General features: G+C 45.8%; 2 protein-coding genes across 4 annotated transcripts; both read left to right on the top strand.

Moving 5' to 3' along the window:
• The first annotated feature begins 15,806 nt into the window (after positions 1 to 15,806).
• Positions 15,807 to 25,064, top strand: LOC123445450 (respiratory burst oxidase homolog protein A-like). Of its 3 annotated transcripts, none has more exons than XM_045122442.1 (14): positions 15,807 to 16,265; positions 21,266 to 21,374; positions 21,476 to 21,524; positions 21,600 to 21,710; positions 21,817 to 22,197; positions 22,289 to 22,675; positions 22,751 to 22,846; positions 22,948 to 23,063; positions 23,209 to 23,311; positions 23,405 to 23,572; positions 23,663 to 23,797; positions 23,912 to 24,040; positions 24,194 to 24,272; positions 24,563 to 25,064. In XM_045122442.1, the coding sequence occupies exons 1-14, from the start codon at positions 15,842 to 15,844 to the stop codon at positions 24,670 to 24,672; spliced, it is 2,397 nt and encodes a 798-aa protein (XP_044978377.1). In that variant the 5' UTR covers positions 15,807 to 15,841; the 3' UTR covers positions 24,673 to 25,064. The 3 variants fall into 3 exon arrangements, with proteins under 3 accessions (XP_044978377.1, XP_044978372.1, XP_044978384.1); XM_045122437.1 differs by having other exon boundaries at positions 21,449 to 21,524; XM_045122449.1 differs by lacking the exon at positions 15,807 to 16,265 and adding an exon at positions 20,001 to 20,142 and having other exon boundaries at positions 21,449 to 21,524.
• A 7,554-nt stretch (positions 25,065 to 32,618) lies between these two features.
• Positions 32,619 to 35,029, top strand: LOC123445438 (60S ribosomal protein L36-3-like). Its single transcript, XM_045122427.1, has 4 exons — positions 32,619 to 32,717; positions 32,841 to 32,955; positions 33,739 to 33,938; positions 34,825 to 35,029. The coding sequence occupies exons 2-4, from the start codon at positions 32,854 to 32,856 to the stop codon at positions 34,856 to 34,858; spliced, it is 336 nt and encodes a 111-aa protein (XP_044978362.1). The 5' UTR covers positions 32,619 to 32,717; positions 32,841 to 32,853; the 3' UTR covers positions 34,859 to 35,029.
• Positions 35,030 to 72,089: the final 37,060 nt, after the last annotated feature.

Below are 72,089 nucleotides of genomic sequence, written 5' to 3'. Positions count from 1 at the left end.
TGTTATGTTCCATAATTGAGCGCTCCTAACATGATCAGGATTGTTATGGGGACCCCCTTGATAATTCGTTTTAGATTAAAGCTGGTCTGGCAAGGCCCAACTTTGGTACTACATTTGCCTAATCACCTAATAAAATTGCATAGGGACTTTCCGGACCCCGAGGATAATTTAATCAACCCCCGGGCCAGTGCTCCTCATGAGTGTTGGTCCAAAAGAGAGCAGCTTATTAACGCTACCCGGGGCAACTCGGCGTTTGGCGTGGTAACCATCGCTCATCCGTCGTGTCCTGAGAACGAGATTCGCGGCTCCTATCGGGATCATCGACACGTCGGGCGGCCTTGCTGGATTAGTTTGACCTTTGACGAAATATCTTGTGCATCGGGATTCCGGTGATGCTTTGGGTAATCTTAGAGTTTAGGTTTTCCACTAGGGAATCCGACGAGATCGCGAGCTTCGTGATTGAGGATTTCTATGCGGCTTGTGGTAATTTGTGATGGACTAGTTGGAGCGCCCCTGCAGGGTTAAATCTTTCGGAAAGCCGTGCCCGCGGTTATGTGGCAACGTGGAAACTTTGTTTAACACCGGTTCTAGATAACTTGAAGTTAAGTTAATTAAAATATGCCAACTGTGTGCGTAACCGTGATTGTCTCTTTCGTGAGTTTCTTCTCCGATCGAGGACACGGTGGGGTTATGTTTGACATAGGTAGGTGTTCAGGATCATTCATTTGATCATGAGTAGTTCACGTCCGTTATGCGTAGATCACCCCCTCTTATTTCTTGTACTCGTAAGTTTAGCCACCAAATATATGCTTAGCCGCTGCTGCAACTTCACCACTTAACTGCTGGAATTTTGTCTAATTATTTGGGCCAGCCCAATATATAATTCCTAACAAATCCTGGAGGCCCACGCAGCCCATTTGTGCAAGGCAAGGGGTGGAAATGTTTAGTCCCACATTGCTATTTTAGTGGGAGTTGAACCTCCTTATAAGGGAGGATGTTTCCACACATGTATGAGCTTGAGAACAAGAGAGACATACACGCGCGCAGAACTGCCGAGTGTATGTTTAGTCCCACATTGCTATTTTATGACACTAATTGATGACTCCACTAGATACTGCTGAGTGTATCTTCTAAAGTCTAAGGATGAGGCTTTGAAAATTTTCAAGATCTATAAAGCTGAAGCAAAAAAACAACTTGATCGAAAGATCAAGAGGCTTAGGTCCGATCGTGGTGGAGAGCATTTCTCAAATGAATTTGATTCTTTTTGTGCGGAACATGGTATAATTCATGAGAGGACGCCTCCCTATTCACCTCAATCAAATGGAATAGCCGAAAGAAAGAACCGCACTCTAACTGATTTGGTGAACGCCATGTTAGATACATCGGGTCTCTCCAAGGCATGGTGGGGGGAGGCGATATTGACTGCATGTCATGTCCTGAATCGAGTTCCCACAAAGAACAAAGAGATAACTCCATTCGAGGAATGGGAAAAGAAAAGGTTAAAACTTTCTTATCTACGAACCTGGGGTTGTTTGGCGAAAGTTAATGTGCCAATCCCAAAGAAGCGCAAACTAGGACCAAAAACCGTGGATTGTGTTTTTCTGGGATATGCTTTTCATAGCATTGGATATAGATTCTTGGTTGTAAAATCTGAGGTATCTGACATGCATGTCGGTACAATCATGGAGTCAAATGATGCGACTTTCTTTGAAGATATCTTTCCCATGAAGGATATGGCTACCTCTTCTAATCAGGAGATGCCTAATTCATCAAATCATGAATTAGTTACACTTAGTGAACCTATCATTTCAATGGAACACTCAGAAAATATTGTGGAGGAGAACAATGAAGTTCCGACCAGGAGCAAGAGACAGAGGACTGCAAAGTCCTTTGGTGATGATTTTCTTGTGTATCTCATAGACGATACTCCCAGTTCTATTTCAGAGGCCTATGCGTCTGAAGATGCTGACTACTGGAAGGAAGCAGTCCATAGTGAGATGGATTTCATCTTGGCAAATGAAAGTTGGGAGATAACTGATCGTCCTTATGGGTGCAAACCTATAGGATGCAAATGGGTATTCAAGAAGAAGCTTAGGCCTGATGGTACTATCGAAAAGTACAAGGCACGGCTAGTGGCTAAGGGTTATACCCAAAAGGAAGGTGAAGACTTGTTTGATACTTACTCACCCGTGGCTCGACTGACCACTATTCGAGTACTACTTTCACTAGCCGCCTCACATGGTCTTCTCGTTCATCAAATGGATGTTAAGACTGCTTTCCTAAATGGAGAGTTGGATGAGGAAATTTACATGGAACAACCAGATGGGTTTGTAGTAGATGGTCAGGAAGGGAAAGTATGCAAGTTGCTAAAGTCTTTATATGGACTTAAGCAAGCACCCAAGCAGTTGTTGGGTAACGTAGCATAAATTCAAAAATTTCCTACGCATGTTCAGATCTTCCTATGGAGAGAACAGCAACGAGAGAGGGGTAAGAGCATCTTCATACCTTTGAAGATTGCTAAGCGGAAGCGTTGCTAGAACGCAGTTGATGGAGTCGTACTCGCAGCGATTCCGATCTAGTGCCGAACAACGGCACCTCCGCGTTCAACACACGTGCAGCCCGGTGACGTCTCCCGCACCTTGATCCAGCAAGGATGAGGGAGAGGTTGGGGAAGAAGACCAGCAACACGACGGCGTGGTGTTGGTGGAGAGACGAGGTCTCCTGGCAGGGCTTCGCCAAGCGCCGGCACAGAGGAGGAGGAAGAAGTGCAGGGCTGCGCCGAGGGAGAGGGAAAACCATGTCCTCCAAAGGCCAAAAGTGCCCACTATATATAGGGGAAGGGGAGAGGGGGTGCCACCCCTAGGGTTCCCACCCTAGGGGGTGCGGCAGCCCTCCCAGATGGGGGGAGTGGCGGCCAGGGCAAGGAGGAGGGGTGGCGCACCCCTCTGGTGGGCCTAAGGCCCACCTTAGTTAGGGTTCCCCCCTTCCCCTTTTTTCTGGTGCACATGGGCTGGGTGGGGGGCGTACCAGCCCACTTAGGGGCTGGTTCCCTTCCCCACTTAGCCCATCTAGCCTCCCGGGGTCGTCACCCCCTTTCGGTGGTCCCCTGGGACCACCTCCGGTGGTCCCGGTGGTCCCGGTACGTTACCGGTGATGCCCGAAACACTTCCGGTGTCCGAAACCATCCGTCATATATATCAATCTTTACCTCCGGACCATTCCAGAGCTCCTCGTGACGTCCGGGATCTCATCCGGGACTCCGAACAACTTTCGGTAATCTCGTATAACAATTCCCTATAACCCTAGCGTCATCGAACCTTAAGTGTGTAGACCCTACGGGTTCGGGAGACAGGCAGACATGACCGAGACACCTCTCTGGCCAATAACCATCAGCGGGGTCTGGATACCCATGGTGGCTCCCACTAGCTCCACGATGATCTCATCGGATGAACCACGATGTCAAGGATTCAATCAATCCCGTATACGATTCCCTTTGTGTGTCAGTATAGAACTTGCCCGAGATTCGATCGTCGGTATACCTATACCTTGTTCAATCTCGTTACCGGTAAGTCTATTTACTCGTTCCGTAGCACGTCATCGTGTGACTAACTCCTTAGTCACATTGAGCTCATGATGATGTTCTACCGAGTGGGCCCAGAGATACCTCTCCGTCACACGGAGTGACAAATCCCGATCTCGATTCGTGCCAACCCAACAGACACTTTCGGAGGTACCCGTAGTGCACCTTTATAGTCACCCAGTTACGTTGTGACGTTTGATACACCCAAAGCACTCCTACGGTATCCGGGAGTTGCACAATCTCACAGTCGAAGGAAAAGATACTTGACATTAGAAAAGCATTAGCATACGAACAATACGATCTAGTGCTAGGCTTAGGATTGGGTCTTGTCCACCACATCATTCTCCCAATGATGTGATCCCGTTATCAATGACATCCAATGTCCATGATCAGGAAACCATGATCATCTATTGACTAACGAGCTAGCCAACTAGAGGCTTGCTAGGGACACATTGTGATCTATTCATTCACACATGTATTACTGTTTCCTGTTAATACAATTATAGCATGAACAATAGACGATTATCATGAACAAGGAAATATGATAATAACCATTTTATTATTGCCTCTAGGGCATATTTCCAACAGTCTCCCACTTGCACTAGAGTCAATAATCTAGTTACATTGTGATGTATCGAACGCCCATAGCATTATGGTGCTGATCATGTTTTGCTCGTGGAAGAGGTTTAGTCAACGGGTCTGCAATATTCAGATCCGTGTGTACTTTACAAATATCTATCACTCCACTCTGGACATGGTCCTGGATGGAGTTGTAGCGGCGCTTGATGTGCTTCGTCTTCCGGTGAAACCTGGGCTCCTTGGCTATGGCAATGGCTCCAGTGTTATCACAGAAGAGTGTCATAGGACCCGACGCGCTTGGAACCACTCCAAGGTCGGTGATGATCTCCTTCATCCAAATTCCTTCATGAGCCGCTTCTGAAGCAGCTATGTACTCCGCTTCGCATGTAGATGCTGCCACGACTTCTTGCTTGCTGCTGCACCAGCTCACTGCCCCACCATTCAACACATATACGTATCCGGTTTGTGACTTAGAGTCATCCGGATCTGTGTCGAAGCTAGCGTCGACGTAACCCTTTACGACGAGCTCTTCGTCACCTCCATAAACGAGAAACATTTCCTTAGTCCTTTTCAGGTACTTAAGGATATTCTTGACCGCTGTCCAGTGTTCCGCACCGGGATTACTTTGGTACCTCCCTACCAAGCTTATCGCAAGGTTTATATCAGGTCTGGTACACAGCATGGCATACATTAGAGAGCCCACGGCTGAAGCATAGGGGACATAACCCATCTTCTCTCTATCTGCTGCCGTGGTCGGCGACTGAGTCTTACTCAATCTCATACCTTGCAAAACTGGCAAGAACCCTTTCTTCGAGTTTTCCATATTGAACTTCTTCAATATCTTGTCAACGTATGTACTTTGCGAAAGACCTATGAGGCGTCTCGATCTATCTCTATAGATCTTGATGCCTAATATGTATGCAGCTTCTCCAAGGTCCTTCATTGAAAAACTATTGTTCAAATAGGCCTTTATGCTCTCCAACATCTCTATATCATTCCCCATCAATAATATGTCATCCACATATAGTACGAGGAAAGCTACAGAGCTCCCACTCACTTTCTTGTACAGACAGGCTTCTCCGTAAACCTGTATGAACCCAAACGCTTTAATCACCTCATTAAAGCGAATGTTCCAACTCCGAGATGCTTGCACCAGCCCATAGATGGAGCGCTGGAGCTTGCACACTTTGTTAGCACCCTTAGGGTCGACAAAACCTTCTGGTTGCATCATATACAACTCTTCCTTAAGGTTCCCGTTAAGGAACGCTGTTTTGACGTCCATTTGCCAAATTTCATAATCATAAAAGGCGGCAATTGCTAACATGATTCGGACTGATTTCAGCTTCGCTACGGGAGAGAAAGTCTCTTCGTAGTCAACTCCTTGAATTTGTCGAAAACCCTTTGCGACAAGTCGAGCTTTGTAAACGGTTACATTACCGTTTGCATCAATCTTCTTCTTGAAGATCCATTTATTTTCTATGGCTCGCCGGTCATCGGGCAAGTCCACCAAAGTCCATACTTTGTTCTCATACATGGATCCTATCTCGGATTTCATGGCCTCAAGCCATTTGTTGGAATCCGGGCCCGCCATCGCTTCTTCATAGTTCGAAGGTTCACCGTTGTCTAACAACATGATTTCCATCACTGGGTTGCCGTACCACTCTGGTGCGGTGCGTACCCTTGTGGACCTTCGCGGTTCAGTAGTAACTTGATCCGAAGCTTCATGATCATCATCATTAACTTCCTCTTCAGTCAGTGTAGGCACCACAGGAACAACTTCTTGCGCTGCGCTACTTTCCTGTTCGAGAGGGGGTGTAATTACCTCATCAAGTTCTACCTTCCTCCCACTTACTTCTTTCGAGAGAAACTCTTTCTCTAGAAAGGATCCGTTCTTGGCAACAAAGGTTTTACCTTCACATCTAAGATAGAAGGTATACCCAATAGTTTCCTTAGGGTATCCTATGAATACGCATTTCTCCGCTTTGGGTTCGAGCTTTTCTGGTTGAAGTTTCTTCACATAAGCATCGCAGCCCCAAACTTTAAGAAACGACAACTTAGGTTTCTTGCCAAACCACAGTTCATACGGTGTCGTCTCAACGGATTTAGACGGTGCCCTATTTAAAGTGAATCCTGCAGTTTCTAATGCGTATCCCCAAAATGATAGCGATAAGTTGGTGAGAGACATCATAGATCGTACCATATCTAATAAAGTGCGATTACGACGTTCAGACACTCCGTTGCGCTGCGGTGTGCCAGGCGGCGTTAGTTGTGAAACGGTTCCACACTTCCTTAGGTGTGTGCCAAACTCGTGACTCAAATATTCTCCTCCACGATCATATCGTAGACATTTAATTTTTCTGTCACGTTGATTCTCAACCTCACTCTGAAATTCCTTGAACTTTTCAAACGTCTCAGATTTGTGCTTCATCAAGTAGATATACCCATACCTACTCAAATCATCGGTGAGAGTGAGAACATAACGATAACCACCGCGAGCCTCAACGTTCATTGGACCACACACATCAGTATGTAATATTTCCAATAAGTCGGTGGCTCTCTCCATTATTCCTGAGAATGGAGTCTTAGTCATCTTGCCCATGAGGCACGGTTCGCATGTGTCAAATGATTCAAAGTCAAGAGACTCTAGCAGTCCATCAGTATGGAGCTTCTTCATGCGCTTAACGCCGATATGACCAAGGCGGCAGTGCCACAAGTATGTGGGACTATCATTATCAACTTTGCATCTTTTGGTACTCACACTATGAATATGTGTAACATCACGATCGAGATTCATCAAGAATAAACCATTCACCAGCGGAGCATGACCATAAAACATATCACTCATATAAATAGAACAACCATTATTCTCTGACTTAAATGAGTAGCCGTCTTGCATTAAGCAAGACCCTGATACAATGTTCATGCTTAAAGCTGGTACTAAATAACAATTATTAAGGTTTAAAACTAATCCCGACGGTAGATGTAGAGGTAGCGTGCCGACGGCGATCACATCGACCTTTGAACCATTCCCGACGCGCATCGTCACCTCGTCCTTGGCCAGTCTCCGCTTATTCCGCAGTTCCTGCTTTGAGTTGCAAATGTGAGCAACAGCACCGGTATCAAATACCCAGGAGCTACTACGAGCGTTGGTAAGGTACACATCAATAACATGTATATCACATATACCTTTAACGTTGCCGGCCTTCTTGTCCGCTAAGTATTTGGGGCAGTTCCGCTTCCAGTGACCTTTTCCCTTGCAGTAGAAGCACTCAGTCTCAGGCTTGGGTCTGTTCTTTTTCTTCTTCCCGGCATCTGGCTTACCGGGCGCGGCAACAGCTTTGCCGTCTTTCTTGAAGTTCTTCTTACCCCTGCCTTTCTTGAAACTAGTGGTCTTGTTGACCATCAACACTTGATGCTCCTTCTTGATTTCTACTTCTGCAGACTTGAGCATCGAGTACAACTCGGGAATGGTTTTCTCCATCCCTTGCATGTTGTAGTTAAGCACAAAGCCTTTGTAGCTTGGTGGGAGAGACTGGAGGATTCTGTCAATGATAGCATCATCCGGAAGTTCGACTCCAAGTGAAGTCAGACGACCGTGTAACCCAGACATTTTGAGTATGTGCTCACTGACAGAACTGTTCTCCTCCATTTTACAGCTGAAGAACTTGTCGGAGACTTCATATCTCTCGACACGGGCATGAGCTTGAAAAACTAGCTTCAGCTCTTGGAACATCTCATATGCCCCGTGTTGCTCAAAACGTCTTTGGAGTCCCGTTTCTAAACTGTATAACATGCCACACCTGACCAGAGAGTAGTCATCACTCCGCGCTTGCCAGACGTTTAGAACGTCCTCGGCTGCTGCGGGAGCGGGAGGGTCACCTAGCGGCGCATTAAGGACATAAGCCTTTTTAGCTGCTTCAAGGATGAGCTTCAGGTTGCAAACCCAATCCGCATAGTTGCTACCATCATCTTTCAGCTTGTTTTTCTCTAGGAATGCGTTGAAGTTGAGGTTGACGTTGGACATCTACAATATTTATAAAGACAACTTTTAGACTAAGTTCATGACAATTAAGTTCATTTAATCAAATTAAGTATGAACTCCCACTTAAATCGACATCCCTCTAGTCATCTAAGTGATACATGATCCATGTTGACTAACCCGTGTCCGATCATCACGTGAGACGGACTAGTCACCATGGTGAGCAACTTCATGCTGATCGTATTCAACCATACGACTCATGTTCGACCTTTCGGTCTCTTATATTCGAGGTCATGTCTGTACATGCTAAGCTCGTCGAGTCAACCTAAGTGTTTCGCGTGTGTAAATCTGGCTTACACCCGTTGTATGCGAACGTTAGAATCTATCACACCCGATCATCACGTGGTGCTTCGAGACAACGAACCTTCGCAACGGTGCACACTTAGGGGAATACGTTCTCGAAATTTTAGGAGGGATCATCTTATTATGCTACTGTCGTTTTAAGCAATAAGATGTAAAACATGATAAACATCACAATGCAATCATATAGTGACATGATATGGCCATTATCATCTTTGCTCATTCGATCTCCATCTTCAGGCATCGCATGATCATCATCGTCACCGGCGTGACACCATGATCTCCATCATCATGATCTCCATCATCGTGTCTCCGTGAAGTCGTCACGCCAACTACTATTATCACTACTACTATGGCTAACCGTTAGCAATGAAGTAAAAGTAGTAAGCACATGGCGTTGCATCTCATACAATAAATTAAGACAACTCCTATGGCTCCTGCCGGTTGTCATACTCATCGACATGCAAGTCGTGAAACCTGTTACAATAACATGATCATCTCATACATCATACATGCAACATCACAACTTTGGCCATATCACATCACATGTCAAACCCTGCAAAAACAAGTTAGACGTCCTCTAATTGTTGTTGCAAGTTTTACGTGGCTGATTTGGGTTTCTAGCAAGAACGCCTTCTTACCTACGTGACAGCCACAACGATGATATGCCAAATCTATTTACCCTTCATAAGGACCCTTTTCATCAAATCCAATCCGACTAGAGTAGGAGAGACAGACACCCGCTAGCCACCTTTATGCACGATGTGCATGTCTGTCGGTGGAACCAGTCTCACGTAAGCGTACGTGTAAGGTCGGTCCGGGCCGCTTCATCCCACAATACCGCCGGAAAAGAATAAGACTAGTAACGGCAAGCAAATTGACAAACCATTGCCCACAACTTTTGTGTTCTACTCGTGCATAGAATCTACGCATAGAAAACCTGGCTCGGATGCCACTGTAGGGTAACGTAGCATAAATTCAAAATTTTCCTACGCATGTTCAGATCTTCCTATGGAGAGACCAGCAATGAGAGAGGGGTAAGAGCATCTTCATACCTTTGAAGATCGCTAAGCGGAAGCGTTGCTAGAACGCGGTTGATGGAGTCGTACTAGCAGCGATTCCGATCTAGTGTCGAACAACGGCACCTCCGCGTTCAACACACGTGCAGCCCGGTGACGTCTCCCGCACCTTGATCCAGCAAGGAGGAGGGAGAGGTTGGGGAAGAAGACCAGCAACACGACGGCGTGGTGTTGGTGGAGAGACGAGGTCTCCTGGCAGGGCTTCGCCAAGCGCCGGCACAGAGGAGGAGGAAGAAGTGCAGGGCTGCGCCGAGGGAGAGGGAAAACCGTGTCCTCCAAAGGCCAAAAGTGCCCACTATATATAGGGGAAGGGGAGAGGGGGTGCCACCCCTAGGGTTCCCACCCTAGGGGGTGCGGCAGCCCTCCCAGATGGGGGGAGTGGCGGCCAGGGCAAGGAGGAGGGGTGGCGCACCCCTCTGGTGGGCCTAAGGCCCACCTTAGTTAGGGTTCCCCCCTTCCCCTTTTTTCTGGTGCACATGGGCTGGGTGGGGGGCGCACCAGCCCACTTAGGGGCTGGTTCCCTTCCCCACTTAGCCCATCTAGCCTCCCGGGGTCGTCACCCCCTTTCGGTGGTCCCCCGGGACCACCTCCGGTGGTCCCGGTGGTCCCGGGACGTTACCGGTGATGCCCGAAACACTTCCGGTGTCCGAAACCATCCGTCCTATATATCAATCTTTACCTCCGGACCATTCCGGAGCTCCTCGTGACGTCCGGGATCTCATCCGGGACTCCTAACAACTTTCGGTAATCTCGTATAACAATTCCCTATAACCCTAGCGTCATCGAACCTTAAGTGTGTAGACCCTACGGGTTCGGGAGACAGGCAGACATGACCGAGACACCTCTCTGGCCAATAACCATCAGCGGGGTTTGGATACCCATGGTGGCTCCCACTAGCTCCACGATGATCTCATCGGATGAACCACGATGTCAAGGATTCAATCAATCCCGTATACGATTCCCTTTGTCTGTCGGTATAGAACTTGCCCGAGATTCGATCGTCGGTATACCTATACCTTGTTCAATCTCGTTACCGGTAAGTCTATTTACTCGTTCCGTAGCACGTCATCGTGTGACTAACTCCTTAGTCACATTGAGCTCATGATGATGTTCTACCGAGTGGGCCCAGAGATACCTCTCCGTCACACGGAGTGACAAATCTCGATCTCGATTCGTGCCAACCCAACAGACACTTTCGGAGGTACCCGTAGTGCACCTTTATAGTCACCCAGTTATGTTGTGACGTTTGATACACCCAAAGCACTCCTACGGTATCCGGGAGTTGCACAATCTCACGGTCGAAGGAAAAGATACTTGACATTAGAAAAGCAGTAGCATACGAACAATACGATCTAGTGCTAGGCTTAGGATTGGGTCTTGTCCACCACATCATTCTCCTAATGATGTGATCCCGTTATCAATGACATCCAATGTCCATGATCAGGAAACCATGATCATCTATTGACTAACGAGCTAGCCAACTAGAGGCTTGCTATGGACACATTGTGATCTATTCATTCACACATGTATTACTGTTTCCTGTTAATACAATTATAGCATGAACGATAGACGATTATCATGAACAAGGAAATATGATAATAACCATTTTATTATTGCCTCTAGGGCATATTTCCAACAGCAGTGGCATGAGAAGTTTGAAAGGACTCTCACAACTGCAGGCTTTGTTGTAAACGAAGCTGATAAATGTGTGTACTACGCCATGGTGGGGGCGAGGGAGTTATCCTTTGCTTGTATGTTGATGACATACTGATTTTCGGAACAAATCTGAACGTTATTAAAGAGGTCAAGGATTTCTTATCTCACTGTTTGAGATGAAGGATTTAGGAGTGGCTGATGTCATTCTGAACATCAAGTTGTTAAGAGACGAAGATGGTGGGATTACATTGCTTCAATCTCACTATATGGAAAAGATCTTGAGTCGCTTTGGGTATAGTGACTGCAAGTCCTCTCCCACACCATATGATGCGAGCGTGCTACTTCGAAAGAAACGAAGAATTGCTAGAGACCAATTGAAATATTCTCAGATTATTGGCTCGCTTATGTACTTAACCAGTGCTACAAGACCTGACATCTCTTTTGCTGTTAGCAAACTAATCCGGTTTGTCTCAAAACCAGGAGATGTGCATTGGAAAGCTCTAGAGAGAGTTTTACGTTATTTGAAAGGCACTGCAAATTATGGAATTCACTATACTGGACAACCAAAGGTGCTTGAAGGGTATAGTGATTCAAACTGGATCTCTGATGTTGATGAGATAAAGGCCACGAGCGGATATGTATTCACTCATGGAGGTGGCGCTGTTTCTTGGAAGTCTTGCAAGCAAACGATCTTAACGAGGTCAACAATGGAAGCAAAACTCACAGCACTATATACAGCTACGGTCAAAGCAGATTGGCTTCGCCGGCTCTTGATTGACTTGCCGGTTGTCGAGAAACCTGTACCGGGTATCCTTCTGAACTGCGACAGTCAAATTGTGATCACGAAAGTGAGCAGCTCAAAGGATAACATGAAGTCATCAAGACACATTCAAAGAAGGTTAAAATCTGTCAGGAAAATGAGAAACTCCGGAGTTATTGCATTGGATTATATCCAAACATCTAAAAATCTGGCAGATCCTTTTACAAAGGGTCTATCACGTAATGTGATAGAAAATGCATCGAGGGAGATGGGTATGAGACCCACAATTTGAGTTGTTCACAGTGGTAACCTATTCTTTGTGATCGGAGATCCCATGAATTAGATGTGGAAGACAAGCTGTTGGTCAACTGAGAGGAAAGTATCCTTATCATTAATAATACCACTCCATGAAGATGCAAAACTTTCCTAAACTGCATGGCAGGTTGATATACATCTTAATATGTTCTAAGTGGCTTATTGAAGCAGAGATGTTATCCTGCAGAACATCTTTTGAAGAACATACCTATATGAGTCTGATTGTTAACGTCGCAATCTATGAGAGTAGGGTGCTCTCTAGTAAACTCATGAAAGGTCTCGGAGTATGACGCATAAGCTCCACCCGCGGGGAAGTCCCACGGTAGCCTAGTATCGATCAAACCTCTATGTGAATCTAGTTTCGCAGAAAACTTGCAGTTCAAGGCCTGGTCCACTGTTCAAGTTGCTTACTAGTGTAGCATAGAGTTCTAGGTGGAAGTTCAACTTAACAGTCTCCACTGTAGTATCGGTATATAAAACAGTGTTTTGGAACCAAAGGCAAATTTTGTGTGCCTCTGGGATCTAGTGGGGGATTGCTGGAATTTTGTCTAATTATTTGGGTTAGCCCAATATATAATTCCTAATAAATCCTAGAGGCCCACGCAGCCCATTTGTGCAAGGCAAGAGGTGGAAATGTTTAGTCCCACATTGCTATTTTAGTGGGAGTTGAACCTCCTTATAAGGGAGGATGTTTCCACACATGTATGAGCTTGAGAACAAGAGAGACATACACACACGCTCCTCCTCCTCCGCCGCCCGCCTCGCCTCGTCACGACGCGCAGTGCCGCGCCGCGGGAATGAGCCGAGCCGAACTAAATTTTTGCCACGCACGACTGGTATACGAAAGTCCACTCGGAGAAGTTGAACGTGTTTGCTAGTGGATATTGAAAGCGAACGCTGCAGTTTCATCGTTGCAGTCTGTTCGTTTCATATCCCGTGTTCTCTTCAGCTCCCGTCGCTGGCCTCTCGCCTCCTTCTCATGTGCCTATAAAAGAGAGGTCGCTCCTCTCCAGAAGAACGCATCAGAAGTTCCTCTCGCCACCGGTTCCTTTCTCTGTGCTGCTGCTTCGTTCTTCCTCATCCCGTCTTGCGGCGTGCACCGTTCGTCGAGACAGTAGGCCTCCGAAACTCCGTCTCTTCGAGTCTTGTACGGGAGAAGGGCGATAAGGTTTTTGGGGAGCGCTCAGCGCGACTACTGGCTTCCATCATGGACACCGACGATTTCTTCCCGGACGACGACTACTTCCCTGACGTCGACCACCTCTCTGGTAACATGGCCAACGACAACGCCAACACCAATCTGCTGCTGCAACTCAGTACGTACTCATGTTCTTCTTCTTTCAGTTTCTATCGCAACTTTTTGCTATAATATCTCTTCTAGATATGTATCGTGTCTGCTCATCACTTCCTATAGTACCTTGTCTATATAGAATGGTTATGCATATGTTCTTTTCTAGATCATATGTGCACCTATCTTCTGTCATTTCATCTCTATATTGCATGTCTTCTTCCGTCTTAGTTATGATGGTTAGGTTTATCCTATCTTTTATTTTAATAAAATCCTTTGGTAAATTGCTCATATTTCCAACATTAACCATGCCTCACCCAACTAAGCTTTGCTAGTCTTGATACCTTTGGAAATGAGATTGCTGATTCCCCTGTGGCTCACAGATTACTACAACACCAGTTGCAGGTACATGTAAAGGTTATTTGACGCGAGCGCGTTGATTGTTCATTTGGAGTTGCTTCTTTTTCTTCTTCTTCTTCATCGATCTAGGATGTGTTCCAGGCCGGCAGCCTGGGATAGCAAGGATGGACGTCGTTCTTCTTTTCTCGTTTGTTTTCGTCCATAGTCGGACCCTGCTCTTCTTCATGATGTTATGTATTGTACTGATGTGACTCTGATGTAGCTTGTGGCGAGTGTAAGCCAATTCTATATATATATATATATCTCTTCTTTTCAGTACATGTACTTGTAACGATATCCATTCTTGCGACACGATGAGATGCGCTTCTATCCTTGACGAGGTCCTCGTGCCAAATTGAGGATATGGTCGCATCCTGGGCGTGACAATCTATCTGTTCCTTTCCCTTAAAAAATAAATTAGAATAGGCTAAACCAAGTATCCGCCTCTGGTACGAAGATCAATAACAATTCAACCATGCATTTGAATATGAAAGAACTTGTCAGAGATGTTCTTTAAATTCATCGAATGCAAAATTGTCTTCATCTCAACCTTCCTCTTCTCGAGCTTAATGTATCCATAGGCACTGGTTGACCTAGTTTCTATGTCTACTGAGTTTCATCCAACAACGTGCTGCCTCCAACGTTTGATACAAAACGCACACCAGTCCGTACAAGATAATGATGCGATCAAGAAGTTGCAACAATTAGTGAATCAATAAAATGACCAACATACAAGCAAAACTTATGAGCTCTTCAAGTGTGTGCTCCTTGGCTACCTTTTTCGCACTTGTGCATACACACCACAATGCTTGTTGACGCCATTTTGAATGGTCGTACCATAGATGGAGTAGCGACCTCACACACATGGTCATGGATCACTTTCATGTTTTAGTGGCGTAGTTCTTGTGCTCATTGAACCAAACATGCACACTTTGACAAGATGCCACATTATGCTTCATGGCTTGAAACTCCACATTTGTGGACAATCACGCCTCACACAACAATTCATACTTCTTCATGGAGTACGCAACCATCGTGTTTTCTTCAAAGCCAACAATAAAAATGTCAAAAATATTCCCCTTGGCATTTGGCCTACCACTTCCTGGGTGTGACTTACGCCGTGGATGGTGGTGACAGGGGTGGATGGCACCTGGGTGCCAGCAGAATCCTGGGTGAATGGCAGCGTAGTCCAAGACGGGTAAGCGTCTAGCTGGAGCATAGGGGGAGTTCTGCGAGGGTGCGGATACATGGCATAGGGGAGGAACGGGGTGAGGGGGGAGTCAGGGTGGGTGGGTGGGTGAGGCATATTTTGGTCGGTTGGTGTTGTCGGAGTCTGACGCGGCGGACGTCCGGACTCACCGAACCTTCCCTAGGTTTGATTTCGGACATCCGGACCGGTCCGAACAAATTTCATGACTGCCATTAGGTGGCGAAAAATATCCGAACATTTGTGAGTGATTTGATTATCTGCGTTAGAATTGCCTTAATGCCCGGAAGCTCTCTTTTTGCCAGAAATGAAAAAGATGGTATGCTCCCACCAACCCGCACCGAAGTAAGCAGCCCATGTTGATTGGCCACTACGTACCACCAGATGATGCCGCTCATGCATATAGCTGCTCGCATAATCTTGCGATGAGCCAACCGAAAGCAAGCATGAATGCCATTCCTAACTCCCCCAATCAAGTGATCAACCACACCACCTCTCATCACCGGCCCAGCTTGTACTCTAGCGCGCACACATTTCTTCCAAAACTCGTCTGCGTGCATTAATTGGAACCATGATGCATATATACTTCCAAAGAAACTTGCCATGACAAGAGTCCCTGGCATACAGTCTACTCCGCCAATGTCTCAGCTCCATGACGAGTTTCTCCAGGTACCAATCATCTGTTCGGAGAGTCCGGTGATGATACAGTTCGTGTCCAACCCCAGCGTGGCCGGCAGCAGCGATGCACTGTCGGCGTCGCTCAGCGCCTGCCCTTCGGGGAGGTCGGCTTCGGAGGTGGAGATCGAAGTGCTCTTCCATGACGCCGACGGCTACGTCTACGACAATGGCTGCTGCACGGCGTTGCCAGCGTCGGCGTCATTCCTCGGCTGCGATGGAGACAGCGAAGACGTCGAGGCGGGCGGGGCAACGGCAGGACTGCTTTGCGCGCCGTCGACGAGGAATAGGATGGAGTTCCTGGAGCGCGACGGCAAGGGGGAGCTCAAGTGGAGCGAGATGGAGCGAAGGTTTGGTCGCTCGTCCTCGTCGCAAGGGAACGCTGCTGGTGAGCTAGCTCTTTTTTCACTTCGGCCACATACGTTTGTGTTCTGTGTTACAGAGAAGTTTTAGAAGAATCTGCTCTGTTTTTTGGCAGTGCGGGGAAATCACTGCACATTACTCCGTAAATAGCTAGTTTTATTTTGCAATTGCCTATCCTGCAATTGTATTGAAAACGAGGTTTTTTAACATGCTTCCTCTTACCTTCTCTTTTCACACGAAAGATAAGTGTCTAAAATAGATCTGAGCTATTAATTGCATTAAGTAATGGGTTTGATTAACTCTTACTCCATTCGTTTTTAAATATAAGTTTTTTTCTATTTAAAAACGAAGAGAGTACCTTCTTACCTTCTATGTGAAAGGTGAATGATAAGAGGGACTATGTCAAAATTGCTTCTAAAACTATCTAATCTCGCTCGCTTTGCTAAACTTCTGATTAACATTTTTTAGATACTTCTGATTAACTTACGACGAGCATCCCAACACCATTTTATATCTAACGACATATTAGAAATTGCTGCCATTTTATACGCAAAAAAACACTGTCTTTTTCACTAAAATTAAACATTTTTATAGTGCAAATTTACACGACTAAGATTTTTTTTCTTTACTTAACTTGCATTTTAAAATTATATTCTTTCTTTTGCAAGAATGAAACATTCCTCGTAGTGTTGTTTTACAGTGCTAAATTTTGTAAACCCCACTCTCTGAATTGCATGTTGAGAATTATTGTCTTTATTTGGTAGAATTATACATTTTCCAGGGTGAAATTTTGCATGACTAGGTTTTTTTTTCCTAGATACATTTTGTATAGCTCCTGGGGCACACAATAAATATTTTTTTTATGTAACTGAAAGACGGTGTTTTAATGAAAGGTGACTTTTAATCTTGCCTTGTGGGATCATTGATGATGTGGATAAGAGAAGAAACAAAAGGAACTTTGCATAATGAAGTGCATTTTTATAAAAGGCAAACTTTACCATTTTTCATCAAGTTTAATAGGAAACTGATCATATCTACAATACCAAGCATATACAACATGAAAATACATCTCATGGTGTATCTAATAATATTGTTTGGTATTCTGTATACCTAAAAGGGCGACCGCCACTACTTCTAGTTATCTTAACATGCATACTTTCATATCATCAAAATTGTTATAGCCATTAGATTTACTTGTGACACACCCCACTACCTACTTTTCTAGTCATGCCACATCAGCATGCCATGCATGTAAGTTATAAGTTTCATTTTTACATAGCATATCCATGCAACACTCCGAATTCATCAGTTCATGCATGTAAGTCATTGGTTAATTTTTTGCATTTCGTTTTGTGCTCTCATAGACATGGTGTATGTGTTGGGAGCTTAGAGCATACCTATATAGTTTATCCTTCACCTTTTTTTAGAAATGACACTCTTTTCTCTATTGCCAAATAGCTACAACAAGTTATTTTCTCTAGCCATACAACCATGCAACATCAACAAGTCATGCATTTAAGTTACACGTTTTTTATATCCATGCAACACTATCATGCCACATTAAATATCTTGCACTAAGTTTTGTGCTCCATGCGTTGGGGGCTTGGAGTATATCTATACAGTTGATCTTTCATTTCATTTATGAATCACACTCTTTTAACCGCAATGTATTTTTTTCTCTTTTATACTTGATTTTACTATATGCTTCATATTTTTAATGTTTTAAAGGTGTGTATCAAGAAATACTCTTACATTCTATTTTCATTAGTTCTAGTTGCCTATGTAGCACCTAATAATGCAATTCTTTTAATAAGATTACATCAATAATGGGTGGGGTATCATTCAGCTTGCAGGTGAAGGTAGGATTAAGTGGGACTAACAAGCCCATCCCACTTAAATGACTTTAGTGGTCTCTTGTTGGAAAGATAAATAATCGGACTAGCACACTTATCCCGCCTTCCCTATTATAGCTAGACAACCCCCGTAGGTCATGCCCGATGGAGCAGAGAGAGGGCGGTGCCGCAGCGTGCTCCCGCTGCCAGTCCGGCATTGCACCCTCGCTTCTTCCTCCTCACACACACCGCGAGTAGGTAGGATGAGGAGTCGTCGTCGTTTGAGGTTGGTTGTAATGGGAGTATCATATACTAGTATCATGCATATGATATTAGTGTATGATACTACATCCGTAATGCATATTATCATATAGTAGTATCATAGAATAGTTCATTTATTGCCATGCATGACACATAATAGCACAACATTTAATATGATACGGTATCATAATATGATACTCAATCCTCTCTTTCTTCATTTAATTATACGCCACATCATCAAATATGCCTAGTTGGCATGCATGATACTACTTATGATACTACCATTACGACCAGCCTGAGGACACGCCAGGGATCTGGACGGCGGAGCAGGTCGGGGCATGGAAGCCCGTGGTGGATGTCCTGCATGCCAAGGGTGACGTCTTATTCTACTAGCTCAAGCATGCCGTCAGGCAAAGGCAAGCAGTTGAGCCCACAAATGAGCTTTGACGGCTGCCACGAGGAGATCACGTCGCCGAGGACGTGCCCGGTAGGCCGCTAGGAATGCCATCGATGCTACTGCTTGCGTGGGAGATCGTTGTTTCAGGGTTTTTTAGTGAAGAAGCCCAGCTTCCCTGTTTCACTTCTAAAATCAGATACCAACCGTGTTGTGCCATGGCAGGCTTCGACGGTGTCGAGCTCTGCGGCACCAACGGCTGCTTTCTCGACGACAGCGATGGCCCGGACAGTCGGTGCTGGTTTGCGCCAGAGGTGCTGGACACATGTTGCTCTGGATGTGTTTCAGGATGATGCCATGTTGCTCGGAACTGCTCCTCAGTTAACTGCTCTACTTTTTTAATGGGATTCCATTTATTTCAACTTAATTTATGTTAGTTTTGATGAAATGCGTACCCCTTCGTTTCAAAATAAATATCTCAAGTTTGTACTAGATTTAATATAAAATTGTTTTAAATCTGAGACATTTATTTTGGGACGGAGGGAGTACTTTTTAACACCAAACTGTATTGGGACCAGGTGAATTATGATGAGGCTCCCACCTATAGTCCCACCTGCAGCCTGAGGTAACATCTAGCTCTAATTCTCTTAGTAACACCTAACCTTTCGCCTCACCAAGTGTGCCACGTAAGTATCCATTAATACTTACTCAATCTCATGCAAACCACATGTCGTTGTCCACACAATAAAAGTATGGAACACGTCTACATTAAAACAATACTTCCTCCGTCACGGTTTAGAATATGTGCATGAAAATTCTCTAGAACCTAGGTTGTTATTGATTGGCTGTAAAATGAGTTGAAAAATAACATTCACACTACGCATATAAAAGTAGTACAACGGAGTACTGATTAGCTGATAGGAATAAATGCAATGCGCCTTAAACCTTATGTATTGTGGAAATGCACACAAAATTAACCGTGGCTTTTGCTTTAAATCATTTACTTAATACGCAATTCATCTAAAGTTAACCTTTAAATTCTTGCCGCAACGCGTGGCGAAATCACCCGGTTCTATATCTTTTTCTCTACAAAATATGTTCAAAGTTTGTAAATTTTCATTTTTGACAACATTTTAGGCTCTACGTCATGAAACGGGGGAGAATATAAAGATACAATAGGAGGTTGGCAAAAATAGAAAGTGCAATAGAACGCTGAAGAAAATGGCAGTCTCCCTCCGTCTCCGTGTCGCGGCCATCGCAATAGTCTCTGTGTCTCCCCGCGCCTCCTTCAATCCTTCCAACCCGCCAGCCTGCAAAGCTCCTCCATCCCGACCTGCCGTCTCCTCCAATCGCGCGGGCGTGGCTTTCTTCTCATCCCGTCCACACAAGTTGGCGAGGCCGAGTTCTTTACCAAGGTAGGCGGGGTCGTTGCATACCATAACATTGCTATATTTGCTAGATGAATATAGTCACTGTCTCACTGATGCATACGAGTACATGTACTTCCTTTCGATTCAGGCGCGTACATGGGTAGATTGTCGAGTTGTTTGCGTGGCCGTGCTATGTGCTGTTTGGTTTGGGAGCCTGCAGCCTTGCACACCAACTGTTTGCTGTTATGCTTCAACGAGAACTGCTTAAAGTGCAGGGCAGGTGTTTGCTTTGCTCCATGCCTGTGAACCCATTCTATCTCTCAGACGCATTTCCCTTATTCTTGTGCAAACCTCAGGAGCACGAGTGAACAGACACTTTTCCTACCATGTCATTCATTTCTTGTTCATTTAACAGGCGTCGAGCTAATATAATCTGGCTGAAACTATGAGTAACCTTACCGTCCATAGAGGTAGCTATTGCATGACCAAATTGAGGCTACATATGTGGCTACAATTGGCAATGTTTAGGGACAATAGGAGCTCAAGTATCAAAAGAAAATGAAGTGTAAGAAAATCCTAACCATTGGTCCTTCTTGAAGTAACATTATATTGGCCCATGTTGTCTCGACGGCTTAATCTTTTGGGTGAACTATGGGATACGGTAGCTCATGATATATTCAATTGATATGGATGGAGATCCATTAACACGATTTATGAAGCATGAGGCATCAGATTTAGTCTTGTTTTCTTTTCGGTTGTCATAGCTTTGTGTTAGCCTCGGTGCCTTTTTGTATCACATTGTGAGATTTTACAGCTGTTCAAACTCTTCAATAATCAATAATCAAGGAAAGTCTGTGCCGTTGCAGAGCCCTGGGCTGCTTTAACATCTTTCCAAAAATAGTAATTAAGTAACACTAAAACTATGAACACTGTCTTAATTTCTGCGAGGTTTACGGGTTTACCTGAAAAATAATACTGAATACCATGCCTAGGGATCAATTTTGAAGGGTTAAAATAAAGATTGTAGTATTAATGTTTTTCTTTGTATCTAGAATATTGGGATAAAAATATTGTATGGGTTCTCAAGAAAAATAGCCCTATTTTGTTGTTTAATTTATGTCTGCGTGTTATTTGCATCTTGTTATGAGCTCATACTCTTACTCTGTAGGTGAGAATGAGTCTGCTAGTTTGGCGGAAGAGCCTATTCTGGTCAATCAAAACATCACCAGATCCATCAGTCGTTCTTCTAGCCATGGGATCAGAATAGCATTGGATAGGTATTCTGCGTCAACTGCAACTCGTATGAGTCCGGTCTCTATTTTACACGGAATAAAAAACTGTTGACACATAGATTTTCTTTACCTGTATGCATCTCTAGCTGTGAAAGAAACTCAAGTAGCCATCTCACTGAAAAAGATATCAAGCAGGTATGATGCAAACAGTCTAGCACATGATTAATTAATAGCTTAGAACTGTGTATTTACATGCTTTTAATTTCGTAGGCGATAATGTTCAGTTCCTCTTTGAACAAGCTCTCATTAAGCCAAGACGAAGCAACTGAATACACTCACTTGATCCTGGAAGAAATCCAAACAGGCCAGGGATTAACAAAGGTGATCTACTAGCACCAGGAAGTACTTTATAATCACTGGTTTTCTTTTCTTCATACTGATAATATACATCCAATTTATTGTCCTTGCAAAATCCTCAAACATGCAGCTGAGCGGAACAAGAAAGGGGACACTGAATGATCTCCAACCTACTTGCTGGTCAACACCTATACCGACCAAACACATACAATGTATGACATCGGCAGCCATTGTCTTCTTTCGTGCTCACTGGAGACGAATCTGGGTAATTGTCATGTGGCTTGTAGCATGTGCTGCACTCTTCACTTGGAAGTTCATGCAGTATCGCCAGCGGTTGGCATTCGAGGTCATGGGATACTGCCTGCCAACTGCCAAGGGCGCTGCAGAGACTCTTAAGTTCAACATGGCCATTGTGCTCCTACCTGTATGCCGTAACACTATCACTTGGCTTAGGAGAAGCCGTAGCATCAACTCCGTCATTCCATTTAATGACAATATTAACTTCCACAAGGTGTGATCATTTATCAAATGTAATTTGCATTGCACTTGCCTTGCTTGTATACTCCAATTGGTCCGAGTATAACACTCATATTCCAGTTTAGCTTGTTGCTGCAGGAATTGTGATCGGCATAATCCTCCATGGTGGTACTCACCTATCATGTGACATCCCAAGGATTGCAATGGCAGATAAGACCATCTTTGGGCGCACAATTGCTGGTGACTTTGGCTATCACCAGCCATCATACATGGAGATAGTGACATCAATCGAGGGAACAACTGGTATAGCCATGGTGGTGCTCATGCTGATCGCTTTCCTGCTTGCCAGTAGGCCTTCAAGAAGAAATCCAGGATCTCTCCCACCTCTGGTCAGACAGATTGCGGGATTCAACGCTTTCTGGTACTCACATCATCTGTTCGTTGTTGTTTATGTTCTCCTGATTGTGCATTCCATGTTCCTCTACCTAGCAAAGGACGTATCAGAGAAGACGGTAATATGAATTGAATAAAGTAAGATCATTATGTTTATGTCCCTGTTATCTCATGCCGTCTCAAAGTGCATGCAGACATGGGTGTATGTGGTGATTCCTGTGATGATCTACCTTGGAGAGCGAATGTTCAGGATAATCAGATCTATGTCATATGATTCGAAGATCCTCGATGTGTGTGATCATCTGCCATATCTCTTCATCCCAATGAAAATATATTTGTTCTACGCACCTCCATCTTGTAACAAATCTGATTCAGTATTTTTTTTTTACAGGCAACGACTTATCCAGGGAAGGTACTTTCTCTCAGGATGACAAAGCCTCCAGGTTTTCGCTATCAAAGTGGAATGTATGTCTTTGTACAGTGTCCGCAAGTATCGAAATTTGAATGGTGAGCTTAGCATGGTACTGAAGCTTTGGTAAATAGTTGGTGCTATATCAGTTCCGTTACTATTTTGCGCTGTCACTTTATCGCTTGCAAGTTTGTAGCATGGGTATTATTGCTAATTCTAGATCTATTTCGTTCTGTGTTTCAGGCACCCATTTTCTCTTACCTCCGCACCAGATGATGATCATTTGAGCATCCACATCAGATCTCTGGGTGACTGGAGCTACCATGTGTATGATATGTTCCATGAGGTAAAACACTCTACATCCTCTGAATAATGCTTCAGTTAGCTATCTCAGTACTGTAGCCATACATATAATATATGAGCACTTAACATTTTGTAGGCATTGCGTCGCAGCAACCTTGACCTGCCAAAAGTATCCATTGATGGCCCATACGGTGCAGCATCACAAGATCACTCGAAATATGAAATTGTCTTGCTAATAGGGCTTGGAATAGGGGCAACACCGTTCATAAGTGTCCTCAAAGACATTGCTAACGACCTGGATAAGGCAATGACCAATGCAGCCCGCTCATAATGTGTAACCAGCTACGCATCAGCATACAAAATGATTTATCATAATCTCCCCAATCCATTGCAGGAAGGTTGCACAACAAATCATCATAGTGCCAATGGGCTAAGGAAGGCATACTTTTATTGGGTGACAAGAGAGCAAGGATCCTTTGAGTGGTTTAGGGACATCATGAAGGAGGTTTCAGCTCGAGACGGCAAACAGGTTACATTTTGATGACCATTCTAAAGTGCCTATATCTACTTCCGGATTGGCATTTTCCATGACAACGCAAGCTTTGCTGTTTGCTCTCTTATGTATCTCTCGTTGTGCTCGTAGGGTGTGATAGAGATGTACAACTATCTAACAAGCATCTACCAGGAGGGTGACAAGCGGTCAATGCTGATAAGTGCAATTCAAGCTCTTCATTTCGCGCGCCATGGCATTGATATCATCTCGAAAACTCCAGTAAGTATTTCTCCTAAACAGCTAAGGAAACTGAAGATTGTACGACATTCCTATTATTCTGCCATTTGGTGCCTTGCCAAGGCTAGTTAATGTGAACCATTCATTATGTGCAATGTCAAATTGTCAATCACAAGGCAATTCTTGAACTTGCAGGTTCGTACACACTTTTCGAGGCCAAACTGGCCTAGGGTGTTCCATGGTCTTGCAAGAAAACATATTGGAGAAAGGATAGGTATGGCTTTTCTGTTCTTGTCTAGCAACTTAGCAAATATATATGCAATTAATGTTCTACCCAAAAAAATGTTGTGATTTAGAAGATGCACTGTCAGCCAAATCATCGTACGACAAAGCAATTATCCCCAGTTTCTTGTCTGAGATGTGTTGAAAGGGGAAAGAGTTGCAGATATATGACCTGCTATCATGAGTTTTCTATTGTTTAATTTGGGACATTTTGTCCATGAAATTTACAGTTTCAAGTTCACATGTTTGTTATTCTTATATGGAAATGGAATGCAATGGCAGGGGTTTTCTACTGTGGGCCAGATGATTTGGGAAGACAACTGGAAAGACTGTGCCACAAAATGAATATGAGAACGTTCACTAGATTTGTGTTTCACAAGGAACATTTCTAGGATAGATAAAAAAATGAAATAAATGTGACATTCATGTTTCTTTATTTTTGTCAATAAGAACTAGGGCTAGCAATGCTAGAGCTTGTTAACGTGTGACCGACATGCAGGCGCTAATTCTGTATTTTTCCTCCCACTGTTAAAAAGTCTTGTAAAATGACACTTCGGACAAGGTAAAATCTTTTATTTCTTTATTACTAGAGGCAAAATCTTCTATTGGATGAGAACTCCTTAGTTGACACCCATTGGCATCAAGTAGAGCCTACGCTGAAGCGAGACGGAATAGGCCAGCCCAGTAAGTGTGACAACCTTTGTATCTAATGGATGAGGCGGTCAAAAACAATTGAGGCATTCTGTAGCAGTTTTTCTTGGTTTATTCATTTTCCTTCGGTTTTTATGGTTGAATTTTCATAAAAATACATGAAATTCTGGAAAATGATCGGTATATATTAAGAAAATGTCCAGCATGTATTTTAAAATGTTTTGCTGTATATTAAAAAAGTTAATTGTGTATTTAAATAATCTTCAGTGTATATTAACAAAATGGTCAGCGTGTTTAATAAAAATGTTTGCTGTGTATTAAAGCAATGTCCATCATGTTTAAAAATTGTTCAACATGTATTGGAAAAATGTTTGCTGTATGTGAAAATAATGTTCACCAGTTTGAAAAATCGTTTTCTGTGTATTACAATGGAAAGGGGAAAAGAACAAAAAAAAGGGGAAATGAAAGAAAAAAATCTGAAGTAAAAACAAAACAGAAAAGATTAAAAAAAAACATCAGCAGAAGCCACACGTGAAAACCAAAATAAACGCTGCAACCGTGCAACAAACGAAATGGGGTATCTATACTACTATAAAAGAGCAAACATGAATTTTTTTATGTGTATTCACAATTGTACAGAGACTCATTGTCACCGTAAGATTAGGCGCACAAATTTTAGTCTAATGGTTAGCCTTAATTTAATCCATTCTTCTACGTACTTAGGCCCTGTTTGGAACCATAATAGATTATAATAATCTGGTTTATGGACATAGATTATATAAACTGGTTTATAAAAATAATCTAGGTGGGCATGTTTGGAGGCCAGATTATATAAACTGTAAACCAGCTTTTAAATTGTGCAATGACATGTTTGCCCTCTGTTTTTTTTTGCGATGGGAAAACGGTGCGGTGGCAGTACCTTGTAAATAGCTCAAAGTTAATAAGGGTAACATGTCTTTATTAATCCATAATCTGATTTTTGCTGGGTTAGAGTAGCTTATGAGTTTTTAATAATCTGGTCATCTAGTTTTTATAATCTATAGTATAAACTGCCCTGTTTGGAAACATAATAGCTTATAAAAACCAGATTATATAAACTGGATGAATCCAAACAGGGCCTTAGTAATTTAGGTTGACTGAACTTTTTTTCACCGTAGAAAAACTTCACGCCACGCGTCGGCCAACGCTCCTTGTAATCACGCAAGGCACCAAGTAAAATCTGATGGAAATTACTCACCCTCAGATAATGACGCGACGCATCCCTCTAATCACGCTCATGGACGTTTAGATAGATTGACACTAAGGCACCGTCCCTACGCTCCCTCCTCGGCGTCGCGGCGCCGCCCAGGGAGCAGGAATCGACGCAACCGTGGTGTCGCGCCGTCGAGCGAGCAGGAACCGCCGCGCACGTACACAAGAAGCGCACACCCTGGCAGCTAGATGGATTTTTCCTTCAAGACCACACACGCGTATGGAAGCTGCAAGCGCTTGATTGGTGGCACGACTCGACGAAACACGCACGCGAACACAATCGTTTGATGACCGAGCATGTTTGTGGAAGCCAGCTCCCTTACCATGCCGTCCTGTGCAAGGCTGACGAAGACAACTTCGTCCTTGTCGTAATGTACAGAATCACGGAGGCAAAATCGATAAAATTGATCCCTAGACGAAACAAATTTACAAACTGGACTAGGTTTAAAATAAATTCACTCAGTTGACCTTTTTGTGTGACGCCCGACAGTCAGGCGTCACACTACACTATGTAACGCCTAGCATATGAGCGTTACACTTTTAGCCAACGTGGCACCCGGGGCCACACTCCTGGTTGTGTGGCGACTAAGAGAAAGGAGCCACACTACATTGTGTGGCGCCTGACTGAAAGGAGTCACGCTATCTTATATTAAAACGGATGTATTTTTTAATCCGTACATTCGATGAAAACGTGTCTTATATGAATATTGTGTATTTTTTGTATTCTACACAATGGTGACATTTTCAGCTGTATTAGGATAATTTTTTAATGAAAAATCTGTTATAAAAATACATCATAATATAACTAACCATATTTGTTAAGACTTAAATTTGACATGATGATAGCTATTGACCTATAACTCTTATGTATTTGAATCCTACATGAGTTTTGCACTACATAATGTGTACGTTCACGTCATGCCTATGCTTTCCATGTTAGTCATCTTTAACATGTTCATGTCTTGCATCTAAGTGACTAACATGATATAAATGAAATTCCATTACAGAAAGCTACATTTTATGAGATCCATAGTAAATCTAGTGAAGGAAGACCCAATATGTCTTGAGCAAGAAGAATCACGGAGCCCATCAATCCATCACATGCAGCATGTCTTGTGTTCTTGTTTGTCCCCTCGCATATTGCAATATATAGGATAACACGTACCTTGCAAAATTCAAAAGAGGCTTCTCCGAGTAAAAACCAACCGCTGGCATATCATGTTGGTTATGTGGAGCTAAAAAGTGGGTATTAAGACACTAACAATAAGCAAGTAAATGCACGAACCAGCACAAATACAATGAATCAAGTTTTCTAGTGGGGTATGTCGACATTCATAAATCTGAGAACTATGTGACATATAATGTGACAACTAAGTGAGTAATCTGACAAGTACCAACGAAAACAAAAGTTGTCAAAACATGTCAACATGAGATCTAGTTTGAAGATCTCGTCGCGATAAAGTCAGTGATGCAAACGGATTTTGGTCAAACTTTACGTAGTTTGACTCCAAACAAATTTTACATGCGGAGTAAAAAAAAATGGAGGGAGCATAATACAGCAAAGCCATAGCCGCCATATTTTGTCTCGTTTCCTGGAAGAAGAAACAAGCACCATCAACATGCACTTTCAGCACATTTCATCTGAAAGAAAGAAAGCACCATGAAGTTTCACCACATTTCACCTGGAAGACAGAAAGCACCATCCAGTATGCTCCTATTGCCAGCAACTTTTTGCTTTAGGAAGAACTCCACATCTTCTCATCGGCCTGGTGGTAAGTCACTTCATCAGTTGACCTGTTCGCCTTGCCTACATTTCATTAATCATGCTTTTATAATTTCAACAAGCACCAGGGAAGGGGAATCATATCTCTTTGCCTTACTGCAAGAACACACCTGAGATCTCATTTCTTCCAACTTCCACAACTTCATATCAGGAGCAAACAAATGTGCACCATCCTCACAGGTCAATGGCTATCATCATGCCAAGTTTGTAAGTCTTAAAAGATTCGGCCAGTTATACTATGATGCATTTTTGTAACGTAATTTTCATCAAAAAAATATATCCTAATATTATGATGTATTTTTAACAGATTTTTCATTAAAAAATTATCCTAATACAGCTGAAAATGTCACCATTGCATAGAACACAAAAAATTACACAATATTCATATAAGACATGTTTTAATCGGATGTACGGATTAAAAGTTACATCGTTTTTAATATAAGATAGTGTGACTCCTTTCAGTCTGGTGCCACACAATGTAGTGTGTCTCCTTTCTCGTCACACAACCAGGAGTGTGGCCCCGGGTGCCACATTGGCTAAAAGTGTAACGCCCATATGCTAGGCGTTACATAGTGTAGTGTGACGCTCGACTGTCGGGCGCCACACAAAAGGGTCAGCTGAATGAATTTATTTTAAACGTAGTCCAGTTTGTAAATTTGTTTTGTGTGTGGGTCAATTTTGTTGATTTTGCCATCACGGGAAGGTCTAATTTTATCCGAACCAACGACACACATACATATGCCAAGGTCGATGTTGGCCAGTATTGTGGATGGTGCGTCCTTTGTACAGGTTTTTGTCAGGTTTTCTTTATATAAACCGAACAGTCTCAACCATCTTTGATTTTTCTTTCTGCAATGAAATCTTAACAGCTCTTCTGCAAATTAAAAAAATATGTTGGCTGATGCTTGTGGTTGTAATACCATGCCCTAATCGGTGATGTATTAATGCTCATGATGAGGTATGGGATAATAACTGGAACTTAAAAAATATAACTGGAAACTTTCACTGTTCAGTCGTACTGGATGAATCCTTGTAGGTAATCTCTTTTCCCTACCCCTTCTTATATTTACAGGAAATTCAAGCGTGGTATGCATGTAAGTATGCTTTGGTTGTATACGTGTGGTCATTTTATTGTTGGCTTGATTAAGAATATTGAGACTCTCTTAGTTGGTCCAGGTTAAACTTGATAAATGCAACAAAAAAAACGTTCCATGTAATAATTAAGTTGTATTATTAATTTGAACAATTCTCATATATTTTAATCCTTTTATGGCTTTTAGCTTCTTCAATCATTCTTAATTATTTAATGTCATTATGAGGTACATGTGTTCCCAAGATTAAACCTGAAAAATGTGTAGTTGACCACCTGGGTCTATTTGATTTCTTTGCGACAACCATCATTGTTCAATATCTATTCTAAAGATAGACCATTGACAATGCAATGTCATTGTTTGTTTAATAAGATAATTCAGCCGGGATGGTTCTTACTAATATTTAAGACAACTTCAGTTTTTAGCCTGCTCGGTCATTTTGGATGATTTAGATTGAATTTTGGACGCATGTCTTTAATAAAACCACAAACAGATTTTGGGTGCTAAAATAAACACTAAATGCTACTTCCTCATGACGACTATGTGCAGAAAGACGATTCCCGTGGAGGAGATCCTGACTACCGATGCGAGGCTGGGGTGGAAGAAGGGCACGAACATCACCTTTCTTGAAGGAAGGATCTGATTTTTCTGGTACAGTTATGCATTTTTAAAAGTTTGAGATGTATTTTTTATATCAACACTATAATAATCTATGAAGTTATATTTCCGATGCAGATGTAATCCCTAATTACTTGTATGTTCATGTTACCTTCGTTAAACAAACATGGACGAATAGCAATTTTTTATAATTTAAATCTCCAATTAATTGATCAGTTTTATTTTATATCGCCAAATCTACACTTCCAAGTCAGAATATCATGTCCACTTGAGAAGATATTGTACTTGTACAAAGGATAAATTAATGATGTATTCAATAGTCATCGATAGAATTGAGCAACCGTTGCATAACTTCAATTTTTTTGCTTCCACGTGCTCATGACTGATCTATTGATCATGTGTAAATTCATCACAAAAAAAAAACAGATTGTTCAAAAATCTTGATAATCATTGACAGTTGTATGCTTCTTCACTAGGTTGCTGGATCACAATGACGTTTCACTTTAAATAATACAATTTGAGTGACATGCTATTTTGTATTCAACGTTATTACTGTTGCACGTACACGCTTACTAGTAATAGGAAAAAGCAGAAACAAAAAACCATCAACGAAAAACTTAAAATAAAACGCTTCAGCAGCCCAGCGAAGGAAACAGCACAAAAACGCTAATGTGGGCCAGCCCAATTTGCATCGCACGTGGACGTTACCCCATCCATTTGACGCCCGCAGGCGTCAAATAGGATTGGCCCTATTGGATATGCTCTGTTAACTCGTGTTGTGCTGAATGAAGCATTTTTTTTTCAACTGGGTTCACACGCCTTTCCATTACTTTCATAACATTTTTTTTTCAACTGGGTTCACACGCCTTTCCATTACTTTCATACCAGATATGTAACAAGGTTCACACTAATTTGACCTTAACATTCATGAAATAAATGCGTCGGTGCGGACGCGCGCGCCCTCTCGGTGTCCGCCCCAACTACTCCCTTCGTCACGGTTTAGAAGACACAGTTAGACTTGCATGCGTTTCCAAAATAGACAAAGATTAAGGCACGCTGCATTTACTCCTATCAGCTAATTAGTACTCCGTTGTACTACTTCTATATGCATGTATAGTGTGAATGCTATTTTTTAACTCATTTCACATCCAATCAATAACTACCTAGGTCCTAGAGAATTTGCATGCACGCCTTCTAAACCGTGACGGAGGGAGTATCGACAATCAACTTAACTTATGACGGCCATCCTCCATGAGCCCACGCGTCAGCGGCTGTGGTCAGCCTTTTTTAATCCGAGCGTGCGGTGGGGTTCGGCCTCATCTGCTTCCAGAACCCCTCGTCCCCATCTTGCCACCTCGTCGGCGACCAAACCTTAGCCTGCAGCCATGGTCGACTCCTTCCAAAACAAGGGCAAGTCCTCCGTCTACCCCGCACGATCTCCCCGCCGGCGTCTTCCCCCCGGCCTCGCGAGCGTGTCAGCATCACGGTGCACCAATCACGGTGACACTGGGAGCACCGCGTCCCGCTGCCGTACCCGGATGTCACCCTTCCGCACTACTGGCATCTGGATCCGGAGAGGATCCATGTGTCGGCCGTGCCACGGTCGGTGCGAATGCACGCGGATGAGGTGAGTCGACGCGGGCGGCAGCTGACGCCGGAGCAGCGGCTCAACCGTGTGTACGTGACCATTCTCCCCACTCGGAGGTCTGGTTTGCGGTCGAGCATGAAGAGCAGTGCCGGCGCGGCGTGCGCGACGTGCAGCCAGGAGGCCCTCTGTCGCCCCCGCCCGTAGTTAGCGACGAGGACCAGGAGGTGGAGGCTGCCTACCAGGCGGCGCTGGCAGCCGCAATCCGCGAGAGTGAGGAGGAAGAGCGGTGCAAGGCCGAGGAGGAGGGCGTGGTGTACGAGGCGTAGCTCGTAGAGGCCATCGCGCTGTCCGCCGCCGTCGACTGCGTCGTGCCCCCTTCGTCAAAGACCGAGCTACAAGGCCGCAGCGGGAGGTCTACGAGTGGACCGACTGCCTCCGCAAGTGGGTCAGCGCGCCGCCCATCTGGTTGAACGCGACACCGTAGCAGGAGGAAGCTCCACCACTAGAGGGCGCAAAACCTGGCGGAGGAGCGCGTCGATGGTCGTCGGCTGATGGCGCTGGAGCGTGAGACGGAGGAGGAACGATGAGAGATGGAGGAGGAGGAACGTGCCTGTGCTGCGCAGCCACTGCCACCAGCGCAGCCCGCGTCGGCGGGACAGACGACAGAGGCGCAGGCAGCGGCGCTCTAGAACATGGCGTTCCCTTGGGCTGGTCCTGCATCAACGCTTGTTGACCTCACCGGACCCGAAGTCGACGCCGCCTAGGGCCGACTCGCAGTTTAGGTTTTTTAATATTTAATTAATGTAATGGGGATGCGTGGACTCTCGCCAGCCACAAAGGCCGGCTTTAACGTTTAATTAATGTCTGTTCATTATCTTCGGAAATGTTTGATTTTTTTTTCACGCGTCGGCAAAATAAACCGGGCCAACGTTGAATGCATGCGTCGACCCAGACGCTGAAGCGGACTTTGATGTCCGTCAGTCTGACCCAAAGAGACAAAACACAGACAAAACGCCGTTCGTTTGAATCGGTCGGTTGGAGTTGCTCTAATCGTTTGCTTTTGTCGTAATAAAGCTTTCCATATGCGATGCAAAAAAATAGACATACTATTCTGGTAAAAGAAATGAAAACGTCGGAGGACCATCTTTTATAATAGAAAAAACAGAGTATCCGCAAACTTTACCGATCAGTAGGATCTATCTTTTTTGTTTTTGAGAAATTGTCAGAATCTATCAAGGGGCATCCGCGTGCGATGTCGACAAACGGCCCAAAAGTGCGTACGACCCATGTCCGCCCAGATTTCTTCGGCCCAAAAGGAAAATATCAGAATGGCCTTAGCCTTAGCCCGGCCCGCATCAACCAGCCACGCAGCGGCATCAGCGCGCCGTATATAACCACCCTCCTCGCCCTAGGGTTTCTCCTTAGACGCAGCCGCTTCACTTCTCCCAGGTAAAGGTGAGCACCCCCACCCCCACGCCCCGCCGCCGCCGCTGCGGACCCAAAACCCTCATCTCCTCCGTCCCCCCCGCCGCTTCTCCCCGTCGCTAACGTGGGCTGTCTCTTCTCCTGGTTGTGCAGGAAAGGTTCGCCCATGGCTCCGTCGCAGCCCAAGTCGGGCCTCTTCGTGGGCATCAACAAGGGCCACGTTGTCACCAAGCGCGAGCTGCCGCCGCGCCCGTCCGACCGCAAGGGGGTAAGCTTCTTTGTCATACGGATCCCGCGGGTGCTCTTGTTCTATTCTGTTGATCCGCCGGAGTTGGGCGGTGCCAGGGCTCCGCGGTCTGCGCGCCCTGGATCCGCGCGTTGCGCGACTGCCGCCTGAGCCACTTTGCCGTCAACGCTAGAGAGCTCATCCCTTTGCCTGTCTTGCCTGCGTTACGCCACTGGCGCCTGAGGCCTCATAGCCTATCCGCCATGTTGATCCGTGTGTGCTTGATGTATTAGGCTCGGTTTCTTGTTGGTGGATTATGCGGTAGTGGTAGCATGCTTGTTTGCTTCATGTACGGAACACAAGTCTTCCGTACATCACTTGTTGCTAGTTTTTTAGATCTAAACCTTGCTACAATTTCTGTTGGAGGCATATTTTGGTCTTGCCATTTTACTGTTAGGTTGTGTGAATCAGAAAAGTTGTTGGTTAATATTTTATTTCATCAATAATGATTACCTTTGTTTACCCGCTGGTTGATCGAATATACATACATAACTTGCTAATGTGCATCTGGTTTTGGCTTTGTGTAGAAATTTCATTTCACTATTTAGTCTACCTAAATACGATTAGCAGGTTGGTTTTGAGTGATCTAGTTTAGCTGGAAGATGAGATTCCGCTTAGATTCTGAATTTTGTTGAATGTCTGACTATTCCTTCATTCTCATCTTTTGAGTCGCCAAGTGTAAACTATCATGTATGGCTGGAAGAGTTCCTGTTATAGGCTTGTTCAATTCTGTTTGTACTGACCGGTTACCCTGTTGGTTTGCAGAAAGGTACCAAGAGGGTGCATTTCGTTAGGAGCTTGATCAGGGAGGTTGCTGGGTTTGCTCCATATGAGAAGCGTATCACTGAGCTTCTCAAGGTTGGCAAGGATAAGCGTGCTCTGAAGGTGGCGAAGCGAAAGTTGGGCACCCACAAGAGGGCCAAGAAGAAGAGAGAGGAGATGTCCAGTGTCCTCAGGAAGATGAGGTGTGTAAAATATGACTTCAATCTGAATTTTTTGTTACCTTCTCTTTGAAAGCATTATCTGTGATGATATACATTAGTACAATAATGTCATTCAGTAGGTATTTTACATGTACTCAACTTAATTGTTGTATTATTGTAGCTTTGGAAATCTATACTTTAGTTAGTGATACTTCATATATGGTTAATTGTCAATTCTTTACGGCAGACTCAAATATGAGTGATATGGTTTCTTGGAGTTTATACAATGTGCCTTCTGTGTGATGGGAGGACATCCGAGTCTTCTAGCTTTGAGGGAGCAAACTTTGCATGTTTGTATATTCCTAAGCTAACATCACAAATTGAGCCTTTTGGTGTTGAGGTGTCCCCAGGGATTACTCCATTAGAAGGCAGTCTCATATTCCATCGCCCTTGATAGCAGCGTTGCTGCATTAAAACTTTGGGAATTGCCATGAGACGAACATTTGTTCTTGCTAGCATTTATATTATTAAATGTTTTAGACAACACAATTAGCCTTTTTCTGTTAATGAATACTGTTTTCTGTGTGATGGGAGGACATCCGAGTCTTCTTGCTTTATGTGGAGCAAACATTCCATGTTTGTATATTCCTAAGCAAATGGTTCAAAGTGACCCTTCTGGTGTTGAGGTTCCCCTATGGTTTCCTCCCCCAGATGGCAGTCTCATATTCCATCGCCCTTGATAGCAGCGTTGCTGCATTTATACTTTGGGGATTGCCATGGGATGCACATCTGCTATTTTTTTGTTGTTTCAAGCACATTTTTATGCCTTGTTAATGGATTGCATGTTTTGGTTTGGGGATTGTCTTCTTTTCTGTATGTTAGGTACTTTCTTGGTAGACGTGGACTAATTTTCTGCTGTGATATACAGATCTGCTGGTACTGGAACCGAGAAGAAGAAGTAGAGTATCCCAAGCTCGTGAAGTTAATGGCAATCTTCTGTTCTGGTGGCCAGTTTTTACTACATGTAGAACCTACTAGACTTGAAACTGTTACCCGCCAGCTAAAATTATGCTATGTTGAACCTCCTGTCCTGTGAGATTTTTGATCTACTTTGCAAAGCCTGGCTTTCACCTTGTTTTCTTGGTTTGCTTTTTCATTATCTGTTAGCTTCATGTGGCATTCATTGCCTGTGGCTGTGGCTTACAATTGGCTTACGTGTGGTTAATTTCCATCCTGTAGGCTCCTTGGTTAAGAACCAACTTGTCATGGATGCCATGTTTTTAATACTAGCAAAAGAGCCAAAACATGCATTTTTAATTCAATAACCACGACTCAAGAAACATCTTTTAATTCCAAATGGCATCATATTTATGTCACTGACAGTGGCCTGAATGCTCATATAATAAGAACACATTTGAGTGTGGTCAGTCCTAAGGACTCTCTTTGTCTCTCTTTTGAGAAAATTTTATTACGTTCAGGATGCATATTAAATGAACAAATCAAGAAATAAAAGCATGAAAGAATATTATGCATATTTAATGAACAAATCAAAAAATAAAAGTATGAAAGAATATTGAGTGCATGTATTTCAAATAATTAAAATTTATGTCTTGTGAAACTTATATTATTAATGAACATATAATAAGTAAATTTGGATATTACTTGATGTTTCAAGTTGCATGGTCTCTCTCCTGGTGATGCCCATAAATATTTGCATTATGATGAAAATAGCCAAATATGTTTTATTAATTGATGGTAGCATAAGCATCAGAGTACTATTTTTATCTTGCTGATATATTTGTTTGTATTTGTAATCCAAATGAAATCTTAATTTGGTTGCAGAAATATTAGAGAACTCCATAAAAAATAATCAATTTGTAATCCAAGTAACCAAATGTTCAAGGTTGCATATCAACATCCATATTTAAAAAAATAATTAGCAAAACAGTTTAAAACAATATGAAAATTCAAAGCTAAGCCATTCGATTATGTAAAGCTTGTATAAGCAAAATTGTACATGTTTTATACATTAGAAATATTTTTTTGCGGATGACATCAGAAACATTTTATATACACACGTGTAATACATGTTTGAATTATTCAAATATACGATTAACATTTAAAAATATATATATTTTCTACGTCTACTTTGTTCCATGCACAGTTTATATTTTTGTATATGTTTTTATTATGCATTAGAAACATTTTTCTACATTTAAAGTAATACATGATCATTTTTTATTGAAAATAGAAGAAAAAATATTATTATTATCCATACACACGGTATATTTTTGTATATATGGAGACTTTTTTGTCTATAAATTTGACACTTCTTTAATCAATGATTTACATTTTGACAAAGTTTATCGAAACAAAGTCAAAAGAGAAAAAAATATAGGAAAAGCGCAAGAAAGAAGGAAAAAAATGGCGAAGGCCGGCCCGGTCATCACGCACGCGCGAGTACTGAATGAGAAAAGGTGGAAGAAAATTGGGAGATCTTAAGATCGAACTACGGCCTCCCAAGTGGAACTGTAAGCGCCCAACCAGTTGGGCCGAAGATGCGATAGCGATGACTTTGGAGACCGCCATCTCTTGAATTAAAAGGAAGAGCTGAATCGGAGTTTAGAAAACGAAACGGTATTGTAACTTACGGGTGGCATAGGTGGGTAATTTATACGAATCTCAGGGACAATTTTCATGACGTACGGCAGAAGCACTTCCGTGCGTTGCAACGGAAGACAAAAAGAATTATGCGCTAATCAAATAATTATGACTCAATATTCTGACATAAAAGTATCTTCTATTTTAACACGATGGCTCATCATGTTGTCATTTATTTATTTTCCTCGGTGATGTTGGTTACGATGTCCACGTGATCACAATGCATTTAACGTGATAAATACTAAAGCTATGAGCTTACCACTGCACACTCCACCTTTCATTATGTTATGCAAAGAAATGTTTATAACTTCAAAAACAAATATCATCGACCATAAACTAGTTCCAACGCCTAGACATATAAATACTTTCATAATACTACTCAAATCCTAGACATAAAAGTTTATTGAATCGGTGAACGGGTTTCCGAATCGACATTTTTTTTGAAAAAAACTTAGATTTTTTCAAAAAATACCGCACATTATATTTTTACAAACATTTTTAATGGATGAACAATTTTTAACTCAGCAAACATTTTTTGAACATACGAGCTTTTTGGGAACAAATTCGAAAATTGATTTTCTTAATTTATGTGAATATTTTCTAAAGTTTCATGGACATTTTTTTCATATTCCTGAATATGTTTTGAATACACTATAATTTTTTCAAAATCCTGAACATGATTTTATTTCCTAACCATTTTTTCCAGATCGTGGTTATTTTTTATAATTTGCGTACAGATTGGTAAAAACCACCAACTTTTTTAAATCCCAAAAAATTTATGATTTTGTTAATTTTTTTGAATTCACGTATATTTTAAGATTTCTCAAACATGTTTTGAAAACTCACAACTTTTAAAATTTGAAAATTCTGAACTGGTTTAAAGATGGAAGAAAACAGAATGAGGAAAAAAAGAAAAAAACCAAATAAAAAAATAGCAAAGCAAGCCAGGCCGCTGGAAACATTAGGACTTAGCCACCATGTTACGTACGTGTCTTTGATTTTTCTTAATATCACATGTCATAAGAGAACAAAGCATACACGATTTCGGAAAGGAAAAAATTGAATCATTTTTTGACTTACGGTGGTACCATGGATAATTTATGCCAACTTCAGGGACAATTTTAATGACGTACGACAGAAGCAATAGGTGTTTTATTAGTAGGTGAAGATAACAAGAATCGTTATGCACAAATGTACAAATTGAGAACTCGGTTTAACATGGTAAAGAAATGGTGGCATGAACTCTCAAAATAGCTGATGTAACATCAATTTTGTATGAAACACGAACAGCGTTTCAATTGCACAGACACATTGCCCTGTCTTTAATACTCCCTATTCTTTTTAATGGTTTCAGTAGGGGACCACATACGGAGCAAAGTGATTGAATATATACTTTAAAATAATTAGTTCCTTAGTGAAATATCTAAAATGACTTATATTAGGAACGGAGGGAGTACATCTGTATGTAGTCCTCTAGTGAAATATCTAAAATAACTTATATTAGGAATGAAGGGAGTAGATGTAATATTCTTACAAAAGGCACCATAAATAGCCCTAAAACGCCACTTTGTTATCTGTTGCATTCTTCCATAATTTGCATATAACAATATATAAACCAACAAAATTCTTCTTATATTTTTTATATAAGAAACATCCCCTTTACAGAAGTTGCTGATCATGGGCTAAATAACTGCCTTTTGATTTAATGGTTGATTTTTCGTTTTGAATACGGAAGCTCATTTGCCTGCCAAACACTCAGGCTTTGTTTGATTACCCCTAAACTCCACATTAATCAATACTGTGGGAAATTCTCAAAAGAAAAGAAGAGTGTAACGACAAAAAATTAATTCACGAAACAAGCGTTTGTCTTGTTTCGTAGATATAAAGGAACACCAAAGTACACGGCTAAAAGATATAATGTGATGAGGAGAAAGGAGATTTACATAAACAACATAAAACATGCACATTCATGTTGGTCCGATCGACGACACCCAACCTCTACAACAACGTTCCTAGGAGGGTGACTACGCCAAGCATTGTCGTTACCAAGTCCAAGCATACAAACAAGAGTTTTCACACACGAAACCGAAAATGATGTCTTTAGGAAAAAGGTGACACTAACGAGCATTGTTGTCGCTCGCGTCGTAGCATGAAGATTTTCGTCATAAACTCACCTTCATCATCAAAAGTCATGAGAAGGCCATCCCATTCGAACTCGATTCGGGCACTGCCACTTTCACAGGAAGAGAACATGCTACATACTTCTACTACTACATTCCTTGTCACCCACACAAAAGAGACAGACTCATCACAATCCAATCCATGCCAGAACACATGGAGCCGCCCCATCCAATCCAAGAGACCCCCCTAACATGGACGAAGAAGGCGAGAACACGTGCGAGGAACAACCAGCCTCCAACAGGGGCCAAAGTCCAACGTATCCAGATAAAGACGAGGGGACCATGGTGGTGGACGAGATCTCCTTCCACCTGAAGTCAGTCGGTACCTCCGTCTGCCAAGTGGTAGTACCCACCTCTTTTGACTCCCCACGCCTTGCTGTGTGACCTTTCTCTCAGTACTAAAGGCCAACGTTGAAATCTGCATCCTCCCGCCAATATGCACCTTGCTCTACCATCGCAAGCCCAATGCTAATATGTAGGCACCACCGCCACCACGCCATTTCCTCCTCCGCCCGGAAGAACACTGGAGGATGACGCCGACAACAACACAAGCCGCCCTGCAACCCGTGATGAGCACATGGCCAAATCTAACTTCACCACCGCAATAGTTTGTTGTGGCCGCCGCAGTTGCCCCAACAAGCACACACATACACACGTCACCCAGCACACCACCACCGCAACCTTGCAACATCGCGTCGTCGTGCCCGTCGCTAGCACTGCATCCCAGAGTGGCCGCCCCGTCCCGCGTCGAGGCCACCGTTCGAGGAGCCCACAAGGCCCCATCGCCACCTACCCGTGCAGTATACACATGGTGAATATTTTTTTAATCAAAACTAAACAACTCAAGACATGTCGTTATTTGTACTCATGGTTTGTAACATAAGTTATTTTGAAAACTGTAAGTGCATCTGGTGCCATCCCTTGTTGGTTTGGTGTATTAAAGATAAACGTGGTTGAGAGACTAATGTGTTTGTGAAAGTTCACGGGATAACACAGGTGAAAGTCCCCAGAGATTCGATTTAACCGTTGATGGGGTCATAGTCCCAGGGTAGGGTCACAGGCCTGCCCTATAGGTCCTACCCAAGGACTACCCTTCTTAAGGGACAAGGCCCTTTGTTAGTTCCGACTGAATTAAGGACTTCCCATCATCCAGTCGGTAATGATTCCCCCCATCATCCAGTCGGAGATGAGCATTCAGAGCGTATTAAACTGCCGACTGGATTCCACTCTGTATATCGTAACCTCCCTGGAGGGCAACGGTCGTACGTTTTCATACACCATTATTAGCATTTAAGGCATACGTTACCTGTAACGTAGGCATTTATTCGCCACTACTCCACCCCTGTGCACCGGACCGTTGTGAAGGGCAGCGTACTCTATATAAGCCGCCCTTCCCCACTGGTGCACGGGGTTAGCATTTTCACTGTAATCCATATTTCACTCGACATTAAGCTCCCAAGAGCACTGAGACATAGGGATTTTACCTCCACCGTAGAGGGGCCTGAACTCATACAACCTCGTCGTAGCTAAGGCTCTGGCCATCCTTTCGTACCGTACACATCTACTTTCAGACTTATACCCACGACAGTTGGCGCCCACCGTGGGGCAGGCGTCTAAGCGACTTCCGGCGAGTTTGCGACTACATCTTTTCATCATGTCGTCCGGTGGAGATTTGTGCATGGGACGTGAGATCCTCTTCGGCGCACTCTCCTTCATCGTCGACGATTCGACATGGCTTCGGGATGCGCCTCTCGACGTCGAGGCGCTCCCCAGTCGCGGGGCTACGCACTTCCGTGTCGGCGCCCGCGGCATCCTTCTTCTCCAGCAGTCGGCTCCGGTGTCGATCTTCGCCCCCGTCACGCGCCGCAACAAGCGGTCTCGCCGTCCGCGGCTCCAGCGTTGGGTGCAACACGCCCAGGCACGCCAGAATGCGTCCTCTCAAGTGGCGGTCCTCGAGTCGGTTGTGGTTGCGCCGCCGTCCCAGCGCTCGGACTCAGTTCCGATCGAGTTGCCTTCCGAGTACTTGGGTCACGGGCCTGCAGCCGAAGTTCACATGGCCAATTCCCATGAAAGTCCCCGCCAAACTGGTCGGAACGAGCACGAGGTCGGCGAGTCATCCGGCGCTCGCCGTCAGCCCCGCCGTTCTGCCAGTCGACGCACTTGTCACAGCAACGTGGAGGTGTTCCGCACACCCGTCCTCAACCTGGCTGCCGCCGCCAAGATAGCCGATTCCCTCCAGCCGACTGATTTAGAGGCTGGCAGACGGATTGAGCAGATCCGTGCCCTGTTGCACGCGGCGCAGCAACAGAATTCAGCGGTCTCCCAGTCGCACAACAGGATCCACAATAGTTCTGTTCACGCGAACATGCATCGGTCAGTTTTCAGCCCCGATTCTCATCAGCGACACAGAGGAGGCAGCCGTTCCATGAACCCCGAAGATCGTCGCCGTTCACGCACCCCTCCGCGGGGTGGGCCCTACGGGCCCCGACATCATGATGATCGGCGTTCGGTCGGTGACACTTATGATCCAAGGCCCGACGCAAGAGGGTACATCGCCCAGAGGAAGGTCGACAGGAGTCGAGCCCACCGCGATGGTCACGATAGAGACCGTCGGAGTAGAAGCAGGACCATCGTCTCTGGCCCCGAGTGTTTCAGTCGGGCCATCCGTGTGGCTGACATCCCTCCCAACTTCCGAGCAATGGGGATCAGCAAGTTTACAGGAGAATCCAAGCCAGAAACATGGCTGGACGACTACCGGGTGGCGGTCCAGATCGGTGGTGGTGATGACCAGGTCGCCATGAAACATCTCCCCCTGATGCTCGACGGCTCGGCACGAGCGTGGCTGAACCAGTTAGCTCCTTCAAGCATCTACAGCTGGGCAGATCTGGCCCGAGTCTTCATCAGGACGTTCGAGGGGACGTGCAAACGCCCTGCTGGTCTCGTGGAGCTCCAACACTGTGTCCAGAAGCAGAATGAGCCCCTGCGCGATTTTATCCACTGTTGGACAACCCTCTACCACACGTTGGAGAACGTCACAGAGCACCAAGCAGTCTGCGCCTTCAAGGCAGGCATGCGGTACAGATATCTGTACCTGAAGTTCGGTCGGACAGGCGACATCTCCATGAGCAAGATGATGGAGATAGCGGCGCGCTATGCAAATGGCGAAGAAGAGGACCGCATTCGTAGCGGCAAGCATAAAGCAGTCGCCGATGGAGATGGGAACAACACTCGGAAGCAGAAGCAGAAAGCTCCGTCCACTCCGCAGGCAGAGCCGCAACCGTTACCAATGCCAAGTTCAAGGGCAAGGGGAAGGCTGAGTTCACCCCAAGAAGAAGCAGTTCGGAAACCACATCCTGGATTAGCCATGTCCAATCCACACGAAGATGGACGAAGAAGGCAACACCATATTCCCGAAGCATACCACTCGGCAATGTCGCCTCCTGATCCAAGGGTTCGGCGAAGGGCAGCCGAGTGAAAAGGACAACGAACAGGATGATCAGGACAAGGAAGATCCGTTCCCCCAAGTCCATGCAACATTGATGATTTTTGCTGACGTGGAAAGCAAGAGTCGTCTGAAGCTGGTGAACAGGGAGGTGAACATGGCCACCCCAACCAACCCCACGTTCCTCAAATGGTCTCAGACTGCGATCACCTTTGACCAGTCGGATCATCCAGCACACGTGCCCACCCCAGGGAGGCAGGCTCTGGTCGTTGACCCGATGGTGGAAGGAGTCCGACTGTGCAAAGTCCTCATGGACGGTGGCAGCGGCTTGAACATCATGTACGCCGACACTCTCAAGGGGATGGGCATTCCGATGTCCAAACTTAGCGAGAGCAGCATGCAGTTCCACGGAGTCGTCCCTGGACGAAAGGCCAAGTCACTCGGCCAGATCTCATTGTACGTCGTTTTCGGCTCCGACAAGAACTTCCGCAAGGAAAAGCTGACATTCGAGGTGGTGGACTTCCAGAGTGCATACCATGCGATTCTCGGCCGTCCGGCGTATGCGCGTTTCATGGCCCGTCCATGTTACGTGTACCTGAAGCTGAAGATGCCAGGTCCCAAAGGTGTGATCACTGTCACAGGCAATCAGCAGCGGGCCAAGGAGTGTCTGCAGCAGGGGTCGAGGATCGCCGATCAACAGATGGCTATCCTCGAGCTCGACGAGTACAAGAAGACAGCCGACCCCGCTGACTTGATGCGTTCGAAGAAGCCAGCTTCGGAGTCCGTATTCCAGTCGGCGGGAGACACGAAGAAGGTCAACATCCACCCGACGGACGACACCGCTGCCCCGACGAACATCTCCACCACCCTCGATCCAAAATAGGAAGCCGAGCTCATCCAATTCCTCCGTAAGAACTGGGACGTCTTCGCATGGAAGCCCGCTGACATGCCAGGTGTACCCAGGGAGTTGGCTGAGCACCGACTGCATGTGGATCCTGCTGCTCGGCCTGTCCGAGAACGCCTGCGTCAGTCCGCCGCGCACAAGAGGAAGGCAATCGGAGAGGAGGTGGCTAAACTTTTGGCAGCTAACTTCATTCGCGAGGTACACCACTCCGAGTGGCTCGCCAATGTCATTATGGTGCCCAAGAAGGACAAGTTTCTCCGAATGTGCATCGACTTCAAGCATCTCAATAAGGTCTGCCCGAAAGACCATTTCCCGCTCCCCCGCATTGATCAAATTGTCGATTCAACTGCGGGTTGCGAGCGTTTGTCATTCCTTGATGCCTACTCGGGCTATCATCAGATCCGTCTGTATGGCCCCGATGAATTAAAAACAGCCTTCATCACCCCATTCGGGTGCTTCTGCTACATCACTATGCCGTTCGGTTTGAAGAATGCAGGAGCAACTTTTATGCTCATGATCCAAAAATGCCTCCTTGACCAGATCGGTCGAAATGTGGAAGCGTATATGGATGATATCGTAGTCAAGTCACGCAAAGGTTCCGACCTGCTGACTGACTTGGCAGAAACATTCGCCAACCTTCGTAGGTACGATATCAAGCTCAACCCTGCCAAGTGTTCATTCGGTGTTCCCAGCGGAAAGTTACTCGGTTTCTTCATTTTCGAACGAGGGATCGATGTCAACCCCAAAAAGATCGGGACCATCGTCCAAATGGAGCGGCCGGTCAGAATACACGATGTTCAAAGGCTCACAGGTTGCCTAGCAGCTTTGAGAAGGTTTATCAGTCGACTCGGTGAGAAAGCGCTACCTCTGTACCGACTCATGAAGAAATCAGATACTTTCGAGTGGACAGACGAAGCCCAGATTGCATTCGACGACCTCAAAGCCCCGCTTTCCACCCAGCCGGTTCTTACTGCTCCGCTCAGTAAAGAACCCCTTCTTCTGTACATCGCGGCTACAAATCAAGTCGTCAGCACTGTTCTCACAGTCGAACGCGAAGAAGAAGGCAAGGCATACAAGGTTCAGCGGCCAGTGTATTATGTCTCCGAAGTCCTGACTCCTTCCAAGCAGAGGTATCCCCATTATCAAAAGCTTATTTACGGGATTTACATGACTGCGAAGAAGGTGGCTCATTATTTCCAAGACCACTCGATGACTGTCGTTTCTGGTGCTCCGTTGTCGGAAATCCTCCACAATCGGGACGCATCAGGCCGAGTGGCGAAGTGGGCAATGGAGATGTTATACCGCGACATCAAGTTCGAGGCCAAGAAAGCTATAAAGTTTCAAGCCCTGGCTGACTTCATAGCAGAATGGATAGAACAACAGCAACCGACCCACATCTACTCGGCTCATTGGACAATGTTCTTCGATGGGTCCAAGATGTTGAATGGCTCCGGCGCTGGCGTTGTGATCATATCGCCAAAAGGTGACAAACTCAAGTATGTGTTGCAGATACATTTCGATTCCTCCAACAACGAGGCAGAGTATGAAGCTCTCCTTTATGGATTGCGCATGGCCATCACACTCGGTGTTCGTCGCGTGATGGTCTATGGCGATTCAGATTTGGTGGTTAATCAAGTGATGAAGGAGTGGGACGTAAGGAACCCCACCATGACTACATACTGCAACGCAGTGAGGAAGCTCGAGAAAAAGTTTGAAGGTCTGGAACTCCACCATGTTCCACGACTGAAAAACCAAGCAGCTCATGAGTTGGCGAAACTTGGATCCACTCGGAGACCAGTCCCGAGTGATGTCTGCCTCGAGCACCTACACCTTCCCTCAGTTAAAGAAGATCCCATCACAGAAGAACCAGTACAACCAAAGAGCTCGACAGATCCGACTGAAGTCGAGGTCCCCGCTGTGGTTGATCTGATCATGGAGATTCTTGCTATCATCCCCGATTGGACTGTGCCGTTCATTGCGTACATCCTAAGGCGAGAATTACCAGAAGATGAGGTCCAAGCCAGACAGATCGTCTGCAGGTCGAAGTCGTTCACCGCCAGTGATGGCCAGTTGTACAAAGAAAGTGTTTCAGACGTCCTTCAACGATGCATCTCCCCTGAGGAGGGGCAGTTAATCCTGGAAGAAATTCACTCGGGAACTTGCGGTCATCATGCCTCCTCAAGAGCAATCGTCGCCAAAGCATTCAGAGCTGGTTTCTTCTGGTTGCAGGCGAATGAAATGGCGAAGGATATGGTCGACCGATGCGAAGGCTGTCAGTTCTACTCGAACAAGTCTCACAAGCCAACGTCTGCGCTGAAGACAATCCCCCTTGTTTGGCCGTTTGCAGTGTGGGGATTAGATACAGTTAGTCCATTCAAGACAGGCCAAGTTGGATTCACACATCTGTTGGTGGCAGTCGACAAGTTCACCAAGTGGATTGAAGTCAAGCCCATCAAGAAACTCGACGCCCTTACGGCCATCAAGTTTGTCAGGGACATCATCTCCAGATTCGGGGTACCGCACAACATAATCACTGACAATGGCACAAACTTTGACTCGGACAGATTCAAAAGTTTCTGTATAGGCCAAGGTATCCGAGTGGATTTTGCATCTGTGGCGCATCCCCAAACAAACGGGCAAGCAGAGCGGGCGAATGGACTTATTCTTCAAGGGTTGAAGCCTCGACCCCTGCGGGAAGTTGGACATGCTGCCGGTGTTGCAATTATGCCCTAGAGGCAATAATAAATATAGTTATTATTATAATTCCTGTATCAAGATAATCGTTTATTATCCATGCTATAATTTTATTGAATTTAGACTTATATACATGTGTGGATACATAGACAAAACACTGTCCCTAGCAAGCCTCTAGTTGGCTAGCCAGTTGATCAAAGATAGTCAGGGTCTTCTGATTATATACAAGGTGTTGTTGCTTGGTAACTGAATCACGTCATTAGGAGAATCACGTGATGGACTAGACCCAAACTAATAGACGTAGCATGTTGATCGTGTCATTTTGTTGCTACTGTTTTCTGCGTGTCAAGTATTTGTTCCTATGACCATGAGATCATATAACTCACTGACACCGGAGGAATGCTTTGTGTGTATCAAACGTCGCAACGTAACTGGGTGACTATAAATATGCTCTACAGGTATCTCTGAAGGTGGTCGTTGAATTAGTATGGATCGAGACTGGGATTTGTCACTCAGTGTGACGGAGAGGTATCTCGGGGCCCACTCGGTAATACAACATCACACACAAGACTTGCAAGCAATGCGACTTAGTGTAAGTTGCGGGATCTTGTATTACGGAACGAGTAAAGAGACTTGCTGGTAAACGAGATTGAAATAGGTATGCGGATACTGACGATCGAATCTCGGGTAAGTAACATAGCGAAGGACAAAGGGAATGACATACGGGATTATATGAATCCTTGGCACTGAGGTTCAAACGATAAGATCTTCGTAGAATATGTGGGATCCAATATGGGCATCCAGGTCCCGCTATTGGATATTGACCGATGAGTCACTCGGGTCATGTCTACATAGTTCTCGAACCCGCAGGGTCTGCACACTTAAGGTTCGACGTTGTTTTATGCGTATTTGAGTTATATGGTTGGTTACCGAATGTTGTTCGGAGTCCCAGATGAGATCACGGACGTCACGAGGGTTTCCGGAGTGGTCCGGAAACGAAGATTGATATATAGGATGACCTCATTTGATTACCGGAAGGTTTTTGGAGTTACCGGGAATGTATCGGGAATGACGAATGGGTTCCGGGTGTTCACCGAGGGGGGCAACCCACCCCGGGGAAGCCCATAGGCCTTGGGGGTGGCGCACCAGCCCTTGGTGGGCTGGTGGGACAGCCCAAGAAGGCCCTATGCGCCAAGGATAGAAAATCAAAGAGAAAGAAAAAAAAGGAGGTGGGAAAGGAGAGAAGGACTCCACTTTCCAATCCTAGTTGGACTAGGATTGGAGGAGGACTCCTCCTCCCTTGGTGGCGCAATTAGGGCTGATTTGAGATAACTTTTTCAAGGCAGCCCGACCACATACCTCCACTGTTTTACCTCTAGATCGCGTTTCTGCGGAGCTCGGGTGGAGCCTTGCCGAGATCAGATCATCACCAACCTCCGGAGCGCCATCACGCTGCCGGAGAACTCATCTACCTCTCCGTCTCTCTTGCTGGATCAAGAAGGCCGAGATCATCGTCGAGCTGTATGTGTGCTGAACGCGGAGGTGCCGTCCGTTCGGCACTAGATCGTGGGACGGATCGCGGGACGGTTCGCGGGGCGGATCGAGGGACGTGAGGATGTTCCACTACATCAACCGCGTTCACTAACGCTTCTGCTGTGCGATCTACAAGGGTACATAGCTCGGAAATCCCCTCTCGTAGATGGACGTCACCATGATAGGTCTTCGTGCGCGTAGGAAATTTTTTGTTTCCCATGCGACGTTCCCCAACAGTGGCATCATGAGCTAGGTTCATGCGTAGATGTCTTCTCGAGTAGAACACAAAAGTTTTTGTGGGCGGTGATGTGCGTCTTGCTGCCCTCCTTAGTCTTTTCTTGATTCCGCGGTATTGTTGGATTGAAGCGGCTTGGACCGACATCACTCGTACGCTTACGAGAGACTGGTTTCATCGCTACGAGTAACTCCGTTGCTCAAAGATGACTGGCAAGTGTCGGTTTCTCCAACTTTAGTTGAATCGGATTTGACCGAGGAGGTCCTTGGATGAGGTTAAATAGCAATTCATATATCTCCGTTGTGGTGTTTGCGTAAGTAAGATGCGATCCTACTAGATACCCATGGTCACCACGTAAAACATGCAACAACAAAATTAGAGGACGTCTAACTTGTTTTTGCAGGGTATGCTTGTGATGTGATATGGCCAACGATGTGATGTGATATATTGGATGTATGAGATGATCATGTTGTAATAGATAATATCGACTTGCACGTCGATGGTACGGCAACCGGCAGGAGCCATAGGGTTCTCTTTAAACTAACGTTTGTGCTTGCACATGCGTTTACTATTTTGCTAGGACGTAGCTTTAGTAGTAATAGCGTGAGTAGCATGACAACCCCGATGGCGACACGTTGATGGAGATCATGGTGTGGCGCCGGTGACAAGAAGATCGTGCCTGTGCTTTGGTGATGGAGATCAAGGAGCACGTGATGATGGCCATATCATGTCACTTATGAATTGCATGTGATGTTAATCCTTTTATGCACCTTATTTTGCTTAGAACAATGGTAGCATTATGAGGTGATCTCTCACTAAAATTTCAAGACGAAATTGTGTTCTCCCCGACTGTGCACCGTTGCTACAGTTCGTCGTTTCGAGACACCACGTGATGATCGGGTGTGATAGACTCAACGTTCACATACAACGGATGCAAAACAGTTGCACACGCGGAACACTCCGGTTAAGCTTGACGAGCCTAGCATGTGCAGACATGGCCTCGGAACACATGAGACCGAAAGGTCGATCATGAATCATATAGTTGATATGATTAGCATAGGGATGCTTACCACTAAAACTATACTCAACTCACGTGATGTTCGGACTTGGGATAGTGTAAGTGGGTCATGAATCACTCAAATGACTAGAGAGATGTACTTTTTGAGTGGGAGTTTAGCAAGTAATTTGATTGAGTTAAACTCTAATTATCTCGAACATAGTCTAAGTCCACTTTGAATATATTTGTGTTGTAGATCATGGCTCACGCGACAGTCACCCTGAATTTTAATACGTTCCTAGAGAAAGCTAAGTTCAAAGATGATGGAAGCAACTTTGTAGACTGGGCTCGTAATCTTAAGTTGATCCTACAAGATGGGAAGAAGGATTATGTCCTTAATGCTGCGCTAGGAGATGAACCACCCGCTACGGCTGACCAGGATGCTAAGAACGCTTGGTTAACACGTAAGGAGGACTACTCAGTAGTTCAATGTGCAGTCTTGCATGGCTTAGAACCGGGACTTCAACGTCGCTTTGAGCGTCATGGAGCATATGAGATGTTCCAGGAGTTGAAGTTTATCTTTCAAAAGAACGCCCGGATCGAGAGGTATGAGACCTCCGATAAATTCTATGCTTGCAAGATGGAGGAGAATTCGTGTGTCAGTGAACATGTGCTCAAAATGTCTGGGTACTCAAACCGTCTAGCTGAGCTGGGGATTGAACTCCCGCAAGAGGCTATCACTGACAGAATTCTTCAATCACTGCCACCAAGCTATAAGGGCTTTGTGTTGAACTACAACATGCAAGGGATGAACAAGTCACCCGGCGAGTTGTTTGCGATGCTGAAAGTCGCAGAGTCTGAACTCCGTAAAGAGCATCAAGTGTTGATGGTGAATAAGACCACTAGTTTCAAGAGAAACGGCAAAGGCAAGAAGGGCAATTCAAAGAAGAGCGGCAAGCCTGTTGCCAATCCGACGAAGAAACCCAAAGCTGGACCTAAGCCTGAAACTGAGTGCTACTATTGCAAGGGTATGGGTCACTGGAAGAGCAACTGCTCCAAGTATCTGGCTGATAAGAAGGCGGCCAAAGAAAAATCAGGTATATTTGATATACATGTTATTAATGTGTACTTAACCGGCTCTTGTTGTAGTGCCTGGGTATTCGATACCGGTTCTATTGCTCATATTTGCAACTCGAAACAGGAACTGCGGAATAGGCGAAGACTGGCGAAAGATGAAGTGACGATGCACGTAGGAAATGGTTCCAAGGTTGATGCAATCGCCGTCGGCACAGTTTCACTTGAGTTACCATCGGGATTAGTTATGAACTTGAATAATTGTTATTTAGTGCCTGCGTTGAGCATGAACATTATATCTGGATCTTGTTTATTGCGAGACGGTTACTCTTTTAAGTCAGAGAATAATGGTTGTTCTATTTCTATGAGTAACATCTTTTATGGTCATGCACCCAATGTGAGAGGATTGTCCATATTGAATCTTGATAGTGATACACATATACATAAAATTGAGACCAAAAGAGTTAGAGTTAACAATGATAACGCCATGTTTTTGTGGCACTGCCGCTTAGGTCATATTGGTGTAAAGCGCATGAAGAAACTCCATACCGATGGACTTTTGGAGTCACTTGACTTTGATTCACTTGACACGTGCGAACCATGCCTCATGGGCAAGATGACTAAAACTCCGTTCTCCGGAACAATGGAGCGTGCCAGTGACTTATTGGAAATCATACATACCGATGTGTGCGGTCCGATGAGCGTGGAGGCACGCGGTGGATATCGTTATTTTCTCACCTTCACTGACGATTTGAGTAGATATGGTTATGTATACTTAATGAAGCACAAGTCTGAAACATTTGAAAAGTTCAAGCAATTCCAGAGTGAAGTTGAAAATCATCGTAACAAGAAGATCAAGTTCCTACGGTCTGATCGTGGTGGTGAATATCTGAGTTTCGAGTTTGGTGCTCACTTAAGACAATGTGGAATTGTTTCACAGTTGACACCGCCTGGAAAACCACACTGTAATGGTGTGTCCGAACGTCGTAATCGTACTTTATTAGAGATGGTGCGATCTATGATGTCTCTTACCGATTTGCCGTTATCGTTTTCGGGTTATGCATTAGACACAGTTGCATTCACTTTAAATAGGGCACCATCAAAATCCGTTGAGACGACACCATACGAACTGTGGTATGGCAAAAGGCCAAAGTTGTCGTTTCTTAAAGTTTGGGGATGTGATGCTTATGTCAAAAAGCTTCAGCCTGAAAAGCTGGAACCCAAAGCGGAAAAGTGCATCTTCATAGGTTACCCAAAAGAGACAGTTGGGTACACCTTCTATCTCAAATCCGAGGGCAAAGTGTTTGTTGCTAAAAACGGAGCTTTTCTCGAGAAGGAGTTTCTCTCGAGAGAATTGAGTGGGAGGAAGATAGAACTTGATGAGGTTGTCGAACCTCTCATCCCTCTGGATGGTGGCGCAGGGCAAGGGGAGACCCCTGTCGTTGCGATGCCGGTTGAGGAGGAAGTTAATGATGATGATCATGAAACTCCGGTTCTAGTTCCTATCAAACCACGCAGGTCGACGAGACCACGTGCTACTCCAGAGTGGTATGGTAATCCCGTTTTGTCAATCATGTTGTTAGACAACAATGAACCTGCAAATTATGAAGAAGCAATGGTGGGCCCAGATTCCAACAAATGGTTGGAGGCCATGAAGTCCGAGATAGGATCCATGTATGAAAACAAAGTGTGGACTTTGGAAGTACTACCTGAGGGCCGCAAGGCTATTAAGAACAAATGGATCTTTAAGAAGAAGACGGACGCTGACGGCAATGTGACCGTTTATAAAGCACGACTTGTGGCAAAGGGTTTTTCACAAGTTCAAGGAGTTGACTACGATGAGACATTCTCACCCGTAGCGATGCTTAAGTCCGTCAGAATCATGTTAGCAATAGCTGCATTTTTCGATTATGAAATCTGGCACATGGATGTCAAAACGGCGTTCCTTAACGGTTTCCTTAAGGAAGAGTTGTATATGATGCAACCCGAAGGTTTTGTCGATCCTAAGAATGCTAACAAGGTGTGCAAGCTCCAGCGATCCATTTATGGACTGGTGCAAGCATCTCAGAGTTGGAACAAACGCTTTGATGAGGTGATCAAAGCATTTGGGTTTATAGAAGTGGTTGGAGAATCTTGTATTTACAAGAAAGTGAGTGGGAGCTCTGTGGCGTTTCTAATATTATATGTGGATGACATATTGCTGATTGGAAACAACGTAGAGTTTTTGAAGAGCATAAAGGATTACTTAAATAAAAGTTTCTCTATGAAGGACCTAGGAGAAGCTGCTTACATTCTAGGCATTAAGATCTACAGGGATAGATCGAAACGCCTCATAGGACTTTCATAAAGCACATACCTTGATAAAGTTTTGAAAAGGTTCAAAATGGAATAGTCCAAGAAAGGGTTCTTGCCAGTTTTACAAGGTACGAGATTGAGTAAGACTCAGTGCCCAGCAACTGATAAAGATAGAGAGCATATGAGCACCGTCCCCTATGCTTCAGCCATAGGATCTATCATGTATGCAATGTTGTGCACTAGACCGGACGTTAGCCTGGCCATAAGTATGGCAGGCAGGTTCCAGAGTAATCCAGGAGTGGATCACTGGACGGCGGTCAACAATATCCCGAAGTACCTGAAAAGGACTAAGGAGATGTTTCTCGTGTATGGAGGTGACGAAGAGCTCGCCGTAAAGGGTTACGTCGATGCAAGCTTTAACACAAATCCGGACCACTCTAAGTCATAGAACGGATACGTATTTATTCTCAATGGGGGTGCAGTAAGCTGGTGCAGTTCCAAGCAAAGCGTCGTAGCTGATTCTACATGTGAAGCGGAGTACATGGCTGCCTCAGAGGCGGCTAAGGAGGGTGTCTGGATGAAGCAGTTCATGACGGATCTTGGAGTGGTACCAAGCGCACTGAATCCAATAACCTTGTTCTGTGACAACACGGGTGCCATTGCCTTAGCAAAGGAACCACGGTTTCACAAGAAGACCAGACACATCAAACGACGCTTCAACCTCATCCGCGAGTACGTCGAAGGGGAGGACGTAAATATATGCAAAGTGCACACGGATCTGAATGTAGCAGACCCGCTCACTAAACCTCTTCCACAGGCAAAGCATGATCAACACCAGAACTGTATGGGTGTTAGATTTATTACAATGTAATTCGCATGATGATGTGAGGGCTAGATTATTGACTCTAGTGCAAGTGGGAGACTGTTGGAATTATGCCCTAGAGGCAATAATAAATATAGTTATTATTATAATTCCTGTATCAAGATAATCGTTTATTATCCATGCTATAATTGTATTGAATGAAGACTTATATACATGTGTGGATACATAGACAAAACACTGTCCCTAGCAAGCCTCTAGTTGGCTAGCCAGTTGATCAAAGATAGTCAGGGTCTTCTGATTATATACAAGGTGTTGTTGCTTGATAACTGGATCACGTCATTAGGAGAATCACGTGATGGACTAGACCCAAACTAATAGACGTAGCATGTTGATCGTGTCATTTTGTTGCTACTGTTTTCTGCGTGTCAAGTATTTGTTCCTATGACCATGAGATCATATAACTCACTGACACCGGAGGAATGCTTTGTGTGTATCAAACATCGCAACGTAACTGGGTGACTATAAAGATGCTCTACAGGTATCTCCGAAGGTGTTCGTTGAATTAGTATGGATCGAGACTGGGATTTGTCACTCCGTGTGACGGAGAGGTATCTCGGGGCCCACTCGGTAATACAACATCACACACAAGCCTTGCAAGCAATGTGACTTAGTGTAAGTTGCGGGATCTTGTATTACGGAACGAGTAAAGAGAGTTGCTGATAAACGAGATTGAAATAGGTATGCGGATACTGACGATCGAATCTCGGGTAAGTAATATACCGAAGGACAAAGGGAATGACATACGGGATTATATGAATCCTTGGCACTGAGGTTCAAACAATAAGATCTTCGTAGAATATGTGGGATCCAATATGGGCATCCAGGTCCCGGTATTGGATATTGACCGATGAGTCACTCGGGTCATGTCTACATAGTTCTTGAACCCGCAGGGTCTGCACACTTAAGGTTCGATGTTGTTTTATGCGTATTTGAGTTATATGGTTGGTTAACGAATGTTGTTCGGAGTCCCAGATGAGATCACGGACGTCACGAGGGTTTCCGGAATGGTCCGGAAACGAAGATTGATATATAGGATGACCTCATTTGATTACCGGAAGGTTTTCGGAGTTACCGGGAATGTACCGGGAATGACGAATGGGTTCCGGGTGTTCACCGGGGGGGGGGGGGCAACCCACCCCGGGGAAGCCCATAGGCCTTGGGGGTGGCGCACCAGCCCTTGGTGGGCTGGTGGGACAGCCCAAGAAGGCCCTATGCGCCAAGGATAGAAAATCAAAGAGAAAGAAAAAAAAGGAGGTGGGAAAGGAGAGAAGGACTCCACTTTCCAATCCTAGTTGGACTAGGATTGGAGGAGGACTCCTCCTCCCTTGGTGGCGCAGCCCTTGGGGCTCCTTGAGCCTCAAGGCAAGCCTCCCCTCCCTCCTCCTATATATATGGAGCAATTAGGGCTGATTTGAGATAACTTTTTCAAGGCAGCCCAACCACATACCTCCACGGTTTTACCTCTAGATCGCGTTTCTGCGGAGCTCGGGCGGAGCCCTGCCGAGATCAGATCATCACCAAGCTCCGGAGCGCCGTCACGCTGCCGGAGAACTCATCTACCTCTCCATCTCTCTTGTTGGATCAAGAAGGCCGAGATCATCATGGAGCTGTACGTGTGCTGAACGCGGAGGTGCCGTCCGTTCAGCACTAGATCGTGGGACGGATCGCGGGACGGTTCATGGGACGGTACGCGGGGCGGATCGAGGGACGTGAGGACGTTCCATTACATCAACCGCGTTCACTAACGCTTCTGCTATGCGATCTACAAGGGTACGTAGATCGGAAATCCCCTCTTGTAGATGGACATCACCATGATAGGTCTTCGTGCGCGTAGGAAATTTTTTGTTTCCCATGCGACGTTCCCCAACAGCCGGCGCATGGGTCACCGAGCTGCCTTCGGTGTTGTGGGGCCTCCGCACAACTCCAAATAGATCTACAGGGCGATCTCCGTTCTTCCTCGTTGACGGAGCAGAGGCAGTCCTTCCGAGTGACTTGCTTCACAACGCTCCAGGAGTCGAACTCTTCTCCGAAGCCGAAGCAGAGCAAGCCAGGCAAGACGGAGTGGATCTTCTAGAAGAGGAGCGCGAGATGGCACTGACTCGCTCAACCATTTATCAACAAGATCTGCGGTGATTTCACGCGCGGCACGTCAGGAGTCGTACATTCCAAGAAGGCGACCTGGTGCTCCGAGTGGATCAGCAGAGACCTCACAAGTTGGCTCCCGCTTGGGAAGGACCCTTCATCATCTCGAAGGTGCTGAACAACGGAGCATATCGACTCTACAACCTCGACACGGAAACGGATGAGCCGCGAGCATGGAACGGAGATCTCCTGAAGCGCTTCTACACGTGACCGCCGAATGGGGCAATGTAAAGAAGAAGTATCATTGAAGTAATACAAAGCAGATTGATTTTTTGAGATTCAAGATTCTTCCGCGTCGGCAGACTCCGGTCTCAAAAAAAAAACTTAGCTGCGATCCAGAATCGCCTAAGTACAAACTTTCTCCGAGTGTGCACTAAACGTCACACTCGGGGACTTAGCTGCGATCCAGAATCGCCTAAGTACAAACTTTCTCCGAGTGTGCACTAAACGTCACACTCGGGGACTTAGCTGCGATCCAGAATCGCCTAAGTACAAACTTTCTCTGAGTGTGCACTAAACGTCACACTCGGGGACTTAGCTGCGATCCAGAATTGCCTAAGTACAAAAATTGTCTCTGAGCGCGCACTAAACATCACACTCGAGGACTTAGCTGCGATCCAGAATCACCTAAGTAAAAAGCTTCCTTCGAGTGTATCCTAGAGATCCACTCGGAGATTTAGCAGACCCTCATTGAGGCTCATGTGGATGTTGAGACAACTGACAACGACGTGAGTATCAACTAGCTCCGAGTGCGCACGAGATGCCGCACTCGGGGACTTAGCTGCGATCCGTAATCACCTAAGTAAAAAGCTTCCTTCGAGTGTATCCTCGAGATCCACTCGGAGGCTTAGCAGACCCTCATTGAGGCTCATGTGGATGTCGAGACAACTGACAACTACATGAGTATCAACTAGCTCCGAGTGCGCACGAGATGCCGCACTCGGGGATTTAGCTGCGATCCAGAATCGCCTAAGTAAAAAGCTTCCTTCGAGTGTATCCTCGAGATCCACTCGGAGGCTTAGCAGACCCTCATTGAGGCTCATGTGGATGTCGAGACAACTGACAACTACATGAGTATCAACTCGCTCCGAGTGCGCACGACATGCCGCACTCGAGGACTTAGCTGCGATCCAGAATCGCCTAAGTAAAAAGCTTCCTTCGAGTGTTTCCTCGAGATCCACTCGGAGGCTTAGCAGACCCTCATTGAGGCTCATGTGGATGTGAAGACAATTAACAATTACATGCTCCGCATGTTTGCCATTGGCTTCACCAAGAAACGCCAAACAAAAACCACGAGCTCAAATCGTGTTAGCAAATAAACTTGGCGAAAGAACAGCAAAATATTAGATTCGAATTCAAAGTAGGTTCAACGATAGGCGGCTCGGTGTAGATCAAGCTTATCCACACCGAACCACGAATGTGACGGCGAACAGCAGTGGCCAAAGTTTGATACAGATACCACTTGGCATACCGAGGTAAAGTTTTTCAAGCGTCGTCAGGACTGGCAGGCTCCACAAAAGTGTCAAGGTCGATCCCGTCTGCGATGCGAGTGGCGGTCTCAAGGAAGGTCTCCATGAAATCTTCGAATCGAAGCTTCTTGGTGTTGGCGACCTGCAACACCTTCAGCTTCTCTTCGCGAGCTTCCTTGCAGTGCACTCGGACCAGCGATAGCGCCACGTCCGCACCACAGCGAGCGGCAGATTTCTTCCACGCCTGCACTCGGTTCGGGACGTCCTCCAGCCGAGTCATCAGCCCTTCCATCTCCTGCCGGGAATCGTCTTCGGGCCACAGCTCCTTGTCGATCCGGCTGATGACTTCTCTCAGACGGTCGATGAAAGGCCCCACTCTGCCAAGGCGAATATGTGCTCGGAGCATGTCTCGATTCGCTTCGTCGCCGAGTGGAACATTCGGAATAACCGACCGTTCAATGTCGGCTGCTTCAGCCTCAGCGTCCAGACAAAAATCTGCAAAGAAAAGATGAGCAGAAAGTAAGCGCAGAATGAATTACAAAGTCAAGAAGTACTCGTCAAGAAGCTTACCACCGAGCAGTGCAATCATCTTCCTCGCCCAGTCGTTGACATACTTCTCCTGCGAAATGCATCGACGGTTCATCACCTGCATTTGACCCATCAGTTCACTTCTTTGCTTGCCCATTTTCTCAATTTCGGCTACCAATGCCTTGTTGGTCTCCCGGGACTCCTCCAAAGACTTCTCTCGGTCATCAAGTGCCACCTTCACACCAGCTAAGTCAGTCACAGCTACCTCAAATTCCGCAGCAAGCTGAATCTTTTCAGCCTTCAGAGCATTGTACGCTGATCCCATTTCGCAAGTCTTCTGCAACTCAGTGCGAAGGAGAGATCATACACATTCAACAAGGAAAACAATAAAAGTTCAAAATTCTTCAGACCCCTGCTGACGCAAGCAGTCGACAGCGGTCTCGGGGACTACACCCAGTGGGTTCACTAAGAGTGACCCCACTGGCATGAAGCTCGAACAGGTCCGCCCTATTGAGCTACATAACAAAAACAAGCCTATGAGGCTACTACTACCCGACCTGGGTAAAATTACTCACGGGGACTACTTCCAGTGGGTGCACTAGGAGTGCCCCCACTGGTATCATTCGGACAGATTAGTTCTGATCCGATTAAGTCAAGGAAAATGTATATAAAGACAACTGCCGGTGCAAGCACTCGACAGAAGTCTCGGGGACTACACCCACTGGGTTCACTCAGAGTGAACCCACTGCAAAATAATCCTACTGTATCCGAGTATATCGCTTAAACCCCCAGTGGGTTACAAGAGGAAATCAAATACTTACTAGCGCACTTACTCGGATATCATCCCGGAGCTCCAAGCTTCTCTTGTACAAAGATGCGATGCAGTCGTACGCCCCCTTGGCATCACCCGCCATCAACTCCACCTGCACCATGGCCGCCTTGGCGGCTCCCACTTGATCTCCCGGGAGGTGTTGGGCGTTGTACTGGACGGTCGACGGACCCGGCACGATAGGAGACTCCTTGGGCATCCCAAGTTCTGCTCCAGTCGGTTCAGCCGCGATGAGCGTCGTCTCAGTCGACGGCGTCGTCTCGGTCGGCGGCGCTGTTGGGGAACGTCGCATGGGAAACAAAATTTTTCCTACGCGCACGAAGACCTATCATGGTGATGTCCATCTACGAGAGGGGATGAGTGATCTACGTACCCTTGTAGACCGTACAGCAGAAGCGTTAGAGAACGCGGTTGATGTAGTGGAACGTCCTCACATCCCTCGATCCGCCCCGCGAACTATCCCGCGATCAGTCCCACGATCTAGTACCAAACGGACGACACCTCCGCGTTCAGCACACGTACAGCTCGACGATGATCTCGGCCTTCTTGATCCAGCAAGAGAGACGGAGAGGTAGAAGAGTTCTCCGGCAGCGTGACGGCGCTCCGGAGGTTGGTGATGACCTTGTCTTAGCAGGGCTCCGCCCGAGCTCCGCAGAAACGTGATCTAGAGGAAAAACCGTGGAGGTATGTGGTCGGGCAGCCGTGGAAAAGTCGTCTCAAATCTGCCCTAAAACCTCCGTATATATAGGTGGGAGGGAGGGGGCCTTGCCTTGGGGTCCAAGGACCCTCAAGGGGGTCGGCCGAGCCAAGGGGGAGGACTCTCCCCCCCCAAACCGAGTTGGACTAGGTTTGGTGGGAGGGAGTCCTCCTCCCTTCCCACCTCCTCCTTTTTTCTTTTCTTTTCCTCTTGATTTTTCTTCTCTTGGCGCATAGACCAGTTGTGGGCTGTCCCACCAGCCCACTAAGGGCTGGTGTGTCTCCCCCAAGGCCTATGGGCTTCCCCGGGGTGGGTTGCCCCCCCCCCCCCCCCCCGGTGAACTCCCGGAACCCATTCGTCATTCCCGGTACATTCCCGGTAACTCCGAAAACCTTCTGGTAATCAAATGAGGTCATCCTATATATCAATCTACATTTCCGGACCATTCCGGAAACCCTCGTGACGTCCGTGATCTCATCCGGGACTCCGAACAACATTCGGTAACCAACCATATAACTCAAATACGCATAAAACAACGTCGAACCTTAAGTGTGCAGACCCTGCGGGTTCGAGAACTATGTAGACATGACCCGAGAGACTCCTCGGTCAATATCCAATAGCGGGACCTGGATGCCCATATTGGATCCTACATATTCTACGAAGATCTTTTATCGTTTGAACCTCAGTGCCAAGGATTCGTATAATCCCGTATGTCATTCCCTTTGTCCTTCGGTATATTACTTGCCCGAGATTTGATCGTCAGTATCCGCATACCTATTTCAATCTCGTTTACCGGCAAGTCTCTTTACTCGTTTCGTAATACAAGATCCCGCAACTTACACTAAGTTACATTGCTTGCAAGGCTTGTGTGTGATGTTGCATTACCGAGTGGGCCCCGAGATACCTCTCCGTCACACGGAGTGACAAATCCCAGTCTTGATCCATACTAACTCAACTAACACCTCCGGAGATACCTGTAGAGCACCTTTATAGTCACCCAGTTACGTTGCGACGTTTGATACACACAAAGCATTCCTCCGGTGTCAGTGAGTTATATGATCTCATGGTCATAGGAACAAATACTTGACACGTAGAAAACTGTAGCAACAAAATGACACGATCAACATGCTACGTCTATTAGTTTGGGTCTAGTCCATCACGTGATTCTCCCAATGACGTGATCCAGTTATCAAGCAAAAACACCTTGTTCATAATCAGAAGACACTGACTATCATCGATCAACTGGCTAGCCAACTAGAGGCATGCTAGGGATGGTCTTTTGTCTATATATCCACACATGTAAATGAGTCTTCATTCAATACAATTATAGCATGGATAATAAACTATTATCTTGATACAGGAATTATAATAATAACTATATTTATTATTGCCTCTAGGGCATAATTCCAACAGTCTCCCACTTGCACTAGAGTCAATAATCTAGCCCTCACATCACCATGCGAATTACATTGTAATAAATCTAACACCCATACAGTTCTGGTGTCGATCATGTTTTGGCCGTGGAAGAGGTTTAGTCAGCGGGTCTGCTACATTTAGATCCGTGTGCACTTTGCATATATTTACGTCCTCTTCCTCGACGTAGTCGTGGATGAGGTTGAAGCATCGTTTGATGTGTCTGGTCTTCTTGTGAAACCGTGGTTCCTTTGCTAAGGCAATGGCACCCGTGTTGTCACAGAACAAGGTTATTGGATCCAGTGCACTTGGCACCACTCCAAGATCCGTCATAAACTGCTTCATCCAGACACCCTCCTTAGCCGCCTTCGAGGCAGCCATGTACTCCGCTTCACATGTAGAATCTGCTACGACGCTTTGCTTGGAACTGCACCAGCTTACTGCACCCCCATTAAGAATAAATACGTATCCGGTTTGCGACTTAGAGTCGTCCGGATCTGTGTCAAAGCTTGCATCGACGTAACCTTTTACGGCGAGCTCTTCGTCACCTCCATATACGAGAAACATCTCCTTAGTCCTTTTCAGGTACTTCAGGATATTCTTGACCGCTGTCCAGTGATCCACTCCTGGATTACTCTGGAACCTACGTGCCATACTTATGGCCAGGCTAACATCCGGTCTAGTGCACAGCATCGCATACATGATAGAACCTATGGCTGAAGCATAGGGGACGGAGCGCATATGCTCTCTATCTTCATCAGTTGCTGGGCACTGAGTCTTACTCAATCTCGTACCTTGTAAAACTGGCAAGAACCCTTTCTTGGACTGTTCCATTTTGAACCTCTTCAAAACTTTATCAAGGTATGTGCTTTGTGAAAGTCCTATCAGGCGTTTTGATCTATCCCTATAGATCTTAATGCCTAGAATGTAAGCAGCTTCTCCTAGGTCCTTCATAGAGAAACTTTTATTCAAGTAACCTTTTATGCTCTCCAAAAGCTCCACGTCGTTTCCAATCAGTAATATGTCATCCACATATAATATTAGAAACGCCACAGAGCTCCCACTCACTTTCTTGTAAATACAAGATTCTCCAACCACTTGTATAAACCCAAATGCTTTGATCACCTCATCAAAGAGTTTGTTCCAACTCCGAGATGCTTGCACCAGTCCATAAATGGATCACTGGAGCTTGCACACCTTGTTAGCATTCTTAGGATCGACAAAACCTTCGGGCTGCATCATATACAACTCTTCCTTAAGGAAACCGTTAAGGAACGCCGTTTTGACATCCATCTGCCAGATTTCATAATCGAAAAATGCAGCTATTGCTAACATGATTCTGACGGACTTAAGCATCGCCACGGGTGAGAAAGTCTGATCGTAGTCAATTCCTGGAACTTGTGAAAAACCCTTTGCCACAAGTCGAGCTTTATAAACGGTCACATTACCGTCAGCGTCCGTCTTCTTCTTAAAGATCCATTTGTTCTGAATAGCCTTGCGGCCCTCAGGTAGTATCTCCAAAGTCCACACTTTGTTCTCATACATGGATCCTATCTCGGATTTCATGGCTTCTAGCCATTTGTTGGAATCTGGGCCCACCATTGCTTCTTCATAATTTGCAGGTTTATTGTTGTCTAACAACATGATTGATAAGACGGGATTACCGTACCACTCTGGAGCAGCGCGTGATCTCGTCGACCTGCATGGTTCAACAGAAACTTGAACTGGAGTTTCATGATCATCATCATTAACTTCCTCCTCAACCGGCGTCGCAACGACAGAGGTTTCCCCTTGCCCTGCGCCACCATCCAGAGGGATGAGAGGTTCGACAACCTCGTCAAGTTCTATCTTCCTCCCACTCAATTCTCTCGAGAGAAACTCCTTCTCGAGAAAAGTTCCGTTCTTAGCAACAAACACTTTGCCCTTGGATTTGAGATAGAAGGTGTACCCAACTGTCTCTTTTGGGTAACCTATGAAGACACACTTTTCCGCTTTGGGTTCCAGCTTTTCAGGCTGAAGCTTTTTGACATAAGCATCACATCCCCAAACTTTAAGAAACGACAACTTTGGCCTTTTGCCATACCACGGTTCGTATGGTGTCGTCTCAACGGATTTTGATGGTGCCCTATTTAAACTGAATGCAGCTGTTTCTAATGCATAACCCCAAAATGATAACGGCAAATCAGTAAGAGACATCATAGATCGCACCATCTCTAACAAAGTACGATTACGACGTTCGGACACACCATTACGCTGTGGTGTTCTAGGCGGTGTTAACTGTGAAACAATTCCACATTGTCTTAAGTGAGCACCAAATTCGAAACTCAGATATTCACCCCCACGATCAGACCGTAGGAACTTGATCTTCTTGTTACGATGATTTTCCACTTGACTCTGAAATTGCTTGAACTTTTCAAATGTTTCAGACTTGTGCTTCATCACGTAGACATAGCCATACCTACTTAAATCGTCAGTGAAGGTGAGAAAATAACGATACCCGCCGCGTGCCTCCACGCTCATCGGACCACACACATCGGTATGTATGATTTCCAATAAGTCACTTGCACGCTCCATTGTTCCGGAGAACGGAGTCTTAGTCATCTTGCCCATGAGGCATGGTTCGCACGTGTCAAGTGAATCAAAGTCAAGTGACTCCAAAAGTCCATCAGCATGGAGTTTCTTCATGCGCTTTACACCAATATGACCTAAGCGGCAGTGCCACAAAAATATGGCGCTATCATTGTTTACTCTAACTCTTTTGGTCTCAATGTTATGTATATGCGTATCGCTATCAAGATTCAATATGAACAATCCTCTCACATTCGGTGCATGACCATAAAAGATGTTAGTCATAGAAATAGAACAACCATTATTCTCTGACTTAAAAGAGTAACCGTCTCGCAATAAACAAGATCCAGATATAATGTTCATGCTCAATGCGGGCACTAAATAACAATGATTTAAGTTCATCACTAATCCCGACGGTAGCTGAAGTGACACTGTGCCGACGGCGATTGCATCAACCTTGGAACCATTTCCTACGCGCATCGTCACTTCATCTTTCGCCAGCCTTCGCCTATTCCGTAGTTCCTGTTTCAAGTTGCAAATATGAGCAACAGAACCGTATCGAATACCCAGGCACTACTACGAGAGCCGGTTAAGTACACATCAATAACATGTATATCAAATATACCTGATTTTTCTTTGCCCGCCTTCTTATCTGCGAGATACTTGGGGCAATTGCGCTTCCAGTGACCCATACCCTTGCAATAGAAACACTCCGTTTCAGGCTTAGGTCCAGCTTTGGGTTTCTTCGGCGGATTGGCAACAGGCTTGCCGCTCTTCTTCGAATTTCCCTTCTTGCCTTTGCCGTTTCTCTTGAAACTAGTGGTTTTATTCACCATCAACACTTGATGCTCTTTACGGAGTTCAGACTCTGCGACTTTCAACATCGCAAACAACTCGCCGGGAGACTTGTTCATCCCTTGCATGTTGTAGTTCAACACAAAGCCTTTGTAGCTTGGCGGCAGTGATTGAAGGATTCTGTCAGTGATAGCTTCCTGCGGGAGTTCAATCCCCAGTTCAGCTAAACGGTTTGAGTACCCAGACATTTTGAGCACATGTTCACTGACAGACGAGTTTTCCTCCATCTTGCAAGCATAGAATTTATCGGAGGTCTCATACCTCTCGATCCGGGCGTTCTTATGAAAGATAAACTCCAACTCCTGGAACATCTCAAATGCTCCATGACGCTCAAAGCGACGTTGAAGTCCCGGTTCTAAGCCATACAAGACTGCACATTGAACTATTGAGTAGTCCTCCTTACGTGCTAACCAAGCGTTCTTAACATCCTGATCAGCCGTAGCGGGTGGTTCATCTCCTAGCGCAGCATTAAGGACATAATCCTTCTTCCCAGCTTGCAAGATTAGCTTAAGATTACGAGCCCAGTCTACAAAGTTGCTTCCATCATCTTTCAACTTAGCTTTCTCTAGGAACGTATTAAAATTCAGGATGACTGTCGCGTGAGCCATGATCTACAACACAAATATATTCAAAGTGGACTTTAGACTATGTTCAAGATAATTAGAGTTCAACTTAATCAAATTATATGCTAAACTCCCACTCAAAAGGTACATCTCTCTAGTCATTTGAGTGGTTCATGATCCACTTACACTATCCCAAGTCCGATCATCACGTGAGTTGAGTATAGTTTCAGTGGTAAGCATCCCTATGCTAATCATATCAACTATATGATTCATGATAGACCTTTCGGTCTCATGTGTTCCGAGGCCATGTCTGCACATGCTAGGCTCGTCAAGCTTAACCCGAGTGTTCCGCGTGTGCAACTGTTTTGCACCCGTTGTATGTGAACGTTGAGTCTATCACACCCGATCATCACGTGGTGTCTCGAAACGACGAACTGTAGCAACGGTGCACAGTCGGGGAGAACACAATTTCGTCTTGAAATTTTAGTGAGAGATCACCTCATAATGCTACCGTCGTTCTAAGCAAAATAAGGTGCATAAAAGGATTAACATCACATGCAATTCATAAGTGACATGATATGGCCATCATCACGTGCTTCTTGATCTCCATCACCAAAGCACCGGCACGATCTTCTTGTCACCGGCGCCACACCATGATCATCCATCAACGTGTTGCCATCGGGGTTGTCGTGCTACTTATGCTATTACTACTAAAGCTACATCCTAGCAAAATAGTAAACGCATCTGCAAGCACAAACGTTAGTATAATGACAACCCTATGGCTCCTGCCGGTTGCCGTACCATCGACGTGCAAGTCGATATTTCTATTACAACATGATCATCTCATACATCCAATATATCACATCACATCGTTGGCCATATCACATCACAATCATACCCTGCAAAAACAAGTTAGACGTCCTCTAATTTTGTTGTTGCATGTTTTATGTGGTGACCAAGGGTATCTAGTAGGATCGCATCTTACTTACGCAAACACCACAACGGAGATATATGAGTTGCTATTTAACCTCATCCAAGGACCTCCTCGGTCAAATCCGATTCAACTAAAGTTGGATAAACCGTCACTTGCCAGTCATCTTTGAGCAAAGGGGGTTACTCGTAACGATGAAACCAGTCTCTCGTAAGCGTACGAGTAATGTCGGTCCAAGCCGCTTCAATCCAACAATACCGCGGAATCAAGAAAAGACTAAGGAGGGCAGAAAAACGCACATCACCGCCCACAAAAACTTTTGTGTTCTACTCGAGAAGACATCTACGCATGAACCTAGCTCATGATGCCACTGTTGGGGAACGTCGCATGGGAAACAAAAAATTTCCTACGCGCACGAAGACCTATCATGGTGATGTCCATCTACGAGAGGGGATGAGTGATCTACGTACCCTTGTAGACCGTACAGTAGAAGCGTTAGAGAACGCGGTTGATGTAGTGGAACGTCCTCACGTCCCTCGATCCGCCCCGCGAACTATCCCGCGATCAGTCCCACGATCTAGTACCGAACGGACGGCACCTCCGCGTTCAGCACACGTACAGCTCGACGATGATCTCGGCCTTCTTGATCCAGCAAGAGAGACGGAGAGGTAGAAGAGTTCTCCGGCAGCGTGACGGCGCTCCGGAGGTTGGTGATGACCTTGTCTCAGCAGGGCTCCGCCCGAGCTCCGCAGAAACGCGATCTACTGGAAAAACCGTGGAGGTATGTGGTCGGGCAGCCGTGGAAAAGTCGTCTCAAATCTGCCCTAAAACCTCCGTATATATAGGTGGGAGGGAGGGGGCCTTGCCTTGGGGTCCAAGGACCCTCAAGGGGGTCGGCCGAGCCAAGGGGGAGGACTCTCCCCCCCAAACCGAGTTGGACTAGGTTTGGTGGGAGGGAGTCCTCCTCCCTTCCTACCTCCTCCTTTTTTTTTCTTTTCCTCTTGATTTTTCTTCTCTTGGCGCATAGACCAGTTGTGGGCTGTCCCACCAGCCCACTAAGGGCTGGTGTGTCTCCCCCAAGGCCTATGGGCTTCCCCGGGGTGGGTTGCCCCCCCCCCCCGGTGAACTCCCGGAACCCATTCGTCATTCCCGGTACATTCCCGGTAACTCCGAAAACCTTCTGGTAATCAAATGAGGTCATCCTATATATCAATCTACATTTCCGGACCATTCCGGAAACCCTCGTGACGTCCGTGATCTCATCCGGGACTCCGAACAACATTCGGTAACCAACCATATAACTCAAATACGCATAAAACAACGTCGAACCTTAAGTGTGCAGACCCTGCGGGTTCGAGAACTATGTAGACATGACCCGAGAGACTCCTCGGTCAATATCCAATAGCGGGACCTGGATGCCCATATTGGATCCTACATATTCTACGAAGATCTTTTATCGTTTGAACCTCAGTGCCAAGGATTCGTATAATCCCGTATGTCATTCCCTTTGTCCTTCGGTATGTTACTTGCCCGAGATTCGATCGTCAGTATCCGCATACCTATTTCAATCTCGTTTACCGGCAAGTCTCTTTACTCGTTCCGTAATACAATATCCCGCAACTTACACTAAGTTACATTGCTTGCAAGGCTTGTGTGTGATGTTGCATTACCGAGTGGGCCCCGAGATACCTCTCCGTCACACGGAGTGACAAATCCCATTCTTGATCCATACTAACTCAACTAACACCTTCGGAGATACCTGTAGAGCACCTTTATAGTCACCCAGTTACGTTGCGACGTTTGATACACACAAAGCATTCCTCCGGTGTCAGTGAGTTATATGATCTCATGGTCATAGGAACAAATACTTGACACGCAGAAAACAGTAGCAACAAAATGACATGATCAACATGCTACGTCTATTAGTTTGGGTCTAGTCCATCACGTGATTCTCCCAATGACGTGATCCAGTTATCAAGCAACAACACCTTGTTCATAATCAGAAGACACTGACTATCATCGATCAACTGGCTAGCCAACTAGAGGCATGCTAGGGATGGTCTTTTGTCTATATATCCACACATGTAAATGAGTCTTCATTCAATACAATTATAGCATGGATAATAAACTATTATCTTGATACAAGAATTATAATAATAACTATATTTATTATTGCCTCTAGGGCATAATTCCAACAGGCGCGTCCATGGCAGGGGCGGTAGCAGATGGAACAACCTCAAGGACAGGCACCGAAGCTTGCCCGGACCTCTTCTGGTCATCCTCCTCCAAATGAATCACCTCTGAAGGAAGCCCGACTGAACGACGTGAGACCACGGAAAAAGGGCAAGATTAAAGACAGAATTCGCAAAACAATAATGCAAACTCTCGAAGTCGTCACGACGTACCTTGCTGGGATGTGGCAACGTTATCCGTATCTATGGGATCGTCTTCCTGGCGTGGCAGAGAGGTGGCGGAGGTAGCAGCTCTGTCGAGTAAAATCCACTCGACTGATAAGCATGAGTTCAGTCAAATACTGAAAGAAGATAGGAGAACAAGACACTTACGCTGGGGCAACAGGAACAACGATCCTTATCCGAGGCAAAGCTTTCCGAGGCTTGGATCCACTCGGTTTGGCCACCTTGGAAGGTTGGTCCGTGGGCTCGGCAGCAGCGTCCCTGGTCCTCTTTGTGCTCCGAGCACTCGGAGCCACGGGAGTAGCTGGCAAGGCACTCGGAACCACCGGAGGAGTTGGCGAGGCACTCGGGGCCGCTGGAGGAGCCGACGGAGTCACGGGTTCATGACGGCGCTTAGTTCTAGGCTCTGGTGGTGGGGGTGGCGAGCTCTGCTCCCCAACTTCCCCCCTATTCTTCGGTCTCCTCCTCCGTCTCCCCACTGTCGGAGACGTACTCGACGCTGTCCACGCTGCCCTCCTGGCTGCCTTCCTCTTCCTCAGCCGGATTCCCGTTCGAGACGGGAGAATACCAGTTGGTCCACGCCTGCACAAGATACAGTTGACAACATCAGACGTCAGACGGTGATGCAAGAAAAAGCGACTATCTAAGGGAATTGTAAGCACTCGACAAGATATGCTCACCTCATTCGGAGGAGGGTTGTCAGCGCGGAAGGGCTTCACTCACCGGACTCCTGTGGGGTTATCGCAGGCGCCTGTGATGCCGCGGACCCACGCCGTCACAACCTCCCCGGTCACGCATTCGGGATGAGTCCGAGTGGAGTCCCCAGGCCGCGCGTAGTGCCACATGGCGTGGTGTCGAGCTTGCAGAGGCTGGATGCGCCGACCCAGAAAAGTCTCCAGCAGATCCGTGCCGGTGACTCCCTTGCGGACGACATCTATCAGCGCTTCGACCAGAGGTTGGATCTGGATCTTTTCCATCTTCATGAGCGCAAGCTGCCTGGGCGGAGCCGGTCGGTCTAGACTACAAGGTGGCAGCCCAGTTGCGGCATTCGGACATGCGACGTCCTGGCAATAGAACCAAGTCGACTGCCAGTTCTTAACGGACTCGGACAACTGAAGAGCGGGGTAGCTACTTTTGCTTTTCTTCTGGAAGCCTAAGCCCCCGCAAAGCTGGAGGATATGAGTTTTGTCGTCCGACTGGCTAAGTTTTTTGACGGTTTGGGATCTAGCGGAGAAGATGTACTTAAAGAGCCCCCAATGGGGAGGACAACCGATAAAGCACTCGCAAAGCACGACGAATGCAGAAATATGAGCTATCGCGTTGGGAGGAAAGTGATGGAGCTGCGCCCCGAAGTGGTTCATGATACCTCTGAAGAAGGGATGAAGAGGCAGAGAGAAGCCCCGGTACACGTGACTGAGCAGCAAGACGCGCTCCCCCTCCTGGGGCGCCGGCTCCGTCTCGTCCTCCGCCGGCAGCCTCCACGACTTGTTGGCGATCATACCTTGCTCCACCAGCTCCAGCAGGTCGTCCTTCGTCACGGTGGAGGGGAGGAAATCCCCCTGGATCCAACCCGCCGGCAATGCCCGCTGTCGCCGCTCAGCAGGAGCCGCCGCCTTCTTCTTCTTCTTCTGCGACTCGAGCTTGCTCGTCTGCCCCTTCGTCATGGCGGAGGCTGCAGATCCGCAGGGGAGGAGAGGAAGGAAGAGGCTTGGAGTGCGTAGGGAGCTACGGGAGAAGCGGGGCGAGTGCGAGTAATCAGGAGAGCACAACAAGAAACCCTCGCCGGGGAGGTTTAAATAAACTTCCGACTGGGTCACTAACAGGTGGCCCCGAAATCTTATCCCCCGACCGGCTGCTGCGATATTAGTGGAGGAGATGAAGGCGCGGTAATCGAGGCGGCGGAAACTACTCGATGACGATGCCGTCATCCCCGCTGAGCGCGCGGCAACCAAAATTTGAAGATCCCGGAAAATCCGCCGCTGTCAGTTGACCGGTCACGTCGAAAGATTCCGGGGAAGAACTCGGTCTCTGACGGTTCGTTTCACAGACATGTCCACTCGGATCACTGGTCAAGAGGATAAAATGGATCGAGGCAAACCACGCCAAAGTCGCATCCATACCAGTCGGATCCGTATTACAGGCATCACTTCGTCGTTCCAACCCCGATCCATTTGGGGACTAATGATGGGGTCATAGTCCCAGGGTAGGGTCATAGGACTGCCCTATAGGTCCTACCCAAGGACTACCCTTCTTAAGGGACAAGGCCCTTTGTCAGTTCCGACTGAATTAAGGACTTCCCATCATCCAGTCGGTAATGATTCCCCCCATCATCCAGTCGAAGATGAGCATTCAGAGCGTATTAAACTGCCGACTGGATTCCATTCTGTATATCATAACCTCCGTGGAGGGCAACGGTCGTACGTTTTCATACACCATTATTAGCATTTAAGGCATACGTTACCTGTAACGTAGGCATTTATTCGCCACTACTACACCCCTGTGCACCGGACCGTTGTGAAGGGCAGCGTACTCTATATAAGCCGCCCCTCCCCACTGGTGCAGGGGGTTAGCATTTTCACTGTAATCCATATTTCACTCGACATTAAGCTCCCAAGAGCACTAAGACGTAGGGCTTTTACCTCCACCGTAGAGGGGCCTGAACTCATACAACCTCGCCGTAGCTAAGGCTCTTCCCATTCTTTCGTACCCTACACATCTACTGTCAGACTTATACCCACGACAACCGTCAAAGACGACCCCTAAAAATGTCCAAAGACATTGATGTGAGTTGAAGATAATGATGGTGCACAAAGATATACATATGAAGATAATGAGACACGAAGACTTAGTCTTTTGATAATTTCGGTTGCACACGAAACCTACTGCCGTTGACTGCGTTGCCACATCGATGTCACATCATCAGGTTGACCAGAAGCCTACCACCGTCGATCATGATGGTTGCCCGTCATATTCTACCGCCAATATCTATGAAAGTAAAAAAAAGGGTCAGGTCCGAACGTTTTTTTAACAAACAAGGTTAGGTTGTGCTAAACTTACGTATAAGGGTTAGTACAGGGAATCTGGCCTCGACCGTGTCGACCCGTTGATCCATCGGGTCGCACGGTGCCAACTCCACTAACCCGTATATCATTTAAGGCTAATCTACTTGAACCATTTACCTTGAATTTTTGGGCAGGTTCAGTGGCCCAACGCGCTTTAGAGCAAGTACAATAGGATGAAGTAGATGGAGTGTAAGACTTAAAATAATATATTTATGGTGAGTTGGAATAGAGAGAAGAGGAGAGAAAGGAGAAACGGGCTACAAACTATAAGCCGACTGTAACACGTGCTCCTATGTACTTTATGAGAAAGGATGGTGAGCCTTGTATCAATAAAGTAGTACTTATTTACGTCTACCTATTATACTTGCTGGCTTTAAGCTTGGCTATAGATGACATGTCAACATCATATAGCCAGCAGGTGGCTTTACTATTAACCATGCTCTTAGAGCATCTCCACTCGCCCCCCAACAACCACCCGAGGACGTCTTTTTTAGCGTGGACGGTGCAAAATCGGCCCAGTCCCGCCCCCAGTACCTCGTTTAGTGCCGGTTTGGGCCAAAATAACAACCGGCGAACCTGAGGCGAACCCAGCCGCCTGTGGGGTGCCCGGGAGCGCCGGCCGAAGCGAAAAGCCAGGCGGGCCCTCTCCGTTGGCGTCAGCCGGGCCGTTTTCTCCCCTTCCCTCCATTCCCGCGCCTCCTCCCGCCATTCTTCTCCCACTCTCCCGCCATTCAACCACCATGCCGCCTGATACGTTTGCATCGTATCTACTTTTCCAACCTCTTTTGCCCTTGTTTTGGACTCTAATTTGCATGATTAGAATGGAACTAACCTCGACTCACGCTGTTTTCAGCAGAATTGCCTTGGTGTTATTTTTGTGCAGAAATCAAAGTTCTCCAAACGTCCTAAAAATTTACGGGCAGCAGTTTTAGAAAATATCAAAAATATTTGCGCCAAGTTCCACCTTAGGGGGTGGGCCAGTGGGCCACAAACCCTTGCTCCGCCACCATCCCCCTAGTGGAGGTGGGCAGGCTTGTGGGGCCCACACGGCTATGCCGCCCCCAATCTCAGGTCTATAAGTCCCCTTTCGTCCCAGAAAAATAGAAAGAGAAGTTTTCGTCGCGTTTGCGATACGGAGGCGCCGCCACCACCTGTTCTTCATATGGAGGGCAGATCTGGAGTCCGTCTTGGGCTCCGGAGAGGGGAAATCGTCGCCATCGTCATCAATAACCTTCTTGCCTCTCCAATTCCATGAAGCTCTTTGTCGTTCGTGAGTAATCTATTCGTAGGCTCGCTGGGCGGTGATGAGTAGGATGAGATCTATCATGTAATCGAGTTAGTTTTGATGGGGATTGATCCCTAGTATCCACTATGTTCTGAGATTGATGTTGCTACTACTTTTCCATGCTTAATGCTTGTCACTAGGGCCCGAGTGCCATGCTTTTAGATCTGAAATTATTATGTTGTCACCAATATATGTGTGTTTTAGATCCGATCTTGCAAGTTGTAGTTACTTACTATGTGTTATGATCCGGCAACCTCGGAGTGACAATAACCGGAACCACTCTCGGTGATGACCATAGTTTGAGGAGTTCATGTGTTCACCAAGTGCTAATGCGTTGGTCCGGTTCTTTATTAATAGGAGAACCTTAATATCCCGTAGTTTCCTTTTGGACCCCGCTACCACGGGAGGGATGGACAATAGATGCATGCAAGTTCTTTTCCCTAAGCACGTATGACGACACATGGAATGCATGCCCACATCACATTGACGAACGGGAGCTAGCCACATATCTCTCCGTGTTATAGCTATTGCATGATGAA

This window comes from Hordeum vulgare, chromosome 1H (genome assembly GCF_904849725.1).
Source record: "Hordeum vulgare subsp. vulgare chromosome 1H, MorexV3_pseudomolecules_assembly, whole genome shotgun sequence".
NCBI classification, from domain to species: domain Eukaryota; kingdom Viridiplantae; phylum Streptophyta; class Magnoliopsida; order Poales; family Poaceae; genus Hordeum; species Hordeum vulgare.
The sequence above is the reverse complement of the archived record's forward strand: the minus strand, read 5'-3'. Positions and strand labels throughout refer to the sequence as shown.

Bases quoted from the DNA above. Each gene is read 5' to 3' on its own strand.
- LOC123445438 (XM_045122427.1), top strand. From the start codon at position 32,854: ATGGCTCCGTCGCAGCCCAAGTCGGGCCTCTTCGTGGGCATCAACAAG. The intron at 32,956-33,738 runs GTAAGCTTCTTT...GTTGGTTTGCAG, and splicing joins GCCCGTCCGACCGCAAGGGG to AAAGGTACCAAGAGGGTGCA. The intron at 33,939-34,824 runs GTGTGTAAAATA...TGTGATATACAG, and splicing joins AGTGTCCTCAGGAAGATGAG to ATCTGCTGGTACTGGAACCG.
- LOC123445450 (XM_045122437.1), top strand. From the start codon at position 15,842: ATGTCTCAGCTCCATGACGAGTTTCTCCAGGTACCAATCATCTGTTCG. The intron at 23,573-23,662 runs GCAATGACCAAT...AATCCATTGCAG, and splicing joins TTGCTAACGACCTGGATAAG to GAAGGTTGCACAACAAATCA. The intron at 23,798-23,911 runs GTTACATTTTGA...TTGTGCTCGTAG, and splicing joins CAGCTCGAGACGGCAAACAG to GGTGTGATAGAGATGTACAA.